At 40.0% G+C, this 60,424-nt stretch overlaps 2 protein-coding genes and 1 long non-coding RNA gene across 4 annotated transcripts; all 3 read left to right on the top strand.

The window, feature by feature from the left end:
- Positions 1-5,084: 5,084 nt before the first annotated feature.
- On the top strand, positions 5,085-25,516 carry LOC103036636 (protein bicaudal D homolog 1). Of its 2 annotated transcripts, XM_049474972.1 has the most exons (9): positions 5,085-5,569; positions 13,166-13,378; positions 14,064-14,216; positions 14,296-14,769; positions 15,920-17,065; positions 17,993-18,144; positions 18,627-18,837; positions 23,640-23,707; positions 24,357-25,516. In XM_049474972.1, exons 1-8 carry the CDS (start codon positions 5,351-5,353, stop codon positions 23,685-23,687), a joined length of 2,616 nt encoding a protein of 871 aa, XP_049330929.1. In that variant the 5' UTR covers positions 5,085-5,350; the 3' UTR covers positions 23,688-23,707; positions 24,357-25,516. The 2 variants fall into 2 exon arrangements, with proteins under 2 accessions (XP_049330929.1, XP_022522328.2); XM_022666607.2 differs by lacking the exons at positions 23,640-23,707; positions 24,357-25,516 and having other exon boundaries at positions 18,627-22,758.
- Positions 25,517-26,425: 909 nt separating this feature from the next.
- On the top strand, positions 26,426-28,155 carry LOC111191500 (uncharacterized). Its single transcript, XR_002649502.2, has 2 exons — positions 26,426-26,908; positions 27,907-28,155. It is a non-coding gene; the product is annotated as an uncharacterized LOC111191500 (long non-coding RNA).
- Positions 28,156-31,139: 2,984 nt separating this feature from the next.
- On the top strand, positions 31,140-40,482 carry fgd4b (FYVE, RhoGEF and PH domain containing 4b). The gene is made up of 14 exons (XM_022666579.2): positions 31,140-31,358; positions 34,166-34,258; positions 34,389-34,534; positions 34,846-35,002; positions 35,227-35,365; positions 35,605-35,663; positions 35,797-35,943; positions 37,143-37,315; positions 37,389-37,419; positions 38,194-38,280; positions 38,386-38,511; positions 38,595-38,744; positions 39,346-39,486; positions 39,881-40,482. Exons 1-14 carry the CDS (start codon positions 31,338-31,340, stop codon positions 40,136-40,138), a joined length of 1,728 nt encoding a protein of 575 aa, XP_022522300.2. The 5' UTR covers positions 31,140-31,337; the 3' UTR covers positions 40,139-40,482.
- The last annotated feature ends 19,942 nt before the right edge of the window (positions 40,483-60,424 follow it).

The raw sequence follows: 60,424 nt of genomic DNA, 5'->3' as shown, positions 1-60,424 counted from the left end.
TTTTTTAATAACAGTCTAAACATTGTGTAAAATTACATAAATGTTACAATTTAAAGGGCTTTTATTTTAAAATGACACATCAAAATGTTCTGATATTAAGTGAGTGACACATACAAGTAGTGTACTATCAGGACTATCTGAAATTGAACTGTGATATCAGACAGATTTTTTTTAATAACAGTCTAAACATTGTGTAAAATTACATAAATGTTACAATTTAAAGGGCTTTTATTTTAAAATGACACATCAAAATGTTCTGATTTTAAGTGAGTGACACATACAAGTAGTGTACTATCAGTACTATCTGAAATTGAACTGTGATATCAGACAGATTTTTTTTAATAACAGTCTAAACATTGTGTAAAATTACATAAATGTTACAATTTAAAGGGCTTTTATTTTAAAATGACACATCAAAATGTTCTGATTTTAAGTGAGTGACACATACAAGTAGTGTACTATCAGGACTATCTGAAATTGAACTGTGATATCAGACAGATTTTTTTTAATAACAGTCTAAACATTGTGTAAAATTACATAAATGTTACAATTTAAAGGGCTTTTATTTTAAAATGACACATCAAAATGTTCTGATTTTAAGTGAGTGACACATACAAGTAGTGTACTATCAGGACTATCTGAAACTGAACTGTGATATCAGACAGATTTTTTTTAATAACAGTCTAAACATTGTGTAAAATTACATAAATGTTACAATTTAAAGGGCTTTTATTTTAAAATGACACATCAAAATGTTCTGATTTTAAGTGAGTGACACATACAAGTAGTGTACTATCAGGACTATCTGAAACTGAACTGTGATATCAGACAGATTTTTTTTAATAACAGTCTAAACATTGTGTAAAATTACATAAATGTTACAATTTAAAGGGCTTTTATTTTAAAATGACACATCAAAATGTTCTGATTTTAAGTGAGTGACACATACAAGTAGTGTACTATCAGGACTATCTGAAATTGAACTGTGATATCAGACAGATTTTTTTTAATAACAGTCTAAACATTGTGTTGAAACAAAATATTGTTACAATTTAAAGGGCTTTTATTTTAAAATGACACATCAAAATGTTCTGATATTAATTGAGTGAAACATACAAGTAGTGTACTATCAGGACTATCTGAAATTGAACTGTGATATCAGACAGATTTTTTTTAATAACAGTCTAAACATTGTGTAAAATTACATAAATGTTACAATTTAAAGGGCTTTTATTTTAAAATGACACATCAAAATGTTCTGATATTAAGTGAGTGACACATACAAGTAGTGTACTATCAGGACTATCTGAAATTGAACTGTGATATCAGACAGATTTTTTTTAATAACAGTCTAAACATTGTGTAAAATTACATAAATGTTACAATTTAAAGGGCTTTTATTTTAAAATGACACATCAAAATGTTCTGATTTTAAGTGAGTGACACATACAAGTAGTGTACTATCAGTACTATCTGAAATTGAACTGTGATATCAGACAGATTTTTTTTAATAACAGTCTAAACATTGTGTAAAATTACATAAATGTTACAATTTAAAGGGCTTTTATTTTAAAATGACACATCAAAATGTTCTGATTTTAAGTGAGTGACACATACAAGTAGTGTACTATCAGGACTATCTGAAATTGAACTGTGATATCAGACAGATTTTTTTTAATAACAGTCTAAACATTGTGTAAAATTACATAAATGTTACAATTTAAAGGGCTTTTATTTTAAAATGACACATCAAAATGTTCTGATTTTAAGTGAGTGACACATACAAGTAGTGTACTATCAGGACTATCTGAAATTGAACTGTGATATCAGACAGATTTTTTTTAATAACAGTCTAAACATTGTGTTGAAACAAAATATTGTTACAATTTAAAGGGCTTTTATTTTAAAATGACACATCAAAATGTTCTGATATTAATTGAGTGAAACATACAAGTAGTGTACTATCAGGACTATCTGAAATTGAACTGTGATATCAGACAGATTTTTTTTAATAACAGTCTAAACATTGTGTAAAATTACATAAATGTTACAATTTAAAGGGCTTTTATTTTAAAATGACACATCAAAATGTTCTGATATTAAGTGAGTGACACATACAAGTAGTGTACTATCAGGACTATCTGAAATTGAACTGTGATATCAGACAGATTTTTTTTAATAACAGTCTAAACATTGTGTAAAATTACATAAATGTTACAATTTAAAGGGCTTTTATTTTAAAATGACACATCAAAATGTTCTGATTTTAAGTGAGTGACACATACAAGTAGTGTACTATCAGTACTATCTGAAATTGAACTGTGATATCAGACAGATTTTTTTTAATAACAGTCTAAACATTGTGTAAAATTACATAAATGTTACAATTTAAAGGGCTTTTATTTTAAAATGACACATCAAAATGTTCTGATTTTAAGTGAGTGACACATACAAGTAGTGTACTATCAGGACTATCTGAAATTGAACTGTGATATCAGACAGATTTTTTTTAATAACAGTCTAAACATTGTGTAAAATTACATAAATGTTACAATTTAAAGGGCTTTTATTTTAAAATGACACATCAAAATGTTCTGATTTTAAGTGAGTGACACATACAAGTAGTGTACTATCAGGACTATCTGAAACTGAACTGTGATATCAGACAGATTTTTTTTAATAACAGTCTAAACATTGTGTAAAATTACATAAATGTTACAATTTAAAGGGCTTTTATTTTAAAATGACACATCAAAATGTTCTGATTTTAAGTGAGTGACACATACAAGTAGTGTACTATCAGGACTATCTGAAACTGAACTGTGATATCAGACAGATTTTTTTTAATAACAGTCTAAACATTGTGTAAAATTACATAAATGTTACAATTTAAAGGGCTTTTATTTTAAAATGACACATCAAAATGTTCTGATTTTAAGTGAGTGACACATACAAGTAGTGTACTATCAGGACTATATGAAATTGAACTGTGATATCAGACAGATTTTTTTTAATAACAGTCTAAACATTGTGTTGAAATAAAATATTTTTGAAATTTAAAGGGTCTTTATTTTGAAATGACACATCAAAATGTTCTGATATTAAGTGAGTGACACATACAAGTAGTGTACTATCAGGACTATCTGAAATTGAACTGTGATATCAGACAGATTTTTTTTAATAACAGTCTAAACATTGTGTAAAATTACATAAATGTTATAATTTAAAGGGCCTTTATTTTGAAATGACACATCAAAATGTTCTGATTTTAAGTGAGTGACACATACAAGTAGTGTACTATCAGGACTATATGAAATTGAACTGTGATATCAGACAGATTTTTTTTAATAACAGTCTAAACATTGTGTTGAAATAAAATATTTTTGAAATTTAAAGGGTCTTTATTTTGAAATGACACATCAAAATGTTCTGATATTAAGTGAGTGACACATACAAGTAGTGTACTATCAGGACTATCTGAAATTGAACTGTGATATCAGACAGATTTTTTTTAATAACAGTCTAAACATTGTGTAAAATTACATAAATGTTATAATTTAAAGGGCCTTTATTTTGAAATGACACATCAAAATGTTCTGATTTTAAGTGAGTGACACATACAAGTAGTGTACTATCAGGACTATATGAAATTGAACTGTGATATCAGACAGATTTTTTTTAATAACAGTCTAAACATTGTGTAAAATTACATAAATGTTACAATTTAAAGGGCTTTTATTTTAAAATGACACATCAAAATGTTCTGATATTAAGTGAGTGACACATACAAGTAGTGTACTATCAGGACTATCTGAAATTGAACTGTGATATCAGACAGATTTTTTTTAATAACAGTCTAAACATTGTGTAAAATTACATAAATGTTACAATTTAAAGGGCTTTTATTTTAAAATGACACATCAAAATGTTCTGATATTAAGTGAGTGAAACATACAAGTAGTGTACTATCAGGACTATCTGAAATTGAACTGTGATATCAGACAGATTTTTTTTAATAACAGTCTAAACATTGTGTAAAATTACATAAATGTTACAATTTAAAGGGCTTTTATTTTAAAATGACACATCAAAATGTTCTGATATTAATTGAGTGAAACATACAAGTAGTGTACTATCAGGAATATATGAAATTGAACTGTGATATCAGACAGATTTTTTTTAATAACAGTCTAAACATTGTGTTGAAACAAAATATTGTTACAATTTAAAGGGCTTTTATTTTAAAATGACACATCAAAATGTTCTGATATTAAGTGAGTGACACATACAAGTAGTGTACTATCAGGGCTATATAAAATTGAGCTGTGATATCAGACAGATTTCTTTTAATAACAGTCTAAACATTGTGTAAAATTACATAAATGTTACAATTTAAGTGGCCCTTATTTTGAAATGACACATCAAAATGTTCTGATATTAAGTGAGTGACAAATACACGTGGTGTACTATCAGGACTATATGAAATTGACCTGTGACGTCAGACAGATTCCTTTTAATAACAGTCTAAACATTGTGTTAAAATAAAATATTGTAATAATTTAAAGGGCCTTTATTTTGAAATGACACATTATAATGCCCTGTTATTAAGTGAGTGACACATATAAGTATTATTATTAGTATTATTATTAGTATTAGTATTATTAGTAGTAGTAGTATTATTAAAATAACATATTTTTTTATAATTTACAGGGCTTTTATTTTGTGTACTACCAGGACTACATGAAATTGACATGTGATATCAGACATAACATGTGAAATCATGTGGATTCCTTTTAATACCACTCCACAGCATAATGATATTAAGGGGGGGGGGCTTTTATTTTGAAATGTGTTCCTTCTCACGCTTGCCGCAATGTTTAGTGTATGCGCGCTCTGAGAAACAGCGTGGGGGCTAGTTTGACCAAGCGTTTTGCAGTGGGGGCTGGCTTGACCGCAGTCCCGTGAGGGTGTTTAAACAATAATGAACGATAATTAAAAAATAAAAAATAAAAATAAAAAGCTTCTCTGGCGAAATTTAGCATCCTCCTCCTACTGGGATGCGGTGACGTCACGACCAGCCGGATGGCAGCATGTTAGGTGTCGCTGTGTTTCTTCATGAATAAGCAGAAAAGAGGAGGAGAGGATGCGAGGCCTCGGCTGAGTGAAGAGGAGCTGAGATGAGATATTGAGATGTTGAGATATTGAGATATTGAGATGTTGAGATGAGTTAAGGCTGCGGGTGTTTCTGCGGGAATGCGGAGATCTTTACCCCGGGCTGCGCAGCGCTGAGCCCGGTACAGACTGCAGGAGCTCCGCGGCGAAGGAGAGGAGAGCGGCGGGCGGGGGAGCGATGGCTGCGGGAGGCGGAGGCTGCGGGGAGACGGTGGAGCAGTACCGGGCCGAGGTTGAGAGGCTGAGCCGGGAACTGGCGGAGGCGAACCGGGAGAAGGTGCGGGCGGCGGAGTGCGGGCTGGTGGTTCTGGAGGAGAACCAGACCCTGAAGCAGCAGTACTCAGAGCTGGAGGCCGAGCAGGAGACCCTCAGACAGGAGCTGGAGCAGCTGCAGGAGGTGCCTACACCCCCCAACCCCCACCCAACTACCCCACCCTACACACACACACACCCTACTCAACTACCCTCACACCTCCCACACACACCTAACTACCACACTACCCCACCTCACACCACCATGCTTTATATCAGCCCGATGTTGTTGTTTAACTTCAGAAAACTCATATTTCTAGTTTTGGCATAATTAGCTAAATATCTGTGATTTAACACCTATAAACTTGTGATCTGTTCCATTTAGTGAGGAAAGGTTTTGGTTTTAAACCTGTATGGAGGGTCTGAGGTTGTATGGAGGTTCTGAGGTTGTATGGAGGTCCTGAGGTTGTATGGAAGTCCTGAGGTTGTATCGAGGTCCTGAGGTTGTATCGAGGTCCTGAGGTTGTATGGAGGTCCTGAGGTTGTATGGGGGTCCTGAGGTTGTATGGAGGTCCTGAGGTTGTATGGAGGTCCTGAGGTTGTATGGGGGGTCTGAGGTTGTATGGAGGGTATGAGGTTGTATGGATGTCCTGAGGTTGTATGGGGGGTCTGAGGTTGTATGGAGGTCCTGAGGTTGTATGGAGGGTCTGAGGTTGTATGGAGGTTCTGAGGTTTTATGGAGGGTCTGAGGTTGTATGGAGGGTCTGAGGTTGTATGGAGGTCCTGAGGTTGTATGGAGGTCCTGAGGTTGTATGGAGGTCCTGAGGTTGTATGGGGGGTCTGAGGTTGTATGGAGGGTCTGAGGTTGTATGGGGGTCCTGAGGTTGTATGGAGGGTCTGAGGTTGTATGGAGGGTATGAGGTTGTATGGGGGTCCTGAGGTTGTATGGAGGGTCTGAGGTTGTATGGAGGGTCTGAGGTTGTATGGAGGTCCTGAGGTTGTATGGAGGTCCTGAGGTTGTATGGAGGATCTGAGGTTGTATGGAGGTCCTTAGGTTGTATGGAGGGTCTGAGGTTGTATGGAGGTCCTGAGGTTGTATGGAGGTCCTGAGGTTGTATGGAGGTTTTGAGGTTGTATAAATGTACTGAGGTTGTATAAAGGTATGTTTTGGAAGCAGATGCTACTTAGCTAGCTAACTGTTTGCTTGAAATGTGTGTTTCATCTGAACACTGGAGATCTGGATTTTATCTTCTTTAGTTTGCAGTACATCAGACTAGCATGTGGTTCAGATCATGACGAATAATAAAAAGCAGATGGGGAAGAATGATTGATTCTACTAGACCACTGTAATTTAGCTGAAGGGGGCATGTTTTGGTGATGTTTGGTTGAGCTGCATGGTAATTATGGGGCTCCTGCTTCTTGCTTTATTGACAAGTGTTCTTCATTAACAGACGCCCAGCAACTTTAATGAAAAATTGGTAACACTGATAGAAGTACAGGGGTTGGACAATGAAACTAAATCACCTGTCATTTTAGTGTGGGAGGTTTGATGTCTAAATTGGAGCAGCCTGGTGTTCAATCTTCATTAATTGCACATTGCACCAGTAAGAGCAGAGTGTGAAGGTTCAATTATCAGGGTAAGAGCACAGTTCTGCTCTAAATATTACAATGCACACAACATTATGGGGGACATACCAGAGTTGGTGCACTTCTTGCAGGAGCATCTGTGACCAAGATAGCAAGTCTTTGTGATGCATTAAGTATCCAGGGTAATGTCAGTACACCACCAAGAAGTACCAACCACATCCAACAGGATTAACTGTGGACGCTGTAAGAGGAAGCTGTCTGAAAGGGATGTTCGGGTGCTAACCCGGATTGTATCCAAAAAACATAAACCACAGCTGATCAAATCACGGCAGAATTCAATGTGCACCTCAACTCTCCTGTTTCCACCAGAACTGTCCGTCACCACAATCAATTATTGTGCTCTAAAACCAGGTGTTATAGTTAATTGTCCAGCCCCTGTATCTCATGAACAATAATAACTAATGGATAATATGGAACATCTTACAACAATGTCAGCTAGACCTGTTTATTTGTATCCAGTATTGTGATGTTACCCATGTTGCTCCACTGAACACCAAGTTCATTAGTTGCTCATTGGATCTCAGGGCCTGACATCTGCAGTGTTTGCACTATTCTGAAGGTTAGCAGAAGGGGGAGTGAGAGTGTTCAGACCTTCAGAGTGTAATGAGATTGTCAGTGAGAGGTGACATCAGTGTAGCTTTGGGTGGCTTCTTCTGTGTGGGTAATAGGATGCTGACTCACGGCTTGGGAAGAAACTACCACTGCTGTGTGGCATCAGCTTTTATTGCCAATCAGAGACAAGGTTGTTGGAAATAGCGGTGCTTTCTTACTCACTTGGGGTGTTTTCACACCAGCACAATTTGGTTCGTTTAAAACAGGCTATGGTTGGTTTGTACTCTTAGTGCAGTTTGACTGAGCAGGTATGAAAACAGTAATCACACTCAGGTGTGAACTCTGGATAGCAAATATTCTACTTTTATTTGAGCTAAACTGATGATAAGGTGCAGATGCGTGACTCTGTTTACTAGAGATGGTGCCAGTAGGTCTTCATATTTACTCCTGAAAGTCCTATTCTATTGGCAGCACCTAGCTGTGAGAATAGTGCTCTCAAATAACCTCTTGTTAGAACTAAACTAAATACAACTAAAATAACAAATTCCTGCAAATAAGGAGTAAATTCTCTCACAGTGACACAAATATCAGAAGACAACCTTTTCTGCATCCTCAACACAACATGCTGTTGAAGCAGCAGGATGACCAGAAGAATCGAACAATTCTAGAAGCTTTTAAGGAAAGAATTAGTGAACTTCTCACAAACAACAAAGGACTCTTAGCTTTCTACAAGCTGTAATACCTGCCAGGCAGAATTACTAAGTGTTGACCAGGCAGGTTTGCTTAATTAGGTGTTAGATTTAGCTTTTCTGCAACATGAGTTTGCACAATTTTAACAATGACAAAGTGAGATTTTTCCCATTTTGTCTTTATTGTTTTATGAAGTTAATAAAGGAGCCATAAAGCACATTATTTCTGTACTGTGACTTTCCTCCCAGCCTGTAAAATAATCTGTAGGTGACACATGGCTTTTATTTCAGCAGTGGGTCAGTGTAAATGAATCTGAATCTGAATCAGACACTGCTTGAGGTTAAACAGCAGGAGAAACGACAGTCAGAGAATCGTCTGGTAGGAAGACGTGCTAAACCTCATCATCTGTCTGCTGTTTTATCTCAGTGAGTGGAAAAGATAACAAGGCTGTTTAAGTAACAGTCGTTTGTAGTTCAGGTGGTTGATAACGCTGTGTTTGGTTTCTCCTGCACTGTGGAGGTTCCTGATTCTCTGTAATTATTTAAACCCACCTCTAATGGGCAAACATGAAAAGTGTACTTTTATACATTTATGCTTCCATCAGAAAAATATACAGTTTAAACCCAATTACAGACTCTGGCATTTGGACCAAACAGATTTTCTATTTCAACAATATTCTGAAAACAGGCCAATAAACCCTGGTTAAAGCTGCGTTTAACAGCATGACGTCATGGTGGTGAATTATGCAGTGAGCTGCTCTCTGTGAGGATACTCCACCAAGGCATGTCCGTGTCATAAAGAGCTGAGGGACCCTGACGTTCTATAATTCATAAACTTAGCATGAAAACATCTCTGAGCTCGACTCTGAGCAGCTGAAGAACTCAGAATGGGCTTAAAAACATACAGATGATGATGAAAAAAGAGACGTGACATCAGAGAGAAACCCCCCCCCCCCCCCCCACCTACTGATGGACGCTTTTAGAAACGAGGCAGAGCAAGTAAATGCAAAGCTCTGAATTTTTCATTCTGACGTCTGAGACGCATCGCAATCCCGCTCACAACAGCTCCTCCACCACCACTGCTCACGTTACAATCACTGGATCTCGTCATGTGACAATTTAGTATTCTGATAAAAACGATCAGCTCTCAGCACTGTTAACATTTTTTCCTTATTCGTTAAATGTAATTGGTCTGAAAGTCAGAACTAACTAATAAAATGTTTCACACTGCAGACGAACCGGACTGTGGTTAATGCAGGCCGATATCTTTTATTTTACTTGAACCAAATTTTGGTCCTCAGCTCCGGACCGTGTTTAGCTGCTCCTTTCATACCTGCTTTACTGGTTCAGACTGAACTAAAAAATCACAAGGTCTGAATCAAACCAGGTATCTGTGAAAGCACCGTTCAGATAAAGATGTCCTGTAGTGGGTCTTTCTCTTCAGACCAGCTGATTTTCTGGTCTCCTCAGCTCTTCTCTGACCTGGCCTGCTGTGATGGTATTTGGGGGAGGAGTTGAGGTGGTGCTACTGTGTAAAGAGGAGTAGGAGGAGCTGTTATCTGTGTACAGCCTGGGGGAGGTGCATGATTACCTGTATGAGGGTGGAGAGATGATAGGCGGGAGGGTGTAAGTTGTAGCAGGAGGAGTCGAGTGGGTAAAGGATATTCAGTCAGGACTATAATAGGCTGGAGCAGGACGGTCAAACTGAGGATACCGATAAAACTCCTTCACTTTCTCCTCATTAATTCAGATTCACTGTGATTCCTTTCTTTACAGCCTGTGATGATCTTTATATCATCCCAGACCTTCCTCTGTAAACCAATAATCCAATATACAGATGTTTCAGGATTTATAACATTATTTATGGCATCCATTACAGACTGATGTTCATTACACATGTAACACAATTTTATTTCTCAAACAAATTTTAGTTTGACTTTTTCACAAGCATAGTTTAACTTTCCTGTACATTTCTCAGCTCCTCCTGCTGCTTCCTGTTAAGGAGGTTCTTATCATCTGTTCCATTAACAGTCGTTATGAGCCCGAGTCTGATTAGTAAATAGACCTTAACTTCTGTTTTTAAGAACGGAGCTCCAGAGTGTAATGTGGACTAATGGAGGAGCTGAGTAATTATAATATTATAACATTATTTATTATTACATTTTGATGAGCTACTTTGCTATTTTTTGTGATTATTACACCATGACTTTATATCAAATTAAAAATGTAAAAATCTCCATTTCCATCAGCCCAACCCGACCCAAACACGAGGAAAGTGGAGGTAAATCTCACTTTTGCACTAGATTTAGTGGAACCAAGGATACATCACAGAATACATCACCAATGTCTCTCTCTTTCTCTTTCTCTCTCTCTTTCTCTCTCTCTCTCTCAGCAGGGCGGGGCAGTAAAGCACACACACACACACGCACACACACACACATACAAATATGACGTGTTAGTAAATGTAGGTAGATATACTGAAGATTAAATATGTCTAGTGCACTAAAGCTCTTAGTCATTGTCTGCTTTGTTATGAGTAGTCCACAGGTAAACTCTGCTACCTGAGAGAGTAATTAGAGATGGGACCTATCCGATACAATATCGGTATCGGGGCCAATATTGACGTAATCCGACGAATCGGATATCGGGCGGGCGCTGCCGATCCACTTACCGATCCATATTCCAGTCCAAAGCTTGAGCTGAACAATAAACCCGCCATAACGTTAACACAAAACGCATCCCTGATCCGGATTCCAGTTTAACAGTTTACCCTGAACACCCAGCAGCTTCAGTCTGCGGCTGACTGAGTAACTTTAGCTGTTTATCTACAGAAAAAGTCCATTATCTGGAGAGTTTTCACTTTGGAAACGCTGTACAGCAGAACGCTACACGTAAAGTCAGCGTCTGAGAGGTAAACAGATTAACACCAGCAGTCTGTTAGCCTAGCTAGCACTGAACTGACAGCAGCTGCATTCCGGTGTTGTGAAGGTATTATAACTACAGACTGGAGTAAACTATATTCATAATCCACATATCCTATAAAACCACAGCATCTACAAACACACCCATCTGTTATTAAAAAACAGTCATTAATTTAGTTTTCGGAAATACAGTTAGCATTGCCACTTAGCCGTTAGCCATCTCCATTAAGATCTGCAGTCTGTTAGCCTAGCTAGCAAAATCATTCCGGCATTGTGAATGTAATAAATAACTATCTTAAGTGAACTACAGCCATAATCCACATCTAATATCAAACCACAGATCCTACCAACCCTAACCAGCACTAAGAAATCAATCTGTTATCAAAAAACAGTGATTAATTTAGCTCGGAAATACAGTTAGCATCGCCAGTTAGCCGTTAGCTATTGCAGCTAATCCTCTATGCTACCTGTCAAAATAAAAGTCTCCTGCGCAACCGTTGCAAAAAATGCCCTGAATTTAATATTTAACGTATTTAATATTTTACTTTTTTTATATTTAATAAAAATTCAAACATTTTATTTGAAAGGAAACTATTGTTTAATTGCATATGAAGTGCAATCATAATCATAGTACTATTAATAAACTAAAAGTATCGGTATTTGTATCGGTATCAGCAATCTTATATCAGTTTTATATCGGTATCGGATCGGAGCTGAAAAAAGTGTATCGTCCCATCACTAAGAGTAATATATAATATATTAACTCAACTATAAAACTCAGGTAGCATCCTGCTGAGTCACTCACACTATAAATGAAGTCATTTAGTATTTAGAACACACCTGCCTCTGAGAACACTGGAATCAGTTGATGTGGTGGAGTGTGATATGGTCTTCAGTATTAGTTTAGTGCAGTGTGTGAGTTTTCACCGGTTAGTGTGATTTTCATTTTGATGGATAAATTATAATCATCAGAAAAGGTGATTGTGAGAGTTAATATGTATACACTACATGCCACAAGGACAAAAAAACAATAATTGCCCCGTCCAATGGAAGCAAGAGAACGCTGCAGGATATGTGGGCGGGGTCTCCTGCGTTGAGTGTGGATGTGATTTTCTGGGACAGACAGACACAATGAGCACAGCAGTGTTTCAGTTCAGCATGAAGTTTTACTTTGGAAACACTGTTATAAGTTATGAGGTGTTATTTTGTGAGTGAGGCTAAACACTGGCCAGCGTGCTCATGGCAAGGCCACATTAACAAAGTTCAAGTGAGGCCTGATAGTGGGCACCAGACGGATTGGACTTGCCATTTCCGAAGGTATTAATTTCATAGTGTCACCAGAATAAAGGCACTGTCTCCCTCAGTGGGCACTGCATTGTGTGAAGGTGACCGGCGGTGTCTGGCCAGAATCGTCCAACAGAAGCGTTTTTCTGGCAAAAATGAATGAATGAAGGTGCATGTATCCCATAGGTCAGTACTACATTCTGTAACTTCTGTAGGATGGCAAAAGTTATGGGACATGATAGTGGTTGCTGTCTCCTGAGTTTGTTCCACATCTTCTGGCTGATGAAAATTATGTGCAGAAATTCTTGCACCACATGTAACTTTTGGCCTTAACAAATAAGCAAATCATTAGCATTACTACTAATTAATAAGAATATAGAGCTATAAGCACTTTCATTTTTTAATATATATATTTTGATGATTTTTTACTCATTATTATTATTATTATTACTATTATTATTATTATTATTATGTAACAGGTTTTATGTGACTGATATTTTTCTGGGTAATACACAGCTGGTGTCTGATCAGTGTCTATAAGTGGCAGTACAGTATAGTCATCCTCCATCTTCAGGGGTGCTGAACTAATTCCACATAAAATGTTTTTCTTAGATAAATTTCGTGTCTGACTCTCTGTCTCTTTTCCAGGCCTTCAGCCAGGCGTACTCCATCCAGAGGAAGGTTGCTGAGGATGGTGAGAACAACGAGGAGGTGCTTCTGCAGGAGTCTGCTACTAAGGAGGCGTATTATATGGGCCGTCTGCTGGAGCAGCAGGCTGAGCTGAAACACACTCGCTCAGAAGCTTCCAGCACACAAGCGGAGAACGAGCGGCTCGGCTCTGTCCTGCAGGAGCTCCGAGAGGTACAACTTCACCCACAGCTTCCTAAAACTCAACACCAATACAGCGATTCAACAGGGAAAATAAACAGAGATTTGTTGACTGTTAATAATTAAAAATAATTATGCATTTTTTAACTCACATGCAGCCCAATCGCAGAATAATAACTAATGTAACATCAGCCAACAAATAACTCCCACAAAGCACTACAAAAAATCAAGAATTAAGGAATCTGCCAGTTGCAGTGAAATGGAATTACATCTGATTTTAATGTTTATACCATGGAAATTCTGTATGTAAGTAACAATAAGAAGCACTGAGTGCTCCAGTGGACGAAGGTTCTGCCACTATAATTGCTGGGTCTAATCCCGGATAACGCTGCTTCCATCAGCAGCCGGAGTCTGAGAGAGTGCAATTGGTCTTTGTCTAGGTGGGTAGATGGCGCTCTCTCCCCACATCACTCTTAGCATAAACAGCTTGGTCAGGCCCACGAGTTTAACATTCTTGTGGTAAGTATTTAATTACTTCATGAGGACTGTGCAAACACATGACTAAGCAATCAATCAGTAATCAATGATTAGTCTGCATCAATAGAGAGTTTCCAGGGACTAGTGAAGAACTGTAAGGCACACAGTATCATATTTCAGCTGTTTATCAACTAAAGTCTTAGTACCAGAATCTGTAAAACTCTTTCTGTCTCTTTTTTAGAGTAATGAGATGTTGGAGCTCCAGAGGAGCAGGATGAGGGAGGAGGTGAGGGAGTATAAGTTCAGAGAGGCTCGGCTGCTTCAGGACTACACTGAGCTGGAGGAGGAGAACATCTCCCTGCAGAAACTGGTCTCTACGCTCAGGCAGAATCAGGTATATAATCATGTCTGCAGGTCAGTTTGTTGCTAGTAAATATGTTTGGAGTTTCATCTGTTTCCTCTCTTTTATAAAGGTTGAGTATGAAGGTCTTAAACACGAGATCAAGGTTCTGGAGGAGGAGACGGCTCTGCTGAACAGTCAGCTGGAGGACGCGCTGCGGCTGAAGGACATCTCTGAGAGTCAGCTGGAGGAGGCGCTGGATGCTCTGAAGAGCGAGCGCGAGCTGAAGAACACTCTCCGGAAAGAGCTAGCCCAGCACCTTACAGTGTGCGATGGAGCCTTTGCTTCGGCCAGTGCCCACCTGGTAGCCCTCAGTTCAGCGCCCCCTAGTGGTAGTGCCACCCCCACCGCTGCCACCTCTCCAGGCAGCGAGGACGGTGGTAAATGCAACGGGCTTCTGCTGCAGGGCGCAGCTAGCGTAGCACTGTCCCGAATCAATAGGGACTTCAGGGCAGCTGGGCCTAGAAAGAGTGATTCAGTGACGCCTGACCTCTTCAGTGAGCTCAACCTCACCGAGATCCAGAAACTCAAGCAGCAGCTTCAGCAGGTCAGTTTTATTTACACTTTAAATACAGACAGTCTGTACAGAAACGTTTTGGGGTTTTTGCAGATTAATGAATATGTTACGCTGGATTTGGGTGTATTGAGATGATTAGAGTGGAATAATGCTGCATGTAATTCAGTCATACTCACATGCAGACATACGCAAATACACAGAATTATTCATAACCTCCCCGACACAAGATCAATATTATCTTTCTCTAGTTTCCAGCCTTTCTCTTTCACATGATATGTTCTTTAAATAGCCAGAGCAAGGCAGACCAATAGCACAACTGTGACCACAGTAATATGTGGTCTATGCTTTACTGCACCAGTGAACACACTTTAACACACTTTAACACAGAAAACACTTTTGCTCTCTTTGTCTGTAGTCTTTCGGGCTTTTCAGTGCTGCTGAAGCTCCCAGTTAGTTATTTCTGTTTAGAAAACTGTTCTTTTGATTTGACCACTTTCTGATATCTCTCCTTAAGGCTGATCGTCTTTATTGAGTAAGTTGGTACCAAATGCTAATTTATTTTTTCGCCACCAGAACGATTATCTCCAAAACTGGTCATAACTAGAGAATAGTACTTGGCTGTGAAACCTTCTTTTTAATGATTTATGTTTTGAGAAATAAGTTTTGACAGTAACATATAAATTAATAAACATTAAACATTTATCCTGATTATGAATAATTCTCATAATTAGTTTCATGCAGTAACAACTAGGAGAACAGTCTTTAGTAAACTCTGTAGACTAAGGTTGGGAATTAATTTAATTATATTGTAATAAGGGTTTATTAGGAACGGCAGTTCAAATCTGAGATCTGCTTGTTATTAGCAGCTGGAATTCAGTAGAGCACAGTGGTCTATGATCTCTCAGGTGTTGGTAGATGGTGCAACTGCTATACTTTATCCTCCTGTTAAGGGCATTAATAATTTTTGGAGGGAGGAGTCCAGACAAATGAGGATTAAGTAATTAACCTTCCAAATTGGTGAGAAAATGGGGTAAAATTTTAAATAAATGTATGTAAAAAAATAATTTTAATATTTAATGTATTTTTAATGTAATGTAATTTACGTTGAATTTATCTATGAACAATCAATAAATGACTTTTAAAAGCTTTGCCAAGATGTGCTGCATTTTCTGTTTTACAGGTGGAGCAAGAGAAGGCCTTCGCTCTGAACAGCATGCAGGAGTGTCAGGCGCAGCTGCGGCATACGCAGAGCGCTCTGGTGGAACAGCATGAGAAAACACGGCGCCTAAGAGAACGCTTTCACGTCCTTCAGAAGCGAGGCAGCACCTCAGAGGCCGAAGGGAAGGACGAGGAGGACGAGGAGTTGGAGATAAAGAGCCCCCTGTGGGCGTCGGACAGCCTGGACGGTCTGGGAGTGGAGTTACTGCAGTGTAAGTACAGGCTGGCGGTGACGGAGGTGGTGGGACTGAAAGGTGAACTGAAGGATCTGCAGGATCGGCATAAGGAGTGCATTGAGGGGGCGACGCAGGTGGAGGAGCGAGCGCAGGTCCAGCTGCAGGTTCTGGAGGCTAAGGTGTCTCGTCTGGAGCGCAACTCTAGAGAAGCAAGAGATAAAGCAGTGGGTCTGGAGCGGGAGCTGCAAGCAACGAATGCGGCAGCTCTGGAGAACCACAACGCCCTGACCTCCGCCCAGGAGGAGCTCGCCACCTTCAGTGAGGAGCTGGCCCAGCTGTACCACCACGTCTGCCTGTGCAACAACGAGACGCCCAACCGCGTCATGCTGGACTATTACCGGCAGGGCCGCACCCCGCCGCGCGCTACCCCCACCAGCCTGAAGGGGCAGGATGAGCACCGGGTCCTGCTGACGCCGCGACTCGCACGACGCCTTGCTGCCATCAATGCCGCCACTTCCAGCTCCACACCTAGTGACTCTCGAAGCCCCTCGGAGTCGCCTTCCAAAGAGCCCCTCAATGCGGAGGACAGCCCGGTCCGCACGCCACTGGGCTCGCCTGCCATCAGTGCCTCTTCATCATCCTCTTCCTCATCTCCAGCGCCTGAGTCATCAACCGGCTGCGACACCCGGCGGGAGCCCATCAGTATCCACCACCTGAACGCCATCATCCGGGACCAGATCAAACACCTGCAGAAGGCAGTCGACCGCTCGCTGCAGCTTTCTCGTCAGAGGGCGGCCGCTCGGGAGTTGGCGCCTCTTCTGGATAAAGATAAGGAGGCCTGCATGGAGGAAATCCTCAAGCTTAAATCTCTGCTGAGCACCAAGAGGGAGCAGATTGCGACCCTGCGCCTGGTGCTAAAAGCCAACAAACAGGTAGGCCTGTCAGTGCGTTCATTAGTAGATAATCTGTTTATTGCTATTGCAGTCTGAAATCAGATCAGGAGAGAAATAAAAACTCTCCTCTTTGTTTCCAAATGGTTGTTTGGTTTTGTTATTGGAGTATCAATAGATGTGAACCTACTGTGCAGATTTACTCCACACCCCTTTCCCCCAGTATTAAACAACATCTGCTGATGGCTGAAAGTTTTTCTCTTTATTCTTGTCAAGTGTTTTGTGTTTAAATTAATACTCTGTGGCCTTCCCAGTCCTGCAATGATTTATGGGAATGGTGATTTATGGATTTGCCCACTTGAGGGAAAAGTGCTGGACTGCAGGGGACTCTGTGTAATTACTAGATCCATTACCATGTGCTTCACAGCATCCAGTTACTCTGATGGAATGACCCTGATGAGTTTTAGCTGCCCTGTAATATTAAGTTTTATGAATTTACACAAGAATCAGTGTGGTATTTTTTCCTTGGAAAAAGGGCTTTATTTTTCCAACCCCAATTTTTTGGGCTTTGAAGACTCATCTACTCATATTTATCTTTATTTTCATTTTACTGACTTGTACGGTACAATGAATCACTGTTAGACTGGATCTCTGGTAGCAGTAGTAGATGGACAGTAGTGCAAAGACAGACATTAGATACACACAGTGCAGCAAAAACACAAGGTGTGTAGACAATAAGCACAGCAGAGAGAGAGAGTACAGCAAATATAACAAATACAATAAATACAAATATGTATGTGTGATAAGGTGCAGTAGAGTAGAGAAATTATAGTGCTGTGATTTGATTGGACGATTGTATGCATAGTGAATAATTCACTGGTGAGGTATAGTACGTAGAGACAGAGCGAGTTGTAACCCACATCACGTCCAGTAAAAGGTAATGTAAATATTTCTGTTGATGTGTTTCAGACAGCAGAGGTGGCCCTGGCGAACCTGAAGAGCAAATACGAGATGGAGAAGAGCATGGTGACGGAGACGATGATGAAGCTGCGTAATGAGCTCAAGGCTTTAAAAGAGGATGCCGCCACATTCTCCTCTCTTAGAGCCATGTTCGCCACACGGTAATATCATCAACAGTGTGAATGAGCATCAGTGCCAATTAACACATCTTAGACTGATTAACCAACACATGCTTTCTTTCTTCAGATGGGAACCAAATCTCACACCACTTCCACTTGTTTTTGCTAATAATTTATCAGCCAAAATTTACTTAAAGGTTGAAAACAAATGAATAATATAAGTCTTGCAGTTTGTTATGATATTTATATTGTGTTAGTAGGTTACTCTGTAGTATAAAGACAGGAATAAGGGTTAGCTGCTCTGCCGCAGTGGTTAAAGACACAATGCTAACAGACAGTCTCATCAGGGTTGGAGTTGTTTAGCCATGATGCTCACTGTCTAAGCTGGATCAGATCCATGGATGGACCAATTATCTGTTTCCTTATCCAGCTAATTTTGTTCAAATTTGGAGCGATATCGGATCCTAATATATAATATTAAAATATAATTGTTATGTTTTCCAACTGTCGTCGTTTCTCTGCAGGTGTGACGAGTACGTAACTCAGCTGGACGAGATGCAGAGACAGCTGGCGGCAGCCGAGGACGAGAAGAAGACTCTGAATTCTCTGCTCCGCATGGCCATCCAGCAGAAACTGGCCCTCACCCAACGCCTGGAGGACCTGGAGTTCGACCACGAGCAGTCGCACCGCCCTCGCGCCAGCAGGACCACCAAGCTGAGGACCGTCACTCCTAAAGTAAGTGGATCAGAAACTTCATCCCTCCCCGACACCACGTCCACGGTTCCCGAGATGCTGGCAGCAGCTTCCGCCATCACGTCCCCTAAAGCTCAAATTCAAGCCCTTTTCACCCCCTCGCTCCCCTCCAACCCAGGCAGCCCCCCTTCGCTGGAGCCCCCCTCCTCCCCCGCTGCGTCCTTTTCCACCTCCTCCTGGACCCCCCCCTCCGTGCCCTTCCGCTCAGGCCACAGTCACTGGACGGTGGGGATGCGGACGTTCGCGGTTGAACCGCACTACAGTGTGGACTACACTCAGCCGTCCCGCACCACCAGCTTGGCCCGTCGCTACGTAAGCGATTCGCACTGCTCCCCAGGCTCCGCCCCTTCCTCGCCTTACCGCTCGCCCATCGTGGGCACTTACCGCTCCTCCTGGAGCTCGCCCAGAACTCGGCCGCTCCCCAGCGTCCTGACTCGCTCCACCCACTCCACCAGATACACTTCCCCCTCCACTTCCTACAGCTCCATGTACTCCAGAAACTACAGCTCCCAGCACCCCCGCTACTGAAAGGCCCAGCAGAGAGGGTGACGCAGAGAGGAGGACAGACTGGTGTTCTGCGTTCTGTCGTAGCTCCTGGTGCACTTGACGTGTTTTCGGCTCAGGGATTTTTTGTGGAGCACAAGTGGCTGCCTTCCTCCAACATACTGCTCTTCAGCTCTCAGGACTGTGTTTTCTGACCTCTCACTTCGTTCATCCCGAGGTGAACGCAGGAGGTGCATGTGGAACTCACAGCCCACAAACCAGTCGAATGAGACGTTACTGTTAGGAGTACCTTCAGTGAGCTGAATTGGTTTTAGGCACTCTGTATTGCCTTAGGGTCCGTTTGTATTATAACTAAAACACAATTTACATCAAGGGGTTTAAAAGGGATGACTGGTCAGTTACTGAGCTACACCCTAAATATGCACTGCAGAATTCTTCACTGTGTAACAGCCGTGTGACTTTTTATTGCGATGCTTGTTTTTGCAAGAATTTTGTGAGTAATCAACAAGGTTTTCTTATTAACTAGTGATATCTGTACCTTTTCTTCTGTCTGTGACAAAACAGAAGAAAATCTGGACTGAGTTTGGTTTCATTGGGTCATTCCTGTGTACTGTTGTACTGACATATCTTCTGCTGCTCGTAAATTTAAGTGCAGAAACATTTCAGCTTTTTTGTTGAGTTGCAATTTGTTGAAATCTGATTTATTCATAGTGAGCACCACACCAACACGTTTGCAGTATTAGCTTTTTTGAGGACTAGTGCTCCTGTACTGAGGACCAAGCTGATCATGTGTTAGAGGTGAAGTGATGAATGCAGTTGTAGCAGTCGGACAGAGGGGGCGCTGTAGCTCATCTTAAGCACAGCAACAGTATCAACAGCTTTATAATGAAGGAAACCAAGACTGTTGAATGAATGTAAGCTTTGTGAAACAATGCAATGTTTGTCTACTCTATAAATCTCAGGGAATAGCATTCTGTGTTAGTGGTCCTGTAATAGTGGAATAAGCCAGTTTTTTTACTATCATATCTTTTAAAGGGAATTTTGACCGATTTTTACATTTTGCATAATTTAGTGGTTATGGTGTAAACAGTGGTTCAGAGTTTGATGTTAGTTGTTGTATTATAGAGACTGATTTCTCTACAGTGGTGCTGATAGAAATCTAAGGCCCCTGGATGTTTTTTATGTTTGTGGTCTGCATTTTGGCCTCTATATAATCTGTAATTATGTGACCTATAGTACACAAAAAATTATTCAATTAGGGATCCTCTGTGTTTTCTTTATTCTCTGTGGTGTTTTGTTGACTGCTTTCATGAGGTTTTATCATGCAAGTGTTTTCATCTGTGATAGATGTGGAAATTACCTAAAACACAAAGTTTTTTTATTTGTTATTCAAAAAACAATAATCATACTAGTTACATTTTTATTAGAAATGTTATTAAACATAAAATACTGATACAATTGTAATAAAAAAATAGATTAGGTCCAGTTTTGGATGAATGTCAAGAATTAAAACAAGAAAAATGAGGCCAGAATGTATCCCAGAAAATGCATCAGGCATCAGCATATTTACTGTAAATCTTTTAGAGTTTGTTTAGGTTTCTATCACCAGCACTGCGAAAGTCTTAGTATGCCACATTTTACATCTTTGATTACATATTAACCATTTAACTATGCAGAAATGTTGTAAAATCAAAGGTGTTCCTCTTCACAGCAGAGCTTTTAGTTAAGCTTCATCAGTAAATATATAATTACATTTAAACATCTGCGAACACTAATTGCACTAAGCGGGTTTTACACTGTTTAACTCTGCTTGTGATCTTATATTCAGTGTTTAAGTACCTGATTTTTGTCTTTTCTTAATGTTTATGTTGATTTCACCTGTTTTTATTTGTGTACATTTAGAAAAGTTCTCTTAACGCAAGAGCCAAAAAGCCCAGCCAAGTACAACAGTTTCAAAACAGTCATCCTGTTCAAGCTGTCATTTCACCCTGTATCTCTCTCAGATCCCATTTAACCAGACAGTGCCCAGTAAAAGATCTATTAGCATCCATCTATAAAACCCAACTGTAAATATCTGTTGCACCAAAGACACTGCTTTAACTCTGTTCATATTAGGAATCTTGTGATTATGCAATCCACAAAACGCGTTCTCCAGTCTGAAAGCAGAGACTGAAGCATTTGACAGGAACTCTCTCCCCCCCCCACACACACACACACACTACTTCAGCTCTTCTTCAGCTCTTACTCCGGTTAATATCCAGATGTTGCACAGTTCATTCACACTGACCCCAACTGCTGATCCTCACTTTCACACCAGGATTCATTTAGCTGATCTCTGATAGCATTTATTCATATTATAGACAAGAATTCAGACACAGAATAAATGAAGGACTGATTTCTTTAGAGTGAACCAGCAATATGTTTTCTTGCTCTTTTACTGCATTTTTACTGCACGCTCTTTACAAATTTAAAGTCATTTAGTTAGATTTATACTTTTTACATAGGCTGTTTGTCAGTCTAGTAAAATGTAACAATATTTGGAAAAGATGTTCCTAATAGTGTTGAAATAACACTGGTGAATGTACTATGTAGTTTATGGACTGAAATATATGATCAAAATAAATACATTGTTGTACTATGTTATAAGACCTACATAAAAATCACAGAAATGTGAGCTGGATGTTTGTTTTTTGTGCATGGTGATTTTACTATATATCACTATAAAAATACAGGCAAGTACAAAATTTAGGATAATGCTTTATCTCTTGATGTAATGTGAACCTCAAGAGTTTAAACAAAATGTTTTTGTTAAGGAACAGTTAAGAATTTTATATTTAGATTTTTTTTCTTTCTTTCTTTTATTTTATTCAAACAAATTTAAAGCCCTGTTTCTACACGCAGTACTGAATCTGTTTAATTTATTTCTGAAGAAAGTAGCTGTAATAATATTCATGGCAAAAACCACCCTGACCTTAGATAAACATGGCCTTGGTTCTTATTGCACTAATGTAAGAAGAGTGTTTCTGTTAAAATGTCTCTTTCTCTCCACATGTAGTGATTTATCTGCTTTAACACACCTGATCCAACCAATCAGCTCATTAATAAGCCCTTACAGGACATAGGAGTGTGTTAAAGCAGGGAATCCTCTAAAATGTTCAGAACAGGAGGGTAGCGGGACCAGGACTGAGGTCCTGTGGTCTGTGCGGTGGTTCCTGTATGAGGTGGTCCTGGAGGAAGGTGGTCTCGGCGTATTTGTTCAGGATTCGTTGGAGGGTTTTGTGTGTTTAGGTGGTTCTGATCACAAATAAAACAGAAACCTCTCGGATCTTCTCTCTGTGGCACCTTTTCCTCTGAGGCCTAAAACACTCAAACCCATCCCACCATCAACCCCCCCCCCCCCCCCCCTACGCTCAGCCCGGTCCATCTCCATTTAAACTCCAGTCCAAACCAGATCCTGTAGAGAACCTTAAACCTGTCAAATGCTTCAGTGGATCCCTGTAGTGTCGTGGAGATCAGCACAAGTCTCACATATATATGTTTTTACCCTTTAGTTGTATATTTTAGTTGTGTATTTTAGTTGTATATTTTAGTTGTGTATTTTAGTTGTGTATTTTAGTTGTGTATTAGGCCCTATGTGTCTCATCATTTCTGAAAATACAACACAATGTCAGAGGATTGTATTTATTGTTTTTCAGGCAGACTGTTATCTGCTCTCACTGATTGTAACTGGGTTCTGTTATTTACTGAATGTCAGCATGTGTACGATTCTACACAGCATACAGTATAACCAGAGTCAATGTACAGTTGTTGTATATTCTTCAGATATAATATAAATAACACAAATGATCTGCTGTAAAGACGTCTGTTTTCTAATTCATGATAAAAAAGTACAGAATATGATTCTTATCCTACATGAAATCACAGAAAACTTTGTTTTGATGACTTTTTTCCGGGACTTGGTAAAAATTCAGAGCTGATTTATGGAGACTTCCTGTTCACCCTACGTTATTAATAAATTACTGTTAAACTCTCTAAAATTTTAAGTTTAACTTTATAATGAGAACTTCTTTAAACATGAAAATGATCAAATATTTATAAAAAATCATGAACTGAGATTTTGCTCGAATGTCCCCATTGATTTCAGAATAGGTTTAGAGCGCCCTCTAGGGTCTGAAACACCCTGAGAGCAGAGCTCCCTGCATTTATCCTGTTTTAAAATCCATCAGTAAGCCTCACGCTGCCGCTGGCTGTGGGAAATCTAATGCATCAGTCTTTTTCAGATTGTCAGCAGCCTCCTGCCCCAGTGCCGCCAACCTCCTTACAGCTGAAGTTCAGCTCCGTACCTCAGGTATTCACACCTACAATCAGTTTCATACTTCTTTCAGTTACTGAAAGTCATTTCAGCAAGTCTGATAACATCTCACACCTTTCTTTTAAAATGAAGGTAAAAGAGTTTAACCTGCTAGATTTTGGAGCTTTGCTTTGAAGATTGGATTTCGTTTGTTTTAGTGAGGGCAGGATGTTAGATAATCATCATCCTCCATCATTCTGCAAATTCTCAACTCATCCTACAGTATTGTATAAAGCTCCAGTACAGTTCCACTGCTCAATACTGGGGTTTAAACCCCTCTAGCCCGCACCTGGCATTAGGTTTAGAGGTTCAGTATGTTTTCTACAGGGACGAGACAAGCTGTGTGCATTTGCACATCTGTGTCAATATTGGGTTTAACTTATTGTAGCTAAATATTTGTACCTCTGTTTACAGTGTAGGCGGGGGGTCTGCATCGTTTCTGTTTTCACAAACGTTCCATTTTGTTTTCTATAACCCGAAGTGAAGCTTTGTAGTTCTGTTGAACTATTATATGCTAATTAATCAGGAAGTTGATACAATTGGCCTCAGAAATGTAAAATTTAATCATCATATCAGTGAAACTAATCCTCACTTAAAGGGTTTTTATTAAACAGAGTGTAACGGTTGTTGGTTTGTCTGCTCTCAGTTTTCAGGTGTATTTTGGAGTCAGAACTGCAGCAGCATTGAGACGCTTCAGTTCCCCGACTTTACTGGATCCAACCTAAGAGCTCCAGCCCACCTCCACCCTTAACCCAACCCAAACAACAGAACCTACAACCAGCTCCATACAGACAGTACCAAAAGAGTTCACACCCATTCTTATTAATATTAGTTCTTCATATTTATAATTAACTACACTGCATAATAATTTTAATGACTAATAACTAATGAAGGAACGTATATGCAGTTAGGTAGATAAGAATGAAGAAAAAAGCGTTAAATAAGAAGGGGTGTGTCCAGACTGGTACTGGATTTGGACAGTGACTAATTTGTTGTGGAGTTTTGCTTCTGTACAAAACCTCAACTAAACTAAAGCTAAATAATGAAAGTGTGTGCACTTTTAGATTTATTGAAGTGGTTTGTCAAAAATGATGTAGTAATTGCTACAGTACAGCAAATTTTTACATAGCCTGTCAGTTTTCACTCGCTCACACATCATTTAAAATTGACTGATTAGTCGTTTTATGTTCAGGTTTGTTCATTATTTGACCAAATTAACACAAAAGGATCAGACCTAGTTATGAATATTGATATAAAATAAAAAATAATCAGGTCAATTTATTAAACATTAATTAAAGTGTTAAAATGGTTAAAATGTTGGAACAGAGCTGTAGAAGCTAAAATCCTCTTTTAACAGGAGTTAGTTTAGTTTTATCTCCAGCTCTAATCCTAAATCTCTCCTACATTCAGTAAATAAATAAAATCAGATAAATGAAGACAGATTCACACACTGTCCTGTAGTGATGATCTCAGGATAATCAGTGATGATCTCAGGATAATCAGTGATGATCTCAGGATAATCAGTGATGATCTCAGGATAATCAGTGATGATCTCAGGATAATCAGTGTGTTATTTATAAACTTCATTAAAGAGTTAAAGTGAAGAACAGAGTTCTGTAAGAAACATTACACAGATTTTAAAGGGTCTGTTACACACACACACCCACACACACACACACACACACACATCACTGTGTCAAGTTTGTATTTTCTTTGCGACTCTAAATATGTGGTACAAATAAAAATAACTATTATGCAAATAAAGAAGGTCATTATTACAACAAAATGAATAAAACAAAGCTGTATGTTTCACACTGACGATCTCAGGAACACCAGAATTAAACACCATTAATAGAAATATTAAAATAATAAAAAAAGAAAAATAAATCACTGCTCAGCATCTAGTAAAGAAGTCAAGAACACTGAGAACTCTGAGAGGTTATGTTGTACAGTATAGTCTATATATGCATTAATTTAATATAAATATGATTGCATGACAATGTAAATACAAGGTTTTAACTTGAGGTTAGATTTGAGACTAAGATTAGCGTGTAACAGAATAATAAAGGTGTGGAGAAGAAAGAATGGTTGCACAATCCGATTCATTTCACATCATCTGTTAAATTATTATAAACAGTTTTGTGGAATGAGAATGTGTATCTATTTCTAATTATATTCATATTATTAAAAAATAACTGAACATTTGTTTTGTAAACAACAGTAACCTACCTAAATTGTGATTTTGTATAAAATAATAATAATATATCTAAATAAATAATGTAACATAGAACTGATGTAATGAACCTATCACAATAAAGTGCAGAATATTTAGTCCATGCAAATAAACTGCAAACATAAACCAAAAAAACAGTCTAAACTTTTACCTTTTAAAATCCCAATTCCTGTTTACTGAAGAGAAAAAACACAAACAGAGAAATCTGCAGTAAAGTCTGGAAAAGCACCTTCAGGAAGAACAGTAAATATTTAATGTCAGAGTTTCTGACTGCAGTAAAAGTGTTCTGTTGATAATCATTTAACTGTGTCCAAATACTTTAGCGCTTTGTGAAGTTTGTGAGATAATTTTTTAATTCCTACACAGTTAATGCAGTATTTTATTTCATTTTATTTTAGTTTAGTTTAGTTTAGTTTAGTTTAGTTTAGTTTATTTCATTTTATTTTAGTTTAGTTTAGTTTAGTTTAGTTTAGTTTATTTCATTTTATTTTATTTTATTTTATTTTATTTTATTTTATTTTAGTTTAGTTTAGTTTAGTTTAGTTTAGTTTAGTTTAGTTTAGTTTAGTTTAGTTTAGTTTAGTTTAGTTTAGGGGATGTACACAAGCAAATGTATGTAAATGAGGTCACTGTCCAAATACTTCTGAACTTGACTATGAATCCAGATTGGAGTCACAATTCTAATTGCCTTCAGTGAAAAAAATGGAACGACTTGTTTCCGAACAATAACTGTTCATCTCCTTTAGCTGAGCAAAGCTCTCAAATTTCGCTCTTCAAGATGGTGAACTACCTCTCTGAAACACGTTTGTCACACATCACTCAGTATCATAATGTATTTGCATGATAAAGTTTTTATTCTTGATGATGTTATTCTAACATTGATGATTTGCACACTTTGTTCTATAGCGTCTCCAATCAGCTACAATGACCTGCAAAGTTTTGGCCATCCAAGTAAAATAAATTAAGTGAGTAGAGATTAAACTGATCCATAACATTTTGTGTATTATTTGTGGTTTGAACAATTTGAATTTATAAAGAAAGGAGCACCATGCAAAAGTCTGGAAACCCCAGTAGAATTGAGAATGTAGCTAGATCACAATTATCTTAGCAATCAGCAGCCATGGGCTCCTCTGTTCAGCTGCTGAGATCTCTGATTATATTTGATGCCAAAGTTGCAGAAGATAGAAGAATATTAAAACATGTTCAGGTAGACTTTTCTTAAGATCGTAAAATTAATTCGTTAAATTAGCAAATCAAAATCTTTAACCACATTTAAGCACTGAGGATCTTAAGGAAGATCTGCCAGATACATTTTTACACTCCTAAACACTGTTTGCCATCAGCAATTGGTCTGTTAACTTTTCTTTTGGAATTCAGATCTTTTACACACTTAACAATTCACATTAACTTTAATTTGAACGGGTGGCCAAACGTATGCATGCCACTGTGTCTTTTCAGCATGTGTTTCCCCACAGTGTTAATAAGTCTTATTTCACTTCAGCCTTTAAGCACAACATAGCATTCCAGCACTGACAGAAAGTATGACTGTTAATCTCAACCTGTGAAACAGTGCTGCAGATGAACCATTCTACCTTACTAACACTAACACTGCTTTACCAATACATGCTGGATGTGTAACATACTGTCCAAAAAACCGACTGACTTCTGTGTAAAATGTCTGTTTACACAAAAATACAGTCTTTGGATAATGCAGTGAAGTCTTAATACTGGACCTACTCAGAACCTTGCCTATAACTGATCACAGCCATACGCCAAACTGCCAACGACACTGTCCACATCTTACTGCAGAAACGTCCGTGCATTGAAATCTACATAAAAAGAATGTATTATTATATAAGTTCCTCTTTAACCTCATTTAACAAATGACTGAAGCAAATCAACCTCAGCCTTTTTGTCTTTCACTGATTTATGATACCAGAATTGACTTTATTCTCTCTCTCAGTCTGTTGTTCAGATATCTCAGAGTCACACGGCACATCCCAAGAAGTTTGAAAAGTACAAATATTGGTCTGTTTTGGACAAAGCGCAAATAATACTGGTTATCTGCACAATGTTTCACTGTCCTTAACTGAGGAGAACTCTCCATTCATTCACAGCAGATACCAACCAGTACCACTTCCACCTCCAAACTGTCAAAAAGCCACTGTAAGGGCTTTCTGTTAAAAACAATAAAAAGTTTCAAAACAAACAAGTGCATACACTCATTCTTTTTTTTGTATTTTGTCATTATTATTAATGTAATTATAGGGCAATTTAGGATGATACTTATATAAACCTAACAGTCTTTCTTTCTTCACACTGTTTGTAGGTTCGCTGTGGTTCTAAATAACCTCTGAAGGTCTTTTTCCGTTCCTCTTGCTGTGAAATTTAAAAAAGAATATATATAGAGTTTGTATTCAGTAAAATGATAAACGGTATATTGAACATGATTTGTGGGGTTTCAGTCAGTCTTATTGTGCACATTAATTGGACCCCCAAAAAACTGTAAAATTTCTACGGCTAAAACAACATTTATTAGTTAAGCATTATAAGCATTCTCCTGTATCATGATCAGTCCTGTACCACAGCAGTACAGGGAAGCAGAGTAGTGTAAAGTGTACAGACCTGACATCTCTAAAAGGTGTGTTGTGTGTTTATGGCATTAGTGAGTGAAAAACTCAGTCACTTTTTAAAGATCATTTAGTCTGTTAGCTCAATAAATTAAAATAGCTCGATAGTCTGGAGAAACAGGAGGAAACTGTGCATTAGTTTAGTTTTCAGTAGTGATCAGTGAAACTTCACACAGCCTTGGTTTCACTATTAGATCTCATGATCTTGAGAGGATGTAGATTTATTCAGGAGCTTTTAAAATAGGGAAGTCGTCCACAGAGGCGAACAGAGAGGGAAGCTTTAGGAGTGAGAAGTGAGATGTCTGATTGTGGAAGTGTACTGATCACATGCTAACCCTAACTACACTTATATACTGTTCCTCAAACAGGAAGAAAGCAAACAGAACGCTGAGTTTTTGGTTTGTTTTAGTAAAATGAATATCTGTAAAGGAGCAGCGTAAGATTATCCTGAGAACCCCCAAATATAAAGAGTATTTTTTATTTATAACCCTTTTCAGTAAAATGTGTAGGTTGCAGTTGGGTTAGTAACCTGTTGGTCACACTTTTGGAACAGTCCAAAAAGCCACATGACAGATTATAACACAAAATATCAATCCTCATTCAAAATTATAAGCCAAAGAATAAAGCTTTGACAGAGTAACTCTAACAAAATGTGTACTTTATCAATGTTATTTAAACTGAAGCTCTAAAAGTATTATTTTTAGTGGCAGAAAATTATGAACATTTTCTGTGTGATAATTTGGGAATATATATATATATATTTTTGTAAAGATTTGTTTTTTTACAATGAGCTACAAACATGTTTTGTGTAAAGAATATACAGATTTGTTTAGGTAATAAATAAACAGTTTATAGCTGCTGTGGTCGTGGACATTTAGGCTAAGAAATGGATGTTGAAAATGTCTGGCCCCTCCCCTTTCTCTGTAGACCACCTACAAAGAAGAAAAGTGAAGAGAAGACTGTGGTAGAAAATGTGGTAGATGAAGGCATGTGGGCGTGGTTTTGGGTGGGCGGGGTTTTGGGTGTGAGTCTGTATGAGAGACACTAAAAGACTGGGAGGGTTTTTTGGTCTTTACAGTTTTTTACAGTCGCTAACATACATTTCTCCAATCTGTATTCACATTTTCAAAACTCTAAATACACTTAAATACACTCTGTTAAGAACTATACTGTTCATACAGTTCATGTTGCTATCACACAAAATACATTCAATTAACATGTTTAAAAATGCTTACAATTTATTTACAAACAAGATTCCCCACTCTCACAATTCTGCATCTTTCTTATCTTATCTTAACTACTTATTTACGACTACTGCATGTTCCAAACTTTAAATACAGTATAAACTACTGCTTCTGCAACAAGAGCAGCTGTGAAGCTATTATAACTAATACATAATTTTGAATTTATAGATTATTAATAATAAATAAGAGGCTATGTTAAGCCAACCACCGCTGGTTCTGGATCTTAGCATTAGATTTAACCAGATTCTGCCAGTGATAATAATAATTACTCATGTAAAGTATAGGTAACCAATATTTCTACTTAAGCAATGTGACGATGTATTTGTTCTTCATTATTGGACACCAGTATAAAGGAATAGTTGTTCCATGATAAGAGAGAGGGAGAGGAGTAAGAATGTTTGATGGTGTTCAAATAACAGTAAGGATTATTTTTGTATTTGTGTTTTTTAATTTGCATATGGATCAAAGGCTAACGATGTTTCTAATGATATTTTTGCAGAGTTTGGCAACACTTTCATGTCCCTACTGTTTTTTACTGAATGTCTACACTATAGTTATATATAATAAATATCACCCAATTACTTGTAGACAACATGTTGCACACATTTGAAACTCAAGTATTTTTTTATTTTTAAGAAAAAACAATTATGATGCTGTTTCTGTAATGTCACTTTGTGTCAGTGGGTGTGTGTCAGTGACTGTGTGTATGAGTGTGTGTGAGTGTGTGTGTGTGTGTCAGTGACTGTGTGTTTGTGTGTGTCAGTGACTGTGTGTATGAGTGTGTGTGTGTGTGTGTGTGTGTGTCAGTGACTGTGTGTTTGTGTGTGTCAGTGACTGTGTGTATGAGTGTGTGTGTGTGTGTGTGTGTGTGTGTGTCAGTGACTGTGTGTGTGTGTGTGTGTCAGTGACTGTGTGTGTGTGTGTGTGTGTGTGTCAGTGAGTGTGTGTATGTGTGTGTGTGTGTGTGTGTGTTTGTGTGTGTCAGTGACTGTGTGTATGAGTGTGTGTGTGTGTGTGTGTGTGTCAGTGAGTGTGTGTGTGTGTGTCAGTGACTGTGTGTTTGTGTGTGTCAGTGACTGTGTGTATGAGTGTGTGTGTGTGTGTGTGTGTGCGTCAGTGACTGTGTGTTTGTGTGTGTCAGTGACTGTGTGTATGAGTGTGTGTGTGTCAGTGAGTGTGTGTGTGTGTGTGTGTGTCAGTGACTGTGTGTGTGTGTGTCAGTGACTGTGTGTATGAGTGTGTGTGTGTGTGTGTGTGTGTGTGTCAGTGACACTGTGTCTCCTCCTCTGCTGCACTTTCACTTCCTCTCTCTGTTGCTCCAGTTTCTGTCAACACAAAACTTCTCCACTCAGACCCACACCTGATCACCAGCCAGAGAGACAGACAGAGAGAGAGAGAAACAGATAGACAGGCAGAGAGAGAGAGAAACAGAGCGAGAGACACAGAGAGACAGGCAGAGAAAGAGAGACAGATAGAGAGAGTGAGACCATGCAGGCTTGAGGAGAGAAGGGAACAACACCATGGAGGACAGCAGCCCCAGAGTGAGTTTATGTTTTGCACAATATGTTTATTATATGTTGTATTTTATTAGTGCTGTAAATAAAGTGTTCATTTTAGTAATTAATGAAAATCAATATTTCCTACTTAAACAGAAGGTAAACTGGTGAATTCAGCATCATATAAGAACATCAGAGACTAAAACAGCTCATGCTCTCCGCCTCTGCTGTGTGCGTGGCTCTTTTTCCATTGCATATTTTAACTCACCTGCTAAAGTCTGCACACCCTGATTTAACATAAATTAACAAGTTACCATAACAAATTAAAATATTGATGAAACAAAAATCTAAACCTTAAGCTTGATAACTTAATCAAATATATTTGTAACATTGATACATTTAAGCACAATAAAAATGAAAGAAAGTAATAACAATAAAAGTAGAGCTGGTTTTACATGACGATAATGTAAGTCATCAATAAAATCCTGTGACGAATTAATATATTCAGATCTTGATATATTAAGATAAGATAAGATTTAACATAACTTATTAATGATTAATAAAGGATTAATTTATCTTATCTGTGTCACGTCCTGGTCTTGTCTCATGTCTCTGTGTGTTATTCCCACGTGACCTGTGCTCCTCTGTGTCTCTTGTCAGTAGTTTTCCACCACGTGTTTCTCATTTGTAGCTCCGCCCCTTCCCCAGGTGTTTCCTATTCTAGTGTGTCTCCTGTTTGGTTAAATAGATCTCCTCTGTCACTTGTCCTTCGTCGGTCTTTGCACTAACCCCTGTTGTTTTGTCTTTCTAGTATTCTCTGTTTCATAGCCTCTGTTCTTCGCGCCTTAGTTCTGGTTTGCTCTGTGTTCTTAATCATTTGGTTTTCTTTTCTAGTTCCCTAGCTCCTTGTATATATTCCCTGTTTGTTTATTATTATCGTTATCTCTAGTTTGTTTATGTTCTCTAGTTTCCCTCGTTTGTTTTGGTTATTGGTTATTTGTGTTTCTTTGTTTCATGTTACTCGTTCCTTGTTTCTTTGTTTATTTGTTATTTATTTAATAAATTATTTATTTCATCTTACCTGCACTTGCGTCCGTCTCCTCCTCTCCCTGCCTGGGTCATCCATTCGTGACAATCTGATTGGTTTGTTTCCTCTTCTCCTGATTTCACTGTTTTTCTTATGAGATCATTTACACATCAAAATTTTAATATTGGCACATATAAACTGATATCATTCCACACCTAATAAACATCATTAGACTGCTGCACCACACCCACGTGGCCCAGGACACTTCACCACAGGGCGCTTCAGCACAGGACGCTTCAGCACAGGACACTTCACTACAGGACACTTCACCACAGGTCACTTCACCACAGGTCACTTCACCACAGGACACTTCACCACAGGACACTTCAGCACAGGAAGCTTCAGCACAGGACACTTCAGCATAGGTCACTTCACCACAGGAAACTTCACCACAGGAAGCTTCAGCACAGGACGCTTCAGCACAGGACACTTCAGCACAGGACGCTTCAGCACAGGACACTTCACCACAGGACACTTCACCACAGGACACTTCACTACAGGACACTTCACCACAGGACACTGATTTCTCAGGGGTGACCAATGAAACTCCAGCTTAGATGCAACCAGCAGGGAAGTGATGTGTCTTAAAGTGCAGTTATCTGTTCTTCTTCTTCTCATCGAAGCACAATTCAGTCTTCACTTGTTTTTCATACAGTTTGACTTCAGCTTGACTCAGGCTACAGTTCTCTACATCACCACACTGAAAGTGTTTTTCACTTTTTGTAATACTTTTCTGATCATCCTTGAAGATATAAGACAAACCAAAATGTGATATCAGCAGTAGCATTAACTTATATGTAGCAACACTGCAGTATTATTATTCCTTAACAATAGTTGTTTAGGATTCAGATGTACTGGAGAAAAAGTACACAGAACTAAAAAAATTGGGTTCTTAATATATTCATTTACCATTAAACATGATAGTCATTATTTTCATATACATTATCTTAAAGGCTTAGTAAGAAAAAGAACTGCTTGCTTTTTAATATGCCTGATTTAAATGGGAGATAATACAGATATAATAAGTAGTCTTCAGGAAAAAAAACAAACTACAAAAACTTTTAAAAAGTGATGAAGGATAAGAACTGCTCTAGATACGGTGGTGACAAATGAGTATTGGTTAAAATAAAAAAATTGTGTAGGAACCACTCTATACAGTGTGATTGTGAGATTAGTGTTATTTTTCTACTGAATGATCTTATTTTTCCATTCAGCAGGAGCTGTTAGAGAGTTACTTTATCAAACCTTCCTCAAACACAACAATATGGAGTTCATAATCATAATCATGTTATACCGAAAACATGTTTTGTGATCAAATAAATAAATATTACAGATCTAATAGATGCCACGTGGTCTGGAACAAAGAGGAGAAGAACCATCCAGACAATTGTCAGCAGCAGTGCAAAGTCCAGGTTTTGTGCATGCTGCACGCATTACATAGAGATTGTTATGCAATAAAATGATAATTGTATTGACCTGCCTGCTGTCCTGATCTGACCTCAATAAAATCTGTGAAGTATTTTGGAATGATGAGTCAATAAGGATGCAGAGCTTAAGACACATTAGGGAGAAAAAATGGAACAAAACAACACCAAAGCTGAACAGACAAAAACATTTTAAAAATGTTTTTTTTATTTTCATTTTCCACACTGGTGTTTTCGGGTTTGTTAAAGCTGTTCCACAGTTTTGGGGGCTGAACTTTTAGTATGAACTTTCATAAGAAAGGGAAATGTTAATCTGTCTCTCCGTTTTCTCTTCTCTACAGGAAGAGACCAATGAGCAGAAGCTGTATAAGATAGCCAATGAGCTCCTGCTTACAGAGAGAGCCTACGTTGCTCGTCTCTATTTGCTTGATCAGGTGAATAAGAATGAAACACTCAGATTGACTCTGGCTCCCTAAGCTTAAATTGATGATTGATGCTTATTCTCCAGTTATATAGTATAATTTTAATCATTAAAATGCTGTATGTGTTTTAATGTGTATGAAGGTATTCTGTGCAAAGCTGACACAGGAGGCAGCAAAAGGTACATTTCCTGTGGAGGTAGTGAAGGGCATCTTCTGTAATGTGGCCTGCATCTACGCCTTCCACAGCCAGTTTCTTCTGCCTGACCTGGAGACCCGAATGAGCCAGTGGTAATAACAAGCACATATATATAGAGATGAATAAAAAAAACATTTACCTGGTCATATATACAGTTCTAATCACATTCAATATATCTACTATAATTTAAATTGACAAATGAGTTAAATCTTCGTTTCAAATATCATAAATCTTAAATAAGGTAACACTTCTTTAATTGGAAGTACTAAAAAAGCATCTCTTATTTATTTCACAACCAGACATAATTTAACTGTAGACATCTGAAATGTAATTAATTGTAGAATTTCAGTGATTACATAAAAATGTTATTTACTTTTTACTGTATGTTCTTATCTGGATTCAGGGAGAGAAGTCCTTGGATAGGAGATATCTTACAGCAGCATGCACCCTTCCTCAGGATGTATGCAGAGTATGTGAAGAACTTTGACAAGGCCATGGAGCTTCTCAAGCAGTGGACCGAGCGTTCAGCACAGTTTAGTGCTGTTATACAAGAAATCCAGGTGTTTTTTGCTGTAAAAGACTGCAATCTACATTTTTAGACTTATCAGCCACATGCCCTTTATAAAGCAGCAGTTTCATAAAAGGATTTATATTTGTGCTCTTAGCCTTTAACATAGAGCTAAAAGCTAAAAGATTGTTAGCTTTCTTTAAATTGTTTCTTCAGTTTAAGAAGAAACTGTTTTATATTTTATGAGTGAATGGTATTGTTGCATTTTAACTCCAGAGGCAGGAGATTTGTGGAAGTCTCACACTGCAGCACCACATGCTGGAGCCTGTGCAGAGAGTTCCTCGCTATGAGCTTCTGCTGAAAGACTACCTGAAGCGATTACCGCAGGAAGCTCCTGACCGCAGCCAGACAGAGAGTAAGAGAAGCACCTTACTTACTTTTTTTTAAAAAAATAGACGTTTATGGTACCAAGGAATACAGATAATTTGTAGAAAATGAATTTCAGTGATTTAAAAATGCCATCTTTGTTTTTAACTGCTGTTTTTACTCTGCATCTTAAACAATATAACCATTCATCAGAAATATGATTTATTGCAGAGACATTTCAGTTTCAGTTGTGCATTTTACTGCTCACTCCTTGATGTTAATCCACAGAGTCTCTGCAGACTATTTCAATGGCTGCCACTCACTCCAACACTGCCATCCAGAAAATGGTGAACACCTGCCACTTTATTAAACTGATAAATACTCATATATATTCTTATTCAACCCTGTGGTAAATTAACAGTTATGTGCACCTACTGTCTCAAAATTTGAAATTTGTTTGATCCTCTGTGTGTTTTTCAGGAGAACCTGAAGAAGCTTCTAGAGATATATGAAATGCTTGGAGCGGAGGAGGATATTGTGAATGCCTCAAATGAGCTCATTAAAGAAGGGCAAATCCTAAAGCTGTCTTCCAGGAACACATCGGCCATGGAGAGATACCTCTACCTTGTAAATCTTCCAAAAAACAATAATAGCTGACATTTAACTAATCTAAGAAAAACAGAAACAATATAATATAATATAATATAATATAATACAATAATTAACATAAATGTTCTTGTTATATTAAAATACTGATTGGGTGAAATACACCTGTAGCTAGGACAAAACAAGAATGATCACTTTACCTTACACTCCTGGAACTATATTTTTGGAGAAAACAAGGGAAATATAAGAATAAGAATATGCTCTACATGGACAAAAGTATTTGAAAATCCCTTCTAGTTAAAATGTTTAGTTATTTCAGCCACAAATACTACTAGCAGGTGAGATAGAGCACACATCCATGCAGAAAAACACTGTCAGTATAACAGGTCAGTGACTAAACAGACAGTTTTAATCATGGTCCTGTGTAAGTACTTCCAGCAAGTTATTTCATGCAAGAGATATTGTATTGTATAGGAAACAACAGAAACAACATATTTTTCTATGGTACATTTCTATGGTGTGAGTTCCAGATAGCATCTTAAAGTAACAACAATCACAGAAAGGAGGGAATGGGTTTTCATTGGTAGAGCTTGATTAGGTGTAATCTGGGCTAGATGGGCTCTGAGTGAGTTTAAATGTGTTTTTAATACATGAGCCAGAATCAGTTCAGTCTCAATCACTGTCACCCACATGTGGGTCAACATTAAACCCTTGGACAAAAACTTCTCATTCCCAGTTGGTCACTCTATACAGGACCCATATAGATGTGTAATCTGGGTCTGAGGAATGAAGATGTGTTATAGATATCAGATATCAGGAGATACTACCTGCCTGAATGAACAGTGCAAGTTTGGTTATTTTTGGTTGTTAATGCCCTTCAGCTCTAGTAAAGATAAATTTTAATATTACAGCAGAAACTAAGATTCTGTAGAACTGTGTGCTTTCAGTTTCTGGCTATAGACTGCCAGTATGACAATGCTGCAACTGCACATAGCAAGGCTCATAAAATAATAATTTGAGTTTGATGTCCTCAAATGTCCCTGTAAACGAATATGAACTGAATATTTTCAGCCATATTCACATATCTAGTGGAAAATCTTTTACAAAACTGTAGTAATATAAAAACAGCACTCAAAATTGTGTTAATTAACAACAACCTTGAGTGTTCTTATTGCTTAAAATGTATTGATCATGCTTTAACCTTATATGTCTGTCTTTAGTTCAACAACATGCTGCTGGTGTGTGTCCCTAAGTTCAGTCTGCTCGGTCAGAAGTTCACAGTGAGAACCCGTGTGGGCATTGAGGGCATAAAGGTGGTGGCAACTGTGAATGATGATTACCCTCACACCTTCCAGGTTTCAGGCAAAGAGCGCACCCTGGAGCTGCAGGCCAGGTGGGTACAGAGGATTTCTACCTCAGTGACAAAGCCATTCAGTTTAATAACTGCTGCTTTTTTATACACACAGCTCTGAACAGGACAAAGAAGAATGGATTAAGGTATTTATCATGTTATACTTTATACAGAATTAAATATCCAGTCAGTCAGCATACTCAAATTAAAAGCATTAAACCAGACAATGTTTTAATGATAGTAATACACTGTTTATTTAAAATAAAAAAAAATGAAACATACATTTTGTAGGTTTTTTAACATCTTTTAACTGGATTTTTTTCAAAACTAATGTAAAGTAAAAACTATTCATTGATTCATAATTTGTCATTTTACACTGTTTTTATGTCAGTGTCAAATAAAGCTTATAATTGCAAAAACATAAGCATAAATAATGCTATAGAATTACTGTATTTAACAGTTTTTTTATCTGTGTACAAAGTACTGCTGAGAAGTACTGTTATATTATTATTATTATTATTATTATTATTATTATTATTAAATAGTATATTATTTTAAAGTATTGTTACAATGGTGTATTCTTGTGATGCTTTGGGTTTTGTGCATGGACGTTTAGTAAAGTTTTGTTCATTTTGGTTAAAATGGTTATCATGACAAAACCCAAGATAAAGTCCATGTAAGAGTCCATTAATTATTTAAGAGAGCTTAAAAGAGCTTTTGCTGTAATAACTCTTTCTGGTTGAGCAAAGATGCTTCCAGTACTCTTTATTTTATAATGAGAAGTACAGTACTATCTGTACAAACTAAAACACTTTTGAAAAACATCAAAGTGAGTGATGCTGTAGTATTTTATTATTATATCTCTTTAGAGATTGAATGTTTTATGTTTAAAGACTTATGTTGATTCTACATGTTCCAAGGCTTTCCAGCAGACGATAGAAACTCTTCAGAAGAAGAATGAAACTTTTAAGTCTGCCTGTAAAGACATAGAAGTGGAGGAGGTGTCTGTAAGTAAGCTTGTATCATTGTGTGCATGTGCGTGTGTGCGTGTGTGTGTGTGTGTGTGTGTGTGTGTGTAACACAAAATGCTTAGTTTACCTCTTTGTGTGCAGAATGAGGAGCTGGGGAGAAGAGCACCTCGATGGATCAGAGATAATGAAGTTACCATGTGCATGAAATGCAAAGAGCCCTTTAACGCTCTGACCCGCAGACGACACCACTGCAGAGCATGCGGTTATGTGAGAAAGTTTCATTACAGACCTGTACTGTCAGTTTTGATCATCTTCACGAGTGTAAACTGGCTGAACTGTGTGTGGTGTAGGTGGTGTGCTGGAAGTGCTCAGAAAACAAGGCTGCTCTGGAGTATGATGGGAACAAAATGAATAAGGTGTGTAAAGATTGTTACTCCATACTGACTGGAAGAGCTGCAAGTGAAGAGACGACTGGGGCCAAGAAACGGGGCATCCTGGAGGTGCGTTTATGGACATTGTTGTGCTTTTTGTTTTTGTTTTCCCTGCACACTCAGATTAAATTAACATCAAATGTTCTTATCAGCTGACCTGTACTCTGTGCACTCAGTAGGGAAGGGTGGGGCTAAACTAATGTGTAAACACATGTTTTTTTTTTTTCATTTTTATTGCAGCACAGTTCTTTCATTATAGATTTTAAGGACTTGGCAGTGAACGGGGCCATTGGAAACTTGGACTATAATCCCTCACACTACACAATTTTTGCCCTAATTTTTGGGACACAACTCTTGTAATTTGTGACCCTTTGATGCTGATTAATCATCTGTCCGTGTGTATCCTTGATTATAAGACAAGTTGTGTAGTGTAAAGTACACTTTGTCCAAATCATTCACAATGGTCCACACGAATGCCAAGAATACAATATGATCAATTTTCCATCAGCTTAAAATATATTAATTATATTCTATTTTCAGAGTTCGCAGTGCAGCACCTGCCCTCTATATCACCTCACATGTAATGTGCTGATTTTTACTACATTAACACCTAAGATCATTTATTCACACAAGAAGTCTGGTGTTTTTCCACTGTTTCTCCATCTTTCAGATTGAGGCGGCCCAGTTTTCTGGCAGCAGTCTGATGTGTGGTTTCCTGCTGTATAGTGAGAAAGCTCGTCCCTGGCAGAGAGTTTGGTGTGTTATCCCTCAGAAAGAGGCTGTAGTGCTTTATGTGTATGGAGCTCCACAGGTAAATCAAAACCAACAGTCTACTGCTCACAAAGCACCTCACAGCAGCTTCATCTTGATTTTACCATATGCACTAAATATATATGAATCTGCATGCATGATAGACCTGTATTGTCTCATATATTTTCTCCCTGCCAAAACTTATTGTTATAATACGACTAGAAATGGCAAGAACAGATTCTAATCACTCCACACCTGTAATCACATACATATCTGTGTGAGACATAACTGCATGCTGACTTTTGAACAACAATTCTGAAAATTGTGCAGAAATAACCTTTTAATATATTTGATATTCCTTAGGAATTAGAATTTTATGCTGCATTAGTTTTACCTCTGTTTAAAATAATTCACTTTCTTGAATCTTTTTTTCTCCACATTTACTTGGATCTTAGGATGTCAAAGCTCAGTCTACAATTCCATTACTTGGATACATTGTCGATGAAACCCCCCGGACAGCGGATCCTCCCTCCAGTTTCCGTCTGTGCCAGTCGAAATCCCTGCACAGCTTTGCTGCTGAGTCTGAAGATCAGAAGCAGCGGTGGCTGGAGGTGATACGCGTCGCAGTGACCGGCAATGTAGCCCAGTTTCAGACAGCTGCCAGTGATGGCCTCACCAATGGCTGTCATGAAAGTGACCCTCACAGCATTTAAATGTCTGGTCAGATGTGGACATGGTTACAGCATAATCAACATAAAATGTTAAAATAATTTTAAAAAGCATCTGAAAAATATAAAAAGGCATTTAGCTGTGTACAAATACATATAAAATTATACATGAAGATCAACTAATTAATGATATGTACAAGCATGGCAAGTTTAAACAAAATAAAAAACATAATTCAATTTATGTGAAGGATTGATTAGAATTTATGTTGTATGCAACTGTTAATACTTTTTTCAGGGCAGAAATGATTGTAAATTTAAAGTTTATAAATGTTTGTGCAATTAAAATCCTTTTACTGAACATCGACATAATAAAATGTGCTTTTTATTCAGTCCTTGTTATGTCTGTTTCTCTATCATTTTAGCCACAAATGCACAGTAATTACTGCCCTCTGTGTGTCATTCAGTTCCAAATCGGGCAGTTCTCTGTGTGTTATTCACAGAAATTACTTTAAGGTCATAAATAAATACAAATATAATAACAAGACAAATGGAAGCTAAGGCATGCTTTACTGACATGTAATAAATGTATGCAGGGTCTCTTACATTGAATGTAGGTTCACAGGTAAGAATACAGAGAACCTCTGTTAACTGAACCCAGTGGAAACTGTGCTCAGAGAGGTAAACTAGACAAGCTACAGAGAGCCACTTGGTTACTCTGAGGAGCTAGCTAATGAACCCAGTGTGATCTGGCTTTCAAAAAGAAATACTTAAGACTCTGCACTGAGGAGCCAGAAGCAAACCCTTATAAGCTAGTGACACCAGCTGTTGTCAATCGTCCCCCTCTAGTGGTGGAAAGACCACGGCACAGGCGGCCCCTTAAACTCTGATAATTCACTTTGTCTTGTCATAAAATCACAGGTCAGTGTCCAACATCACTGGTCAGATAAGATCGCACACATTTTATAGACTTATAAAGAAATATCATGAAAGAAATTCCCACTAAATTAACAACATACTGCAATTTCAGACCTCTGAGTGGTCGGGGAAGGAGTTTGGCCTATGTTGACTTTTGGGGCACAAAACTCTGCAGGCGATCACATGGATGACATAATGTGATTTCAGACCTCTGGGTGGTTGGGGCAAGGAGTTTGGCCTAAGTTGAATTCTGTAGCACAAAACTTCGCACACAATCACGCAGGTGCCAGTTGGACAACATATTGCAATTTCAGACCTCGGAGTTGTTGGTGAAAGGAGTTTGGTCTACGATTGCTTCTGTGGCATGAAACTCTGCAGGCAACCACAAAGCTGCAAGTTATACAGCTTTTTGCGATTTCAGACCTCTAAGTGGTCGGGGGAAGGAGTTTGGCCTACGTTGACTTTTGGGGCACGAAACTCTGCGGGTGACCACAAAGGTGCCATGTGGACTACATATTGTGATTTCAGACCTCTGAGTGGTCAAGGGGAAGGAGTTTGGCCTACGTTAACTTTTAGGGCACAAAACTCTGCAGGCGATCACATAGGTGTCAGTTGGACAACATACTACGATTTCAGACCTCTGGATGGTCGGGGGAGGAAGTTTCGCCTACATTGATTTCTGTGGCATGAAACTTTGCACACGATCACGCAGGTGTCAGTTGGACAACATACTGCTAATTCAGAGCTTTGGGTGGTCGGGGGAAGGAGTTTGGCCTACGTTGACTTTTGTGGCACGAAACTCTGCAGGCAATCTCACGGGTGCCAGTTGAACAACATATTGCGATTTCAGACCTCTGAGTGGTCGGGGGAAGGAGTTTGGCCCACATTGATTTCTGAGGCACAAAACTTCGCAAGCAATCACAGATGTGCCAGTTGGACAAAATACATTGATTTCAGACCTCTGGGTGGTTGGGGGAAGGAGTTTGGCCTACGATGGCTTCTGTGGCCTGAAAGTCTGCACACAACCTCAAAGGTGTCAGTTAGACAACATATTGCGATTTGAGATATCTGGGTGGTCAGGGGAAGAAGATTGGCCCACGTTGACTTCTATGACACAAAAGATAGCAAGCGATCACACATGTGCCAGTTGCACAACATATTGTGATTTCAGTCCTCTGGGTGCTTGTGGTATGAAGTTTGGCCCATGTTGACTTCTGAGGCACGAAACTTAACAAGCGATCACAAATGTGTCAGTTGGACAACATATTGTGATTTCAGACCTATGGTTGCTCGGGGGAAGGAGTTTGGCCTACGATGGCTTCTGTGGCACAAAACTCTGCAAGCAACCTGAAATGTGCCAGGTGGACAACATATTTCGATTTCAGACCTCTGTCTGCTTGTGGTAAGGAGTTTAGCCCACGTAGATTTCTGTGGCACGAAACTTCACAAGCGATCACAGATATGCTAGATAGACAACATATATTGATTTCAGACCTCTTGTTGCTCGGGGGGAGGAGTTTGGCTTACGATAACTTCTGTGGCACGACACTCTCCAGGCGACTACAAAGGTGCCAATTGGACAACATATTTCGATTTCAGAACAATGGATGCTCAAGGAAAAAAGTTTGGCCTACGTTGACTTCTGAGGCACAGAACTTTGCAGGCAACATCTGAGGTATCATTTGGACAACCTACTATGATTACAGACATCTGATATGTCAGGTGAAGGAGTTTGGCCCACGTTGACTTTTGTGGCACAAAAGTTGACAAACGATCACACATGTGCCAGTTGGACAACATATTGTGATTTCAGACCTAAATATGCTCGGGAGAAGGAGTTTTGCCTACAATGGGAAAATATTAGACCTCTGGGTGCTTGTGGAAAGGAGTTTGGACTACGATGGCTTCTGTGGTACGGAACTCTGCAGGCGACCCTAAAGGTGCCAGTTGGACAATATATTTCGATGTCAGACCAATGGATGCTCGAGCAAACGAGTTTGACCTACGTTGACTTCTGAGGCACGGAACTTTGCAGGCAACCCCTGAGGTGCCATTTGGACAACCTACTATGATTTCAAACATCTGGGTTGTCAGGGGAAGGAGTTTGGCCTACGTTGACTTCAGTAACACGAAACTTTACAATCAACACCAGAAGTGCAATTTGGACAACATATTTCACTTTCAGACCTCTGGGTTGTCGGGGGAAGGAGTTTGGCCTACGTTGACTTCTGTGGTACGAAACTTTATACGCAACTTCAAATGTGCTATTCGGACAACATATTTTGATTTCAGACCTCTGGGATGTCGGGGGAAGGAGTTTGGCCTACGTTGACTTCAGTAACACGAAACTTTACAAACAACACCAGAAGTGCTATTTGGACAACATATTTCGATTTCAGACCTCTGGGTTGTCGGGGGAAGGAGTTTGGCCTACGTTGACTTCTGTGATACAAAACTTTATACACAACCTCAAATGTGCTATCCGGACAACATATTTCGATTTCAGACCTCTGGGATGTCAGGGGAAGGAGTTTGGCCTACGTTGACTTCAGTAACACAAAACTTTACAAACAACACCAGAAGTGTTATTTGGACAACATATTTCAATTTCAGACCTCTGGGTTGTCGGGGGAAGGAGTTTGGCCTACGTTGACTTCTGTGGTACGAAACTTTATAGGCAACCTCAAATGTGCTATCCGGACAAAATATTTCGGTTTCAGACCTCTGGGAAGTCAGGGGAAGGAGTTTGGCCTACGTTGACTTCAGTAACACGAAACTTTAAAAACAACACCAGAATTGCCATTTGGACAACATATTTCGATTTCAGACCTCTGGGTTGTCGGGGGAAGGAGTTTGGCCTATGTTGACTTCAGTAACACGAAACTTTACAAACAACACCAGAAGTGTCATTTGGGAAAAAAATTACAATTTCAGACCTCTGGGATGTCGGGGGAAGGAGTTTGGCCTACGTTGACTTCTGTGGTACGAAACTTTACAGGCAACTTCAAATGTGCTATCTGGACAACATATTTCGATTTCAGACCTCTAGGATGTCGGGGGAAGGAGTTTGGCCTACGTTGACTTCAGTAACACGAAACTTTACAAACAACACCAGAAGTGCTACTTGGACAACATATTTCGATTTCAGACCTCTGGGATGTCGGGGGAAGGAGTTTGGCCTACGTTGACTTCAGTAACACGAAACTTTACAAACAACACCAGAAGTGCTACTTGGACAACATATTTCGATTTCAGACCTCTGGGTTGTCGGGGGAAGGAGTTTGGCCTACGTTGACTTCTGTGATACAAAACTTTATACACAACCTCAAATGTGCTATCCGGACAACATATTTCGATTTCAGACCTCTGGGATGTCAGGGGAAGGAGTTTGGCCTACGTTGACTTCAGTAACACGAAACTTTACAAACAACACCAGAAGTGCTATTTGGACAACATATTTCGATTTCAGACCTCTGGGATGTCGGGGGAAGGAGTTTGGCCTACGTTGACTTCAGTAACACGAAACTTTAAAAACAACACCAGAAGTGCCATTTGGACAACATATTTCAATTTCAGACCTCTGGGTTGTCAGGGGAAGGAGTTTGGCCTATGTTGACTTCAGTAACACGAAACTTTAAAAACAACACCAGAAGTGCCATTTGGACAACATATTTCGATTTCAGACCTCTGGGTTGTCAGGGGAAGGAGTTTGGCCTATGTTGACTTCAGTAACACGAAACTTTACAAACAACACCAGAAGTGCTATTTGGACAACATATTTCGATTTCAGACCTCTGGGTTGTCGGGGGAAGGAGTTTGGCCTACGTTGACTTCAGTAACACGAAACTTTAAAAACAACACCAGAAGTGCTATTTGGACAACATATTTCGATTTCAGACCTCTGGGTTGTCAGGGGAAGGAGTTTGGCCTATGTTGACTTCAGTAACACAAAACTTTACAAACAACACCAGAAGTGCTATTTGGACAACATATTTCGATTTCAGACCTCTGGGTTGTCGGGGGAAGGAGTTTGGCCTACGTTGACTTCAGTAACACGAAACTTTAAAAACAACACCAGAAGTGCTATTTGGACAACATATTTCGATTTCAGACCTCTGGGTTGTCAGGGGAAGGAGTTTGGCCTATGTTGACTTCAGTAACACAAAACTTTACAAACAACACCAGAAGTGCTATTTGGACAACATATTTCGATTTCAGACCTCTGGGTTGTCGGGGGAAGGAGTTTGGCCTACGTTGACTTCAGTAACACGAAACTTTACAAACAACACCAGAAGTGCTATTTGGACAACATATTTCGATTTCAGATCTCTGGGATGTCGGGGGAAGGAGTTTGGCCTATGTTGACTTCAGTAACACGAAACTTTACAAACAACACCAGAAGTGTCATTTGGAAAAAAATTACAATTTCAGACCTCTGGGATGTCGGGGGAAGGAGTTTGGCCTACGTTGACTTCTGTGGTACGAAACTTTACAGGCAACCTCAAATGTGCTATCCGGACAACATATTTCAATTTCAGACCTCTGGGATGTCGGGGGAAGGAGTTTGGCCTACGTTGACTTCAGTAACACCAAACTTTACAAACAACACCAGAAGTGCTATTTGGACAACATATTTCAATTTCAGACCTCTGGGATGTCGGGGGAAGGAGTTTGGCCTACGTTGACTTCTGTGGTACAAAACTTTATACGCAACCTCAAATGTTAAATCCGGACAACATATTTCAATTTCAGACCTCTGGGATGTCGGGGGAAGGAGTTTGGCCTACGTTGACTTCAGTAACACCAAACTTTACAAACAACACCAGAAGTGCTATTTGGACAACATATTTTGATTTCAGACCTCTGGAATGTCGGGGGAAGGAGTTTGGCCTACGTTGACTTCAGTAACACGAAACTTTACAAACAACACCAGAAGTGCTATTTGGAAAACATGTTTCAATTTCAGACCTCTGGGTTGTCGGGGGAAGGAGTTTGGCCTACGTTGACTTCTGAGGCACGAAACTTTACATGCAACCTCAAATGTGCTATCCAGACACCATATTTCAATTTCAGACCTCTGCGTTGTCGGGGGAAGGAGTTTGGCCTACGTTGACTTCTGTGGCACGAAACTTTACAAGCAACCTCAAATGTGCTATCCAGACACCATATTTCAATTTCAGACCTCTGCGTTGTCGGGGGAAGGAGTTTGGCCTACGTTGACTTCTGTGGCACGAAACTTTACATGCAACCTCAAATGTGCTATCCGGACAACATATTTCAATTTCAGACCTCTGGGTTGTCAGGGGAAGGAGTTTGGCCTATGTTGACTTCAGTAACACGAAACTTTACAAACAACACCAGAAGTGCTATTTGGACAACATATTTCGATTTCAGACCTCTGGGTTGTCAGGGGAAGGAGTTTGGCCTATGTTGACTTCAGTAACACGAAACTTTAAAAACAACACCAGAAGTGCCATTTGGACAACATATTTCGATTTCAGACCTCTGGGTTGTCAGGGGAAGGAGTTTGGCCTATGTTGACTTCAGTAACACGAAACTTTACAAACAACACCAGAAGTGCTATTTGGACAACATATTTCGATTTCAGACCTCTGGGATGTCGGGGGAAGGAGTTTGGCCTACGTTGACTTCAGTAACACGAAACTTTACAAACAACACCAGAAGTGTCATTTGGAAAAAAATTACAATTTCAGACCTCTGGGATGAAACTTTACAAACAACACCAGAAGTGCTATTTGGACAACATATTTCGATTTCAGACCTCTGGGTTGTCAGGGGAAGGAGTTTGGCCTATGTTGACTTCAGTAACACGAAACTTTAAAAACAACACCAGAAGTGCCATTTGGACAACATATTTCGATTTCAGACCTCTGGGTTGTCAGGGGAAGGAGTTTGGCCTATGTTGACTTCAGTAACACGAAACTTTACAAACAACACCAGAAGTGCTATTTGGACAACATATTTCGATTTCAGACCTCTGGGATGTCGGGGGAAGGAGTTTGGCCTACGTTGACTTCAGTAACACGAAACTTTACAAACAACACCAGAAGTGTCATTTGGAAAAAAATTACAATTTCAGACCTCTGGGATGTCGGGGGAAGGAGTTTGGCCTACGTTGACTTCTGTGGTACGTAACTTTACAGGCAACCTCAAATGTGCTATCCGGACAACATATTTCAATTTCAGACCTCTGGGTTGTCGGGGGAAGGAGTTTGGCCTACGTTGACTTCTGTGGTACTAAACTTTATACGCAACTTCAAATGTGCTATCCGGACAACATATTTCAATTTCAGACCTCTGGGATGTCGGGGGAAGGAGTTTGGCCTACGTTGACTTCAGTAACACCAAACTTTACAAACAACACCAGAAGTGCTATTTGGACAACATATTTCAATTTCAGACCTCTGGGTTGTCGGGGGAAGGAGTTTGGCCTACGTTGACTTCAGTAACACGAAACTTTAAAAACAACACCAGAATTGGCATTTGGACAACATATTTCGATTTCAGACCTCTGGGTTGTCGGGGGAAGGAGTTTGGCCTATGTTGACTTCAGTAACACGAAACTTTACAAACAACACCAGAAGTGTCATTTGGAAAAAAATTACAATTTCAGACCTCTGGGATGTCGGGGGAAGGAGTTTGGCCTACGTTGACTTCTGTGGTACAAAACTTTACAGGCAACCTCAAATGTGCTATCCGGACAACATATTTCAATTTCAGACCTCTGGGTTGTCGGGGGAAGGAGTTTGGCCTACGTTGACTTCTGTGGTACGAAACTTTATACGCAACTTCAAATGTGCTATCCGGACAACATATTTCGATTTCAGACCTCTGGGATGTCGGGGGAAGGAGTTTGGCCTACGTTGACTTCAGTAACACGAAACTTTACAAACAACACCAGAAGTGCTACTTGGACAACATATTTCGATTTCAGACCTCTGGGTTGTCTGGAGAAGGAGTTTGGCCTACGTTGACTTCTGTGATACAAAACTTTATACACAAACTCAAATGTGCTATCCGGACAACATATTTCGATTTCAGACCTCTGGGATGTCGGGGGAAGGAGTTTGGCCTACGTTGACTTCAGTAACACGAAACTTTACAAACAACACAAGAAGTGCTATTTGGACAACATATTTCGATTTCAGACCTCTGGGTTGTCGGGGGAAGGAGTTTGGCCTACGTTGACTTCTGTGGTACGAAACTTTATACGCAACTTCAAATGTGCTATCCGGACAACATATTTCGATTTCAGACCTCTGGGATGTCGGGGGAAGGAGTTTGGCCTACGTTGACTTCAGTAACACGAAACTTTACAAACAACACCAGAAGTGCTACTTGGACAACATATTTCGATTTCAGACCTCTGGGATGTCGGGGGAAGGAGTTTGGCCTACGTTGACTTCAGTAACACGAAACTTTACAAACAACACCAGAAGTGCTACTTGGACAACATATTTCGATTTCAGACCTCTGGATTGTCGGGGGAAGGAGTTTGGCCTACGGTGACTTCTGTTATACAAAACTTTATACACAACCTCAAATGTGCTTTCCGGACAACATATTTCGATTTCAGACCTCTGGGATGTCGGGGGAAGGAGTTTGGCCTACGTTGACTTCAGTAACACGAAACTTTACAAACAACACCAGAAGTGCTATTTGGACAACATATTTCGATTTCAGACCTCTGGGTTGTCGGGGGAAGGAGTTTGGCCTACGTTGACTTCTGTGATACGAAACTTTATACGCAACCTCAAATGTGCTATTTGGACAACATATTTCGATTTCAGACCTCTGGGATGTCAGGGGAAGGAGTTTGGCCTACGTTGACTTCAGTAACACGAAACTTTACAAACAACACCAGAAGTGCTATTTGGACAACATATTTCGATTTCAGACCTCTGGGATGTCGGGGGAAGGAGTTTGGCCTACGTTGACCTCTGTGGTACGAAACTTTATACGCAACCTCAAATGTGCTATTTGGACAACATATTTCGATTTCAGACCTCTGGGATGTCAGGGGAAGGAGTTTGGCCTACGTTGACTTCAGTAACACGAAACTTTACAAACAACACCAGAAGTGCTATTTGGACAACATATTTCGATTTCAGACCTCTGGGATGTCGGGGGAAGGAGTTTGGCCTACGTTGACCTCTGTGGTACGAAACTTTATACGCAACCTCAAATGTGCTATCCGGACAACATATTTCGATTTCAGACCTCTGGGATGTCAGGGGAAGGAGTTTGGCCTACGTTGACTTCAGTAACACGAAACTTTACAAACAACACCAGAAGTGCTATTTGGACAACATATTTCGATTTCAGACCTCTGGGATGTCGGGGGAAGGAGTTTGGCCTACGTTGACCTCTGTGGTACGAAACTTTATACGCAACCTCAAATGTGCTATTTGGACAACATATTTCGATTTCAGACCTCTGGGATGTCAGGGGAAGGAGTTTGGCCTACGTTGACTTCAGTAACACGAAACTTTACAAACAACACCAGAAGTGCTATTTGGACAACATATTTCGATTTCAGACCTCTGGGATGTCGGGGGAAGGAGTTTGGCCTACGTTGACCTCTGTGGTACGAAACTTTATACGCAACCTCAAATGTGCTATCCGGACAACATATTTCGATTTCAGACCTCTGGGATGTCAGGGGAAGGAGTTTGGCCTACGTTGACTTCAGTAACACAAAACTTTACAAACAACACCAGAAGTGCTATTTGGACAACATATTTCGATTTCAGACCTCTGGGATGTCGGGGGAAGGAGTTTGGCCTACGTTGACTTCAGTAACACGAAACTTTACAAACAACACCAGAATTGCTATTTGGACAACATATTTCGATTTCAGACCTCTGGGATGTCGGGGGAAGGAGTTTGGCCTACGTTGACTTCAGTAACACGAAACTTTACAAACAACACCAGAAGTGCTATTTGGACAACATATTTCGATTTCAGACCTCTGGGATGTCGGGGGAAGGAGTTTGGCCTACGTTGACTTCAGTAACACGAAACTTTACAAACAACACCAGAAGTGCTATTTGGACAACATATTTCGATTTCAGATCTCTGGGATGTCGGGGGAAGGAGTTTGGCCTATGTTGACTTCAGTAACACGAAACTTTACAAACAACACCAGAAGTGTCATTTGGAAAAAAATTACAATTTCAGACCTCTGGGATGTCGGGGGAAGGAGTTTGGCCTACGTTGACTTCTGTGGTACGAAACTTTACAGGCAACCTCAAATGTGCTATCCGGACAACATATTTCAATTTCAGACCTCTGGGTTGTCGGGGGAAGGAGTTTGGCCTACGTTGACGTCTGTGGTACGAAACTTTATACGCAACTTCAAATGTGCTATCCGGACAACATATTTCAATTTCAGACCTCTGGGTTGTCGGGGGAAGGAGTTTGGCCTACGTTGACTTCTGTGGTACAAAACTTTATACGCAACCTCAAATGTTAAATCCGGACAACATATTTTGATTTCAGACCTCTGGAATGTCGGGGGAAGGAGTTTGGCCTACGTTGACTTCAGTAACACGAAACTTTACAAACAACACCAGAAGTGCTATTTGGAAAACATGTTTCAATTTCAGACCTCTGGGTTGTCGGGGGAAGGAGTTTGGCCTACGTTGACTTCTGTGGCACGAAACTTTACATGCAACCTCAAATGTGCTATCCAGACACCATATTTCAATTTCAGACCTCTGCGTTGTCGGGGGAAGGAGTTTGGCCTACGTTGACTTCTGTGGCACGAAACTTTACATGCAACCTCAAATGTGCTATCCAGACACCATATTTCAATTTCAGACCTCTGCGTTGTCGGGGGAAGGAGTTTTGCCTATGTTGACTTCTGTCGCACGAAACTTTACATGCAACCTCAAATGTGCTATCCGGACAACATATTTCAATTTCAGACCTCTGGGTTGTCGGGGGAAGGAGTTTGGCCTACGTTGACTTCTGTGGCACGAAACTTTACTGGTACCCCCAGAGGTGCCATTTGGACAACATATTTCGATTTGAGACCGATGGGTTGTCGGGGGAAGGAGTTTGGCCTACGTTGACTTCTGTGGTACGAAACTTTATACGCAACTTCAAATGTGCTATCCGGACAACATATTTCGATTTCAGACCTCTGGGTTGTCAGGGGAAGGAGTTTGGCCTATGTTGACTTCAGTAACACAAAACTTTACAAACAACACCAGAAGTGCTATTTGGACAACATATTTCGATTTCAGACCTCTGGGATGTCGGGGGAAGGAGTTTGGCCTACGTTGACTTCAGTAACACGAAACTTTAAAAACAACACCAGAAGTGCCATTTGGACAACATATTTCGATTTCAGACCTCTGGGTTGTCAGGGGAAGGAGTTTGGCCTACGTTGACTTCAGTAACACAAAACTTTACAAACAACACCAGAAGTGCTATTTGGACAACATATTTCGATTTCAGACCTCTGGGTTGTCAGGGGAAGGAGTTTGGCCTATGTTGACTTCAGTAACACGAAACTTTAAAAACAACACCAGAAGTGCCATTTGGACAACATATTTCGATTTCAGACCTCTGGGTTGTCAGGGGAAGGAGTTTGGCCTATGTTGACTTCAGTAACACGAAACTTTAAAAACAACACCAGAAGTGCCATTTGGACAACATATTTCGATTTCAGACCTCTGGGTTCTCGGGGGAAGGAGTTTGGCCTATGTTGACTTCAGTAACACGAAACTTTACAAACAACACCAGAAGTGTCATTTGGAAAAAAATTACAATTTCAGACCTCTGGGATGTCGGGGGAAGGAGTTTGGCCTACGTTGACTTCTGTGGTACAAAACTTTACAGGCAACCTCAAATGTGCTATCCGGACAACATATTTCAATTTCAGACCTCTGGGTTGTCGGGGGAAGGAGTTTGGCCTACGTTGACTTCTGTGGTACGAAACTTTATACGCAACTTCAAATGTGCTATCCGGACAACATATTTCGATTTCAGACCTCTGGGATGTCGGGGGAAGGAGTTTGGCCTACGTTGACTTCAGTAACACGAAACTTTACAAACAACACCAGAAGTGCTACTTGGACAACATATTTCGATTTCAGACCTCTGGGTTGTCTGGGGAAGGAGTTTGGCCTACGTTGACTTCTGTGATACAAAACTTTATACACAACCTCAAATGTGCTATCCGGACAACATATTTCGATTTCAGACCTCTGGGATGTCGGGGGAAGGAGTTTGGCCTACGTTGACTTCAGTAACACGAAACTTTACATACAACACAAGAAGTGCTATTTGGACAACATATTTCGATTTCAGACCTCTGGGTTGTCGGGGGAAGGAGTTTGGCCTACGTTGACTTCTGTGGTACGAAACTTTATACGCAACCTCAAATGTGCTATTTGGACAACATATTTCGATTTCAGACCTCTGGGATGTCAGGGGAAGGAGTTTGGCCTACGTTGACTTCAGTAACACGAAACTTTACAAACAACACCAGAAGTGCTATTTGGACAACATATTTCGATTTCAGACCTCTGGGATGTCGGGGGAAGGAGTTTGGCCTACGTTGACTTCAGTAACACGAAACTTTACAAACAACACCAGAAGTGCTATTTGGACAACATATTTCGATTTCAGACCTCTGGGATGTCGGGGGAAGGAGTTTGGCCTACGTTGACTTCAGTAACACGAAACTTTACAAACAACACCAGAAGTGCTATTTGGACAACATATTTCGATTTCAGACCTCTGGGTTGTCGGGGGAAGGAGTTTGGCCTACGTTTACTTCTGTGGTACGAAACTTTATACGCAACCTCAAATGTGCTATTTGGACAACATATTTCGATTTCAGACCTCTGGGATGTCAGGGGAAGGAGTTTGGCCTACGTTGACTTCAGTAACACGAAACTTTACAAACAACACCAGAAGTGTCATTTGGAAAAAAATTACAATTTCAGACCTCTGGGATGTCGGGGGAAGGAGTTTGGCCTACGTTGACTTCTGTGGTACAAAACTTTATACGCAACCTCAAATGTTAAGTCCGGACAACATATTTTGATTTCAGACCTCTGGAATGTCGGGGGAAGGAGTTTGGCCTACGTTGACTTCAGTAACACGAAACTTTACAAAAAACACCAGAAGTGCTATTTGGAAAACATGTTTCAATTTCAGACCTCTGGGTTGTCGGGGGAAGGAGTTTGGCCTACGTTGACTTCTGTGGCACGAAACTTTACATGCAACCTCAAATGTGCTATCCAGACACCATATTTCAATTTCAGACCTCTGCGTTGTCGGGGGAAGGAGTTTGGCCTACGTTGACTTCTGTGGCACGAAACTTTACATGCAACCTCAAATGTGCTATCCAGACACCATATTTCAATTTCAGACCTCTGCGTTGTCGGGGGAAGGAGTTTTGCCTACGTTGACTTCTGTGGCACGAAACTTTACATGCAACCTCAAATGTGCTATCCGGACAACATATTTCAATTTCAGACCTCTGGGTTGTCGGGGGAAGGAGTTTGGCCTATGTTGACTTCTGTGGCACGAAACTTTACTGGTACCCCCAGAGGTGCCATTTGGACAACATATTTCGATTTGAGACCGATGGGTTGTCGGGGGAAGGAGTTTGGCCTACGTTGACTTCTGTGGTACGAAACTTTATACGCAACTTCAAATGTGCTATCCGAACAACATATTTCGATTTCAGACCTCTGGGATGTCGGGGGAAGGAGTTTGGCCTACGTTGACTTCAGTAACACGAAACTTTACAAACAACACCAGAAGTGCTATTTGGACAACATATTTCGATTTCAGACCTCTAGGATTTCGGGGGAAGGAGTTTGGCCTACGTTGACTTCAGTAACACGAAACTTTAAAAACAACACCAGAAGTGCCATTTGGACAACATATTTCGATTTCAGACCTCTGGGTTGTCAGGGGAAGGAGTTTGGCCTACGTTGACTTCAGTAACACAAAACTTTACAAACAACACCAGAAGTGCTATTTGGACAACATATTTCGATTTCAGACCTCTGGGTTGTCAGGGGAAGGAGTTTGGCCTATGTTGACTTCAGTAACACGAAACTTTAAAAACAACACCAGAAGTGCCATTTGGACAACATATTTCGATTTCAGACCTCTGGGTTGTCAGGGGAAGGAGTTTGGCCTATGTTGACTTCAGTAACACGAAACTTTACAAACAACACCAGAAGTGCGATTTGGACAACATATTTCGATTTCAGACCTCTGGGATGTCGGGGGAAGGAGTTTGGCCTACGTTGACTTCAGTAACACGAAACTTTACAAACAACACCAGAAGTGCTATTTGGACAACATATTTCGATTTCAGACCTCTGGGATGTCGGGGGAAGGAGTTTGGCCTACGTTGACTTCAGTAACACGAAACTTTACAAACAACACCAGAAGTGCTATTTGGACAACATATTTCGATTTCAGACCTCTGGGTTGTCGGGGGAAGGAGTTTGGCCTACGTTTACTTCTGTGGTACGAAACTTTATACGCAACCTCAAATGTGCTATTTGGACAACATATTTCGATTTCAGACCTCTGGGATGTCAGGGGAAGGAGTTTGGCCTACGTTGACTTCAGTAACACGAAACTTTACAAACAACACCAGAAGTGTCATTTGGAAAAAAATTACAATTTCAGACCTCTGGGATGTCGGGGGAAGGAGTTTGGCCTACGTTGACTTCTGTGGTACAAAACTTTATACGCAACCTCAAATGTTAAGTCCGGACAACATATTTTGATTTCAGACCTCTGGAATGTCGGGGGAAGGAGTTTGGCCTACGTTGACTTCAGTAACACGAAACTTTACAAACAACACCAGAAGTGCTATTTGGAAAACATGTTTCAATTTCAGACCTCTGGGTTGTCGGGGGAAGGAGTTTGGCCTACGTTGACTTCTGTGGCACGAAACTTTACATGCAACCTCAAATGTGCTATCCAGACACCATATTTCAATTTCAGACCTCTGCGTTGTCGGGGGAAGGAGTTTGGCCTACGTTGACTTCTGTGGCACGAAACTTTACATGCAACCTCAAATGTGCTATCCAGACACCATATTTCAATTTCAGACCTCTGCGTTGTCGGGGGAAGGAGTTTTGCCTACGTTGACTTCTGTGGCACGAAACTTTACATGCAACCTCAAATGTGCTATCCGGACAACATATTTCAATTTCAGACCTCTGGGTTGTCGGGGGAAGGAGTTTGGCCTATGTTGACTTCTGTGGCACGAAACTTTACTGGTACCCCCAGAGGTGCCATTTGGACAACATATTTCGATTTGAGACCGATGGGTTGTCGGGGGAAGGAGTTTGGCCTACGTTGACTTCTGTGGTACGAAACTTTATACGCAACTTCAAATGTGCTATCCGAACAACATATTTCGATTTCAGACCTCTGGGATGTCGGGGGAAGGAGTTTGGCCTACGTTGACTTCAGTAACACGAAACTTTACAAACAACACCAGAAGTGCTATTTGGACAACATATTTCGATTTCAGACCTCTAGGATTTCGGGGGAAGGAGTTTGGCCTACGTTGACTTCAGTAACACGAAACTTTAAAAACAACACCAGAAGTGCCATTTGGACAACATATTTCGATTTCAGACCTCTGGGTTGTCAGGGGAAGGAGTTTGGCCTACGTTGACTTCAGTAACACAAAACTTTACAAACAACACCAGAAGTGCCATTTGGACAACATATTTCGATTTCAGACCTCTGGGTTGTCAGGGGAAGGAGTTTGGCCTATGTTGACTTCAGTAACACGAAACTTTACAAACAACACCAGAAGTGCGATTTGGACAACATATTTCGATTTCAGACCTCTGGGTTGTCAGGGGAAGGAGTTTGGCCTATGTTGACTTCAGTAACACGAAACTTTAAAAACAACACCAGAAGTGCCATTTGGACAACATATTTCGATTTCAGACCTCTGGGTTGTCAGGGGAAGGAGTTTGGCCTATGTTGACTTCAGTAACACGAAACTTTACAAACAACACCAGAAGTGCTATTTGGACAACATATTTCGATTTCAGACCTCTGGGTTCTCGGGGGAAGGAGTTTGGCCTATGTTGACTTCAGTAACACGAAACTTTACAAACAACACCAGAAGTGTCATTTGGAAAAAAATTACAATTTCAGACCTCTGGGATGTCGGGGGAAGGAGTTTGGCCTACGTTGACTTCAGTAACACGAAACTTTACAAACAACACCAGAAGTGCTACTTGGACAACATATTTCGATTTCAGACCTCTGGGATGTCGGGGGAAGGAGTTTGGCCTATGTTGACTTCAGTAACACGAAACTTTACAAACAACACCAGAAGTGCTATTTGGACAACATATTTCGATTTCAGACCTCTGGGATGTCGGGGGAAGGAGTTTGGCCTACGTTGACTTCAGTAACACGAAACTTTACATACAACACAAGAAGTGCTATTTGGACAACATATTTCGATTTCAGACCTCTGGGTTGTCGGGGGAAGGAGTTTGGCCTACGTTGACTTCTGTGGTACGAAACTTTATACGCAACTTCAAATGTGCTATCCGGACAACATATTTCGATTTCAGACCTCTGGGATGTCGGGGGAAGGAGTTTGGCCTACGTTGACTTCAGTAACACGAAACTTTACAAACAACACCAGAAGTGCTACTTGGAGTACATATTTCGATTTCAGACCTCTGGGTTGTCGGGGGAAGGAGTTTGGCCTACGGTGACTTCTGTTATACAAAACTTTATACACAACCTCAAATGTGCTATCCGGACAACATATTTCGGTTTCAGACCTCTGTGTTGTCGGGGGAAGGAGTTTGGCCTACGTTGACTTCAGTAACACGAAACTTTACAAACAACACCAGAAGTGCTATTTGGACAACATATTTCGATTTCAGACCTCTGGGTTGTCGGGGGAAGGAGTTTGGCCTACGTTGACTTCTGTGGTACGAAACTTTATACGCAACCTCAAATGTGCTATTTGGACAACATATTTCGATTTCAGACCTCTGGGATGTCGGGGGAAGGAGTTTGGCCTACGTTGACTTCAGTAACACGAAACTTTAAAAACAACACCAGAAGTGCCATTTGGACAACATATTTCGATTTCAGACCTCTGCGATTTCGGGGGAAGGAGTTTGGCCTACGTTGACTTCAGTAACACGAAACTTTACAAACAACCCCAGAAGTGGTATTTGGACAACATATTTGGATTTCAGACCTCTGGGTTGTCGGGGGAAGGAGTTTGGCCTACGTTGACTTCAGTAACACGAAACTTTAAAAACAACACCAGAAGTGCTATTTGGACAACATATTTCGATTTCAGACCTCTGGGTTGTCAGGGGAAGGAGTTTGGCCTATGTTGACTTCAGTAACACGAAACTTTACAAACAACACCAGAAGTGTCATTTGGAAAAAAATTTCAGACCTCTCGGATGTCGGGGGATGGAGTTTGGCCTACGTTGACTTCTGTGGTACGAAACTTTACAGGCAACCTCAAATGTGCTATCCGGACAACATATTTCAATTTCAGACCTCTGGGTTGTCGGGGGAAGGAGTTTGGCCTACGTTGACTTCTGTGGTACGAAACTTTATACGCAACTTCAAATGTGCTATCCGGACAACATATTTCAAATTCAGACCTCTGGGATGTCGGGGGAAGGAGTTTGGCCTACGTTGACTTCAGTAACACGAAACTTTAAAAACAACACCAGAAGTGCCATTTGGACAACATATTTCGATTTCAGACCTCTGGGTTGTCAGGGGAAGGAGTTTGGCCTATGTTGACTTCAGTAACACGAAACTTTACAAACAACACCAGAAGTGCTATTTGGACAACATATTTGGATTTCAGACCTCTGGGTTGTCGGGGGAAGGAGTTTGGCCTACGTTGACTTCAGTAACACGAAACTTTAAAAACAACACCAGAAGTGCTATTTGGACAACATATTTCGATTTCAGACCTCTGGGTTGTCAGGGGAAGGAGTTTGGCCTATGTTGACTTCAGTAACACGAAACTTTACAAACAACACCAGAAGTGTCATTTGGAAAAAAATTTCAGACCTCTGGGATGTCGGGGGATGGAGTTTGGCCTACGTTGACTTCTGTGGTACGAAACTTTACAGGCAACCTCAAATGTGCTATCCGGACAACATATTTCAATTTCAGACCTCTGGGTTGTCGGGGGAAGGAGTTTGGCCTACGTTGACTTCTGTGGTACGAAACTTTATACGCAACTTCAAATGTGCTATCCGGACAACATATTTCAAATTCAGACCTCTGGGATGTCGGGGGAAGGTGTTTGGCCTACGTTGACTTCAGTAACACGAAACTTTACAAACAACACCAGAAGTGCTATTTGGACAACATATTTCAATTTCAGACCTCTGGGATGTCGGGGGAAGGAGTTTGGCCTATGTTGACTTCAGTAACACGAAACTTTAAAAACAACACCAGAAGTGCGATTTGGACAACATATTTCGATTTCAGACCTCTGGGTTGTCAGGGGAAGGAGTTTGGCCTATGTTGACTTCAGTAACACGAAACTTTAAAAACAACACCAGAAGTGCCATTTGGACAACATATTTCGATTTCAGACCTCTGGGTTGTCAGGGGAAGGAGTTTGGCCTATGTTGACTTCAGTAACACGAAACTTTACAAACAGCACCAGAAGTGTCATTTGGAAAAAAATTACAATTTCAGACCTCTGGGATGTCGGGGGAAGGAGTTTGGCCTACGTTGACTTCAGTAACACGAAACTTTACAAACAACACCAGAAGTGCTACTTGGACAACATATTTCGATTTCAGACCTCTGGGATGTCGGGGGAAGGAGTTTGGCCTACGTTGACTTCAGTAACACGAAACTTTACAAACAACACCAGAAGTGCTACTTGGAGTACATATTTCGATTTCAGACCTCTGGGTTGTCGGGGGAAGGAGTTTGGCCTACGGTGACTTCTGTTATACAAAACTTTATACACAACCTCAAATGTGCTATCCGGACAACATATTTCGGTTTCAGACCTCTGGGTTGTCGGGGGAAGGAGTTTGGCCTACGTTGACTTCAGTAACACGAAACTTTACAAACAACACCAGAAGTGCTATTTGGACAACATATTTCGATTTCAGACCTCTGGGTTGTCGGGGGAAGGAGTTTGGCCTACGTTCACTTCTGTGGTACGAAACTTTATACGCAACCTCAAATGTGCTATTTGGACAACATATTTCGATTTCAGACCTCTGGGATGTCAGGGGAAGGAGTTTGGCCTACGTTGACTTCAGTAACACGAAACTTTACAAACAACACCAGAAGTGCTATTTGGACAACATATTTCGATTTCAGACCTCTGGGATGTCGGGGGAAGGAGTTTGGCCTACGTTGACTTCAGTAACACGAAACTTTACATACAACACAAGAAGTGCTATTTGGACAACATATTTCGATTTCAGACCTCTGGGTTGTCGGGGGAAGGAGTTTGGCCTACGTTGACTTCTGTGGTACGAAACTTTATACGCAACTTCAAATGTGCTATCCGGACAACATATTTCGATTTCAGACCTCTGGGATGTCGGGGGAAGGAGTTTGGCCTACGTTGACTTCAGTAACACGAAACTTTACAAACAACACCAGAAGTGCTACTTGGAGTACATATTTCGATTTCAGACCTCTGGGTTGTCGGGGGAAGGAGTTTGGCCTACGGTGACTTCTGTTATACAAAACTTTATACACAACCTCAAATGTGCTATCCGGACAACATATTTCGGTTTCAGACCTCTGGGTTGTCGGGGGAAGGAGTTTGGCCTACGTTGACTTCAGTAACACGAAACTTTACAAACAACACCAGAAGTGCTATTTGGACAACATATTTCGATTTCAGACCTCTGGGTTGTCGGGGGAAGGAGTTTGGGCTACGTTGACTTCTGTGGTACGAAACTTTATACGCAACCTCAAATGTGCTATTTGGACAACATATTTCGATTTCAGACCTCTGGGATGTCGGGGGAAGGAGTTTGGCCTACGTTGACTTCAGTAACACGAAACTTTAAAAACAACACCAGAAGTGCCATTTGGACAACATATTTCGATTTCAGACCTCTGCGATTTCGGGGGAAGGAGTTTGGCCTACGTTGACTTCAGTAACACGAAACTTTACAAACAACCCCAGAAGTGGTATTTGGACAACATATTTGGATTTCAGACCTCTGGGTTGTCGGGGGAAGGAGTTTGGCCTACGTTGACTTCAGTAACACGAAACTTTAAAAACAACACCAGAAGTGCCATTTGGACAACATATTTCGATTTCAGACCTCTGGGTTGTCAGGGGAAGGAGTTTGGCCTATGTTGACTTCAGTAACACGAAACTTTACAAACAAC

This window comes from Astyanax mexicanus, chromosome 2 (genome assembly GCF_023375975.1).
Source record: "Astyanax mexicanus isolate ESR-SI-001 chromosome 2, AstMex3_surface, whole genome shotgun sequence".
Taxonomy (NCBI): domain Eukaryota; kingdom Metazoa; phylum Chordata; class Actinopteri; order Characiformes; family Acestrorhamphidae; genus Astyanax; species Astyanax mexicanus.
Note: the sequence above shows the minus strand (reverse complement) of the source record. Positions and strands in the feature narration are given on the sequence as shown.

Bases quoted from the DNA above. Each gene is read 5' to 3' on its own strand.
- LOC103036636 (XM_022666607.2), top strand. From the start codon at position 5,351: ATGGCTGCGGGAGGCGGAGGCTGCGGGGAGACGGTGGAGCAGTACCGG. The intron at 14,217-14,295 runs GTATATAATCAT...TCTTTTATAAAG, and splicing joins CTACGCTCAGGCAGAATCAG to GTTGAGTATGAAGGTCTTAA. The intron at 18,145-18,626 runs GTAATATCATCA...GTTTCTCTGCAG, and splicing joins AGAGCCATGTTCGCCACACG to GTGTGACGAGTACGTAACTC.
- fgd4b (XM_022666579.2), top strand. From the start codon at position 31,338: ATGGAGGACAGCAGCCCCAGA. The intron at 35,664-35,796 runs GTGAACACCTGC...TGTGTTTTTCAG, and splicing joins ACACTGCCATCCAGAAAATG to GAGAACCTGAAGAAGCTTCT. The intron at 39,487-39,880 runs GTAAATCAAAAC...CTTGGATCTTAG, and splicing joins ATGTGTATGGAGCTCCACAG to GATGTCAAAGCTCAGTCTAC.